General features: G+C 38.6%; 1 long non-coding RNA gene across 1 annotated transcript, besides 1 other annotated feature; it reads left to right on the top strand.

The window, feature by feature from the left end:
• The first annotated feature begins 10,391 nt into the window (after positions 1-10,391).
• LOC105375247 (uncharacterized) lies at positions 10,392-33,294 on the top strand. The gene is made up of 3 exons (XR_927199.3): positions 10,392-14,044; positions 20,059-20,144; positions 24,264-33,294. It is a non-coding gene; the product is annotated as an uncharacterized LOC105375247 (long non-coding RNA).
• Positions 54,532-55,731: an enhancer, noted in NCBI's record as "MED14-independent group 3 enhancer chr7:41665014-41666213 (GRCh37/hg19 assembly coordinates)". NCBI's record gives its function as "activates an origin of replication core promoter dependent on BRD2, BRD4, P300/CBP and CDK7 cofactors, and independent of MED14, by STARR-seq in HCT116 cells {active_cell/tissue: HCT116}" and the evidence as "EXISTENCE:reporter gene assay evidence [ECO:0000049][PMID:35650434]".

Here is a 60,948-nt window from a genome sequence, read left to right as displayed (position 1 = left end):
TTGTTGTTTTCCTGAAGAAGTAGGTGCCAGGAGAAAATAGGGTAGGGAAAGTCTCATCCTCCACCAGTCAGGCTTCAAGGACTTATGCCCAGACCAGCAGAGAGAAGGGCTGCAGGCAGCAATGGAAGAATCCTTTTACATCAAGAACTCAATGTAAAGGGGGCACTCTTGGTCCCCAGGTAACAAATTGTGATACTCTATGGAAGAGAGGAACATTTTCTCTGATTTTGCTTCAAAGACAGCATCATGGATGCTGCATGAAAAATAGGCCAACAGCTTTGGGGGATCTGGGAGAATGGATCTTCCCCAGTTTTTGGCATTCACAAGGTATTCCCTGGAAGTAGTGGTGGTGTGATGGATCTCCGTGAGAGCGGGGCCCACATGAGATGCCCGAGGGTTCCCAGACATAAGCTTAGGGATGGGGTATGGAGCTGACTAAGGTCTGTCTTTGAGGCAGTGAGGCAAGAGCTAATGAAATTGGGTCCATTTCACTTAGTATAACCTTGTCTGCTTTTACAGACTTGTAAGAGTGGAAGGAACTCCATTTACAGTAGACTCGCACACAGTGACACAGAAAAGTGTGGTAGATCCTTAAGGAATGTTAGTTGAACCCAAATTCAAAAACAAAAGTTACAAAAGAATTTGTCTTACTAAAGGAGATCTTTACAAGCAACTGATTTTTTGACAATTTGAGAGACGAATCTTAGTCAATTTGAGGGAGATTTTGTGTAAAAAATGAAGCTCAGGAAATAATATCTGAATTACTGAAGGAAGGAGTTAGACAAAGTTAGGAGCCAGACTTGAAAACAGTGCCTCCCGGACTAAGGTAGCTGAGAGACACTATTTACAATGTGTATGAGTATACCACATATTTATTTTAAAAACTCCTATGATGGTGTTATGTGCTGGGCATTGTTCTGAATGTTTTAAGCCTTATAAAAACTCTATGAGGTAGAGCTTCTGCCCTTGGCTTTTTCAAAGGTGGATCTTAGCCACCATTCCATAGGTTAGAAAAACAAACTATTTTGGCAAAGAGTAGTGCAATAACTTGTCCAAGGTCAAACACCTATGATGCGACAGAGCGGGGGTTCAAACCCGGGGAAGCCCTTTACCAGCCATTGAACTTCCGCCATGTGTCCTACTACAGTCCACCATGAGCATGATTCCTGCTCCTCCATAAGTCTGCTGATATCACAACTGTGTCCTTCCACTTTACTATATGATTTGCATATTTATAGCTGATACAACCAACTACTTATCCGGCTGGTGATCTACAGAGAGGAGACACTAGCGAGGAGGAAAGAATGCTGTATCATGAGTCAGGAAATCCAAGCTTTATCCTTTCTCAGTCACTAAATAACTCTGTCATTAAGTTATATTTACATTTTTGGTTTCAATGTCCACATCTATAAAAAAGGCCAAGTGAGAATCTCTCAAGTGTGATTCAGCCTTAAGACACTAAAATGCAAAGTAGCTAGACATGGATAAGACATGGATCTCTTGGACACAGCTTCTGCATCTTCCTTTGTAATAGATCTTATCACAAGGACCTACCTAATCATCAGATATATTTTTAAATGGACTGTTACTGTGTGTTTGACGTCCCAATAAGTACTTTTTGTCGTAACAGCAACAACAGTAAAATATTTGACTTCAATACTTCCTGTAGGACAAAAACAATTGTCAAGACCATTCATCCAAGTTGACTAGAAAAATTACTGCCGAATAACCCATGTTGCTTTTAAAGAAGAGACTAAAGCAAAGAGATGAGGTTTGGATACATGTGTTTCACACTTAGTTATGATTAGACAGATATGTTCAGATACAGCTTTCTATTTTGTTTTGGGCATGTTGTCCAGCTATCTTTTGCTTGCATTTCTATATTTCTGGGTCTGTGTTTCACTTTGCACATGACTGGATTTTAATCTCTTTTCTCTTTCACTCTCTTGATAGAGTTTCTGCTTCTATGTTTTTCTTTTCTATCATTTTTCGTATTTCTAGAGAGCATTCTTTCTTTGGCTCCTAAAAGCCAGAAAGGAAGGTCATTAAGAGTAAAACTACTTGGGCAGGGAAAGTTTCAGATGGGACTTCATTCTTTAGTGCAGAAATTCTCCAACTTTAGTGTGCACAGTCATCTGGGAACCTTATTAAAAATATTAAAAATAAATATTCCATGCTTCACCCACCAGAAATTTTGAGACAGTAGATCAGGAATAGGACTAGAGAATCTACATTTTTAGAGAAGTTCTGGAGTACAGACTTAGCGCTTTTCATTTTAAAAATCATTCAACAAGTAAATAGAGGAGTAGGCCTCTGTGAAGATGAGGTTTTTGTTTTTTGTTTTTGCCAAAAGGTAAAGACAGACCAACTAGAAAAACTGAAAAGTGCCATACCGTATTGGTGACCCTGAATTCTTCTTTGGAAGCAAATAAATGGAATGTTAGTATGAACTGGCCAAAAGCCACCTTTGCTCACATCTGGGTATTTCCTCTGCTCAGATAGTCTTTTCCAGGTTCATGGATAAGAAGTATGAGCACATAGTATAATAACTGCAGAAGTAGAAGTAAAAGATTATTTACTTTGATCTAATTAAAGATGCATAGGGTTTTAAATGGTATGTTTAGGGCTTAGTGATATATTTCCACCTCTGTTTTTTCTTTAGATATAAGATAAAGACAATTTTATTAATTGTATAACTTTATCTTTGAGAAATGTGAACTTAGTTTTATATGCCTGGTTAATATGAAGCATTAACATTACTAGAAATTGTGTACACATGAAGAAGTAGGAGATGTGTTGCGTCCTGGATTGAGTACTAAATGTATTTCTTCCAGGCTGTCTTTTTACTCAATAATGTGACCTTGAACTAGATGCTTTGATTCTAGATTTTTTCTTCTGTAGGGCAGAGCCAATTATACGTATTTTTCTTATGTCCCTGTGGTGCTTAGAGTGAGCTCATGTCAAACCGCTTTAGTAATTTAAGAATCAGAATAGTGATGAGTATACTCCTTTTATTTCTTTAATCCATAAACACAATTTTCCAGGCCATTGATTTGTTTCTAATCTTTACTTTTCTAATTCAATGGCTGAATGTTGTACCCAAACCACCTCAATGAACCACTGAGCAATGAATTTATGATAAAGAAGCATAATCTGTTTGATACATAGTTTTTTTTGTTTGTTTTTGTTTTTGTTTTGAGACAGGGTCTCACTCTGTCACCCAGACTGGAGTGCAGTGGTGCAGTCTCAGCTCACGGCAACCTCTGCCTCCCAGGCTCTAGTGATTCTCCTGCCTCAGCCTCCCGAGTAGCTGAGATTACAGGCACATGCCACTACCACTAAGCTAATTTTTTTTTTTTTTTGAGACAGAGTCTCGCTCTGTTGCCCAGGCTGGAGTGCAGTGGTGCGATCTTGGCTCACTGCCACCTCCACCTGCTGGGTTCACGCCATTCTCCTGCCTCAGCCTCCCAAGTAGCTGGGACTACAGGCACGTGCCACCATGCCTGGATTTTTTTTGTTTTTTTAGTAGAGATGGGATTTCACTGTGTTAGCCAGGATGGTCTTGATCTCCTGACCTCATGATCTGCCCGCCTCGCCCTCCCAAAGTGCTGGGATTACAGGCATGAGCCACCATGCCTGGCCCCCACCGGGCTCGTTTTTGTATTTTTAGTAGAGATGGGGTTTTATCATGTTGTCCAGGTTGGTCTTGAACTCCTGACCTCAAATGATCCACCCACCTCGGCCTCCCAAAGTGCTGGGATTACAGTTGTGAGCCACCATGCCTGGCCTGATATATAGTTTTCAAAGTATGATAAATACACTATTTTCAATGTAGTTCTTAAAGAATGATAGTGACCATGTGACACAACCTTGGTTAAGCTGTATTTCTGATCGCACATTTTTAAACCTTGAAGGATGTATTTTCCATAGTGTTTTCAAGTAGAGCCAATCTCAAAGTCTCTTTGGATTGTTATGCTACACATTTACCATGTCACTCTAATGTAAAGTCATTGGAAATGCACTTATTGTAGACCTGTCACTTCCCGGAGACCTACAACAAAAAACTTTTCTCTTTGAAAAGGTAGAAGCGCCCCTTTGGCCCATTGAGAGGGTACATGCTATTAGAACAAGTGAAGCTGAGTTAACTGTCAGGAGAGGAAAGCACTGGTAGATGTTTCTAATCATTATAGTTATACATGCTGTAATGTTTGGCTTCCACGTAGTTTTTTTTTTCTTAGTGAGTGAATTTAAAAATAAGTAAATAAAATTAAAACATAATGAAGAGAATAGCTTCCTAGTTAAATAATAACAAATTTCAGGTTAGCCAGTTAGCAGCTCTGTGGCATTAGACAAGTTATTTAAATTCAATAACCATTTTTCCTTCTCTTTACATTTGGAATAGAAATGTATATTCTTGATAGAGCTATTCGAAAAATTTCAAGTGGAAAGACATCTAAATAGTGGAGCTTAGTGTTTGACATGGTGAGTTCGCCATCAATTCCTGCTAGAAATATTTAATTATATTGATAAGGCTCCAATCTCTAAGAATGTTCAGAAATACCTCCCTCGATCATACCCTGGGCCCAAGCATTCCAAGACACTAGTTTTGACAGTGGCCCCTTGGGATGTTTTAGGAATAGATGTGGCTGTTGTTTACTCTCCCAAATGTGGTTGTTAATAAATCATAGAGTTGTTTTTGACCCAAACATCTTTCTTTAATAATCCTACTATAAATATTCATTTGAGCTTAGGTTACCTCTTGAGGTAACAAATTCTATTAGTTTAACATATAAATTAAAGTAGCAGCTAATTTATTTGAATTGATAGAAACTGAACTGTCTCTTGTAAAGAATGCTTATTTTGTATATAATTGAAGAAGGGTCTTTTAAATACTGAAAAAAATAGTGGGCTAGGCACGGTGTCTCACACTTGTAATCCCAGCACTTTGGGAGGCCGAGGTGGGTGGATCACTTGAGGTCAGGAGTTAGAGACCAGCTGGGCCAACATGGTGAAACCCTGTCCCTACTAAAAATACAAAAATTTGCCGGGCATGGTGGCACGCCTGTAATCCCAGCTACTCGGGGAGCTGAGGCAGGAGAATTGCTTGAACCTGGGAGGCAGAGGTTGCAGTGAGCCAAGATTGCGCCACTGCACTCCAGCCTGGGTGACAAGAATGAAACTCTGTCTCAAAAAAAAAAAAAAAAATAGTGTATGTGTGGCTCTAAGAAGTAGAAATCTGACCAAGCAGGTTTAAATAATAAGGGCATTTGTTGTTCATATAGTTGAAGAACAAATTTTCAGGAACATTGTAATCACGGCACCAGCTCTATGATCTTATAGTCTTCTGATAGCTCCATTCATCAGTATTTAGACTTTTCATCAGGCATATGATCACAAAAGGACCCTTAGGAAAAACCTGGGCATTATTCATCTTCACTTGTATTCAGGATAGATTGCTTCTGTTAAATCAAATTTAGCCTAAAGCTGCCTCCTTACATATTTTAAGTTCAGCCTGAGGGTTTCTCTGTACATCATGAAGTATTATTGTAAGTGGAGGGGTAAACAGGTGGTAGCCTACACTTGTGCCAATCGCCGAGTTTTGGCCAATCGAATGTGGACAATTGTTTGAACTGTGTTCAAACAAGGTAAACGCCAAACCATAACCAATCCAGTTGTTTCTGTACCTCACTTCTGTTTTCTGTACATCACTTTCCTTTTTCTGTCCATAAATCTTTGTCCATCATGTGGCTGCACTGGAGTCCCAGAGCCTACTCTGGCTCAGGAGGCTGTCAGATTTACGAATAGTTCATTGCTCAATTAAACTCCTTTAAATTTATTTTGGCTGAAGTTTTTCTTTAAACACTTCCCATGGCATTCTTTTAAAAGCAAGGAAAACATTTCACAAAAGTTACTGGTAAGTCTTCCCTAGTCACTTTCTGCACCAAGTTGGCACAGACCAATCACAAGGACAGGAATCCATGATTGACTAAGACAAATCAGAACCAACTTCCAGAGATAGGGTCAATTCCCTAAATTGCTTTGCTACTAGATAATGTGGGACTGGATAGGGTGAATGATAGAGAGTCAAACATCACAAGTGCCAGAATTTTATTTTAATATACTTGAGGGAACTCTTTGTACAGTTTTCCTATGTTCTATATCCTTAAATTGACAACACCGAACATAATTTTGCCTTAGTTTTTGGATGATGATTCAGAAATTGTTCAGGTATAATCTCAGTCACTTCTATTTAATAAGGCAGGTCTATTTTTTCTTAAACTAAATAGTTTCTGGATCTTTTTGAATTCCAGGACTGCTCTTCTAAATACTTTGTCTCTTCAGTCATTGTGATGCTAACAACTTAAGTTCCTGTGATAGATAGCAATCTCCTTCCCAATTTTACTTTGCTATGGGAGAAAATATTATAGGAAACCTCTTAATGGATCCCACTTAATTTACTTTGTGATTGATGGACGATTCTGATTTCCATATAAAACACATTGCCTGATGCTCTCAGAAGATTGAATACGTGCAACTAGTGAGTCATTCTGTGAATTTTTGCTCTCACTAGTTGAACTGTATGCTTATTGAGGGTCAGGCATGTTTGTTCCCAAACGTGTTTCTGCCAGTTGTATTTGGGAGTGTATCTCATAAAAATTTAAGAAATCAAAGAAAAGCAAAACAAAAGTTAACAAAAAAGTACATTGTATCTATAAGAGTTAAAGGAAGGTCACTAAAACAAAACCAAACAAAAAAAAAATGGCCATAGAAGAGACAGCTATAAAATAAAAAACACTAAATATAGAAAGGTTCTAAATACACAGGTTTTTGCAGGGATCTTTAAGTTTGTGTTCTACTTAAAGAATCCCAAACTGGACATTGTAGAATATGCATTATAAATGTGATTCATACAAGAAAGATAATGGCAACCTCTGATCAATAGATCTACTCTCGAAGAAAAAGCCTTGGCCATGAATCAAAAGCTTAATGAATGAACATGCAATGACATATTTTAAGTTAAAACCTAATGTTAAGTGTATATATTATTTTGTATAATTATCCTCTTTAACTAACTTTTATTAACTAACCAACTTCACCTCAGCCAAGAAGACTCATGGTATACTGGAAGGGTGAAGTAGAAAGTGTGTGTGTGTGTGTGTGTGTGTGTGTGTTTACATGTGTGTTTGTTGGTAAGAGATGGTTGTTGGGATTTAAGAGTCAGAATGCTAAGTCTTTATCCAATGTCTAAGTCATTTAGACTTTAGACAATGTCTAAAGTTAATGAATCAAAAATCGTATAAATATACATTCTTTAGCACTTAAAAATAACTACTCAAAAAAAGCTAAAAGTGTTGAAAAATATTCGTCTTTGGAAAGTGGAGTTATGATAGTGGAGGGTGGGCTACATATAAAGGCTATTGTTTTCACTATGTGCTTATTGTTTCTGAGTTTTTTAATGATGTATAAATTTTACTCTTATAAATATCAACATATTAAACAGGAGCATCTACCAGTCCTGATTTTGCTGTGGCAGCCAGTCTCTATCTAACACAGCCTCCACAGATATTGGCTTCCTGTATCACACCCATGTGTCCTCCCCTCCCACATCTCATGTCATATCAGGTTGGTATATGTGGCCAATAAGATGCTGCAGAGGATGGCAAGTCAGTTCTGAGATTAGATTAGAAAAGACCCTGTGGCTTTGTCAGAGGCATTGGAACCAGAGCAACTCCATTTTGAGTGAGGGCTAGGGCAATGAGGATGAGACGTGCTGGGCTGCATTCTCAGAAAGTTAGGCATTCCTGGACTCTAGATGTTTACAGTTAAGGGAACAAATTAATGATGTTTACTTAATAGACCCAGACTTGGGAGTGTCCAGATATCCGGATACCCGGATGACAAAGGCATTCCTAATTTTGCTTTAAAGATAATAGTATTGAATCTTGCAAAGTATAGTAATTAAGACAAGTAATCCTTTATCACAAACTCTTGTAGCAGAGCATATCTCCCCATTTAAATAAGCATTGTACCTAGGGTAGATGCGTTCCTCCTGTTACTTTCAGGAACACTCTACTCTGTCTATGGAGTAGCTGTTCTTTCACCACTTTACATTCTTAATAAACTTGTTTTTAATTTGCATTGCAGACTCGCCCTGAATTCTTTCTTGCGTGAGATCCAAGAACACTCTCTTGGGGTCTGGATCGGGACCCCTTTCCTGTAACAGCTTCTGTCTCCCTCTTTCTCTCTCCCTCCCCAAGTGCTCCTTCAGGGGGAAGCCAGATGCTGTCTTATGAGAGGCCTTGTGGAGAGGCACCTGAAGCGAGGAACTGAACCCTCCTCCCAAATCCTTTAAATCTCATTTCTTATTTGTAAATTTTAAATAATAATACCTTCCTTGTGACTTATTGTAAAGTTTAGATATAAAGTATTTAAAGTTCAAGATACAGACCCACAATCACAGTTGACCTTATCATTCTAAAGATTTTAATTATCGATATATTTCTTAAACTTGCCCAAGTCATTCAGCTTGCATGTGGCGGACATACGAATCTAGAACAGAAGTCCATTATCTGGGGTGAGTACTGTGGAATTGCATGCTTCCAGAAAAGGCAAGATAGAGAAGAAAATAAATATTGTGTATATCAACTCAGACTGATGAGAATGGAGGAAATAACCTACTAGAAGGCTTTTGAACAACAGAGGAGCTTGGTGGCACGATGGGGGCAAGAGGAGAGGAGTCAAATGTGTGAGCATGGATTAGCTTTTTATTGGAAATATGGAGAAAGGTCTTCATGTCTATCATCAGAAGAAAGATCAACCAGAAACTTCCTAGAAATTTGAACCAGAGTCTCAGAGTCTTCCAGGTTTGTAGTAAGGCAAGTCAGGGCTGGTGAAGTTGTTAAAATTGAGCCAAAAACAGATGACAGGTTTTGGTAGGAAGTTAGAAGCGCTCATTTTGACTGGAAGGCAGAAATGAAGTAAGTTTAGAAAACAGATAGTGACTCCAGCAGTGAGAGATTAAAGGCTAAATGAAGAGAACAGAGGACAGGACATGGAAGGCCCAAAATGAAATGCTTGTTCTGGGTCTTGTGACCTGAGAATCAAGAGACTGGTCATTTTAAGGAATACAATTTCTAAAATGTGGCAAAAAAATTAGTTGTGCATTTGAACAATTGGGTGAGCTGGATAGGATGAATGCTGCTCAAGACTTGGGCAGAGGAATCTGATGTCGGTGGTACAGGATTTGGGGGAGACCATTTTCCTTTCCCTGCACTTGGTCAATAACCATGGTTCACCCTGGTATCCTGAGATACCAAAGCCTGATTAGAAAAAACAGGCTTTGTTGGGCTTTTTTGTCTGTGTATGTTGTTGTTTCCAGATTGCCAACTTCTTCAGTTTCAGGTCTCAGATCTAGGAAAAAAACAAACAAACCCAGAGAACTCACCATTATGCTGTTCCTCTCGTTGTAAGGTTCCAATAGTTCTGCATCCTTTTTTTCCATCCTTCAAAGTCTTCTCGAGTTTATTTTATACATAACATCCAGGGTTTTTAGTTCTACTTAGTGGGAGGAAGAGGAAAAAGTAAGTCTACTCCATCTACCCAGAAGTAGAATTCTGCTCCTCTGAACAGTATTTTAAATTTCTTGTTACCATTCTCAAATCCATATTGCTCAAATAGATCTGTTCCAAAGAGCTCTGGCAAGTGAGTTTGCCTTATTGAATGTTTTCACCTGGACAGACCGTGAAAAGCTCAAATTAAACATAAATGTATGGGCTCACTCCTTGCTCCTTAGCACCTTAGCACTCCTCCTCTTTTTACTCTATTCTGGTTATTATTACCACATGGCCATCCAAGCTGGAAATCAGGAGCTATTCCTGTCTGCCTTTCTTTCCCTCACCTGCCATGTCTTAGACAGCTAAGTACTAAGCTGTGCCCACCTTTCCTTTCTTACCCATTACCTCTGTGGGTTTCAGCATATTCCATCTCCAGTAATTTGTATGATCTTTTGTTCTAAACATTCTCCTCTTGCATGTTTGAAACTTAATGTGACCCCCACTTTTCTTTCTTTCTTTTTTTTTTTTTTTTTTTTTTTTTTTGAGACAAAGTCTCACTCTGTCACCCGGACTGGAGTACAATGGTGCGATCTTGGCTCACTGCAACCTTCACCTTTCAGGTTCAAGCGATTCTTCTGCCTCAGTCTCCCCAGTGAGTAGCTAGGATTACAGGCACTCGCCACCATGTCCAGACAATTTTTGTGTTTTTATTAGAGGCGAGGTTTCACCATGTTGGCCAGGCTGGCCTTGAATTCCTGACCTCAGGTGATCCACCCACCTCAGCCTCCCAAAGTGCAGGGATTACAGACGTGAGCCACCACACCCGGCCCATTTTTCTATCAATTATTGTTCCACATTTTTTCTGTCCTGTATGGTTACTCACCTTTGCCTATACCCAAAAGTTCCAAATGTCATCAACTCTATGATTGACATCTCTCCCATCAGCACCTTCCTATCTATTTCCACTCTCATCATCTGGGTCTTAAATACTAACAGAGCTGTACTCATATCCACGTCTGCATCCCCTCTCATCTGTGTTATTGCAGTTGCCTCCTAATTGATCCTTCCTCCTCCAGTCTGCAGCAGTCTTTCTTGTACACTGTCTGATTCATTTTCTTAAAGCAATGTTTCTCAGTGAGGTTCTCCTGCTTCAAAACTTCCAGTGGCTCTTGATTACCAGTAGAATTATGTCCAGGGGTTTCAGTTTGATGCTGGAGATTCTCCATGATCACATCTTTTATGTTGAGTTTCTCTTCTGAGTTTTGTTCATTTCTCTCCCCCAGACCCTGTCGGCCCTTTGCAGCAACCCCAGGCAGGTTATGAATGATCAGCTAGCTCATCCTGAACCAATGCTTTAATTCAAGGGCAACACAGATTAGGTTGTTTGGTTTAGTACTTCTGGCCTTCACTGCATGAGATGTAAGGTGAAGGAGGGAAAAAATATAACAGAGCAAAGATGAGTGATGTGAAAAGATGTAGATTTTTTAAAAAATCACTCCACGTTGAAGCTATCCTGATGTAAACAAGAGTGCTGGGGAAGTCATCCTCCACAGGCCAGAGGAGGGAGGTGTGGGCTCCCAGTGGGCCATGCCTGTGACTTCAAAGATACGAATGTACCAGTTGGCAATAAATATTTATAAAATGAGACATAGGTATTTAGACCATTAGCCTGCCACATAGTCCTTCTGCACAATAAAACACAAAGCTTAAATCATGATAAAAACAGGCAGAACAAATAGTAGTGGACCTAAATTGAGGCTCGGGTAAATGTTCAGATTTATTTTAAAACACGGATCTGTGCACATGGGCATTATATACAAAACAAGATTTTCAAATGGCCACAACTGTTTTGCATTCATCTCCCTTTGTTTCTTTTTTATTTTTTACAAAAGGAAAAGGTTTTCTCTAAACTCATGGTCTCTTTTCTTTTGTCTTATAACACTTCATCATATCCAATATGACTTGGGATATCTTTGCCTTGTCAAGTCATGTGATTCATTTGGTTAAATGAAAGAAAGAGGCACTTGACTCTCAGGAGGCACATTTGTTTCATCAAACCAAATTTTTAAACTTTCTTCAAAGTGTAAGCTAAGCAATTTCCAGCTATCTGTCTAATGTAGAGCCTTTCTTCTCCACAGATCTTCCTTTAAATTTACCTACCACAATCACAAACCAATAAGCTTCAGGAATGAACATACGCTGTTAAGTTCATAGAAAGGTTTAGGTGAAATGTAGGATTTATTCCAAATTCTGGCCTTTCTGAAGTCCTTGCTGATTATAAACTAATGGTTGCATTATCTTTACTTTGAGACCGTGGGAAACAACTAGATAATGAGACAAACTCACTTAAGTGAAGCAGCTAGTGCCTGACAGAGGTTTAATGTGCTATACCTTCCAAATGAAAGAGACTGCCTTCCCAGGCACCCTCAGCATCTCTACCTCTGAGGCATGGCTGCAGATTGGGGGGTCTCCCAGTCTGTGGCACTGTCCAAACCCTGTCACTGAGACCACCTTTGTAAAAATTATGACAGTGAGAAAATTTTGACCGTGAAAGAGATCTGCCATAACTAACTCTATCTTACCTTTAACCTCCAAATTTCCCTTGGTCATTTCTGAGTGTGGGACAAACTAATTTTGGGAGAAATTTAGTTTATACTTTAAATGACAATTGTTCTTCCCCAAACTAAACTTCCTTTATAAAACTAATAAAAGACCAAAAGTTTAGGAGGATGAGAGGGGCCTGAATTCTGCTAAGATGTTGGTGGATTACCAGCCATTGTTATGGAGGTCATGAGATTTTTTAACTTCTCCAAGTACTCCTATAAATAACATCACTATTGTATTAGGTTGGTGCAAAAATAGTTGTGATTTTTGCCATAATGGCTAAAACCACAATTACTTTTGCACTTATCTAATAGAGCCTAAGACTGGCCTTTTGAGATGTCTTTTCAGACTGTGGATTTCTGATGACTGGATGGCTCCACTCAGACCCATGACTCATGACAACCATTTTTCACACCCCTACCAATCAGCAGCACCCATTCTCTAGCCCCTGCCCACCAAACTATCTTTAAAAACCTCTAGCCTTCACATTTCTAGAGAGGCTGATCTGAGTAATAATACAACGGCAGTCTCCTGTTTAACCATCTCTACATGTATTAAACTCTTTCTCTATTGCAATTCTCTTGTCTTAATAAATCAGCTGTATCTGGGAAGTGGCAGAGAAGAACCCATCAGGCAGTTACATCATTTCAGCAAGGACTTTAATGGATAGATGTGGGGATTCTGGAGTATAAGCTCCAGAATCACAGGATATGGCATGGGAAAATGAACATACAGCTTAGAGTTTAGTGGTAAAAGATTGAGTTTCACTTAAATGAACTTGAACCAGTGATTTGGAATTTCTGGCCTTTAGTTCTCTCACTTATAAAATGGGAACAATAATGAGTTCTCAGTGTTTTTGTGAGGATTCACTGTGGAAGGTCTATGCCCTCTTCTCCCTGCTGCTCTCATTGCAGGAAGGAACAGCTTCAGCCATAGGTGACAGTGGCACACATCTCACTGAAGACAGAGAAGGACAAGTTGAAAACATGGATTTTTGTGTTGTACCATGTCTTATGATGGTATCATTCAACAATTTTTAAAATTAGATTTTGGAAAACATTTTTTTATCTTCTACCTCATTGTATTCTTTCAACCGCCAAGTGAAGCCAGGTAAAAGAATTATGCTCGCCAGCAAAAAATGAGATACACATGCAAGAATTGTCCACAGCCACATTGCTATTTTGTTTAGAAGCCTGTCAAGAAACTTCTTCATGTACTCCTTTATGTAATTCAATAGAATTACAAATTCTACTGGCAAAGCCCCTTTCAATTGAATAAGAGGAATTAAGAAATTTCCAGGCAAGAAACCTTTGATGGTGGCATCCATTAAAAGTTTTAGGGATGCAAGAAGTTTTCCATAAATAAACTTATTATTTTTAATTTTCAGTTGAGCCTAGCTTAAAAAATCTTTGTAAGAGAACATGAAAGAAGAATAAGTCTAGTTTCGATACATTTTATGTTTGACCAGAAGGGCTCCTCAGTTCAATTACTTTGTTTCCAGGTCAGAATTTCCAGGTCAGGCTGATTGTGGCACCCATCAATCAATATTTGTAGCCCTAATCTGAAGCTCACTGGATACCATTTTCATACATTGACAATGGGTAATTGTAACATCTTGAAAATGTATATTTTAAAGATGAGTATGATTGAAATCTCTTCCATTTCTATTTCTCCTTCCTGCAGTACTTTAAGCCTCACTGCCAATTTACAGAGCACAGAATAAAACAGAAGAGAATAAAATGATATGGGTTGCAGCTTCCCAGTTGTAACGAGCAAAAGGATAGGAGCCTCAGACTCTTAGTTCTGAACCCTGCCTGGGTTCCTCCCCAGCTCTGTGACTTTGACCAAGTTATTTGATGTCATGAGCTTCAATTTCCTCATATACAGTAAGTCCTCACTTAACATCATTGATAATTTCTTGGAAACGGTGACTTTAAGAGAATCAACTATGAGAAAACCAATTTTCCCATAGGCGAATTGATGTTAAAAATACTTAGCTTCTTACGGCATATTTCTGGTCACACAAACATCACCAAACTTCTAGATAAAGACCAAAACATTAAACATTGAAATAAATGCGAGCAATACATACATTTAGGAAGATTAATTAAAACAAGTAAAATAATTGTTATATTTACTGAGTTATTTTAGTTCAGGGCCTTGGGTGGCCGGAGTATACCCCAGCAGCTCAGGGCACAATGTGGAACCAGCCCTGGACAAGACGCCCTCCAATCTCAGGGTACACTCACACCAGGACACTTTAGACATACCAGTTAGCCCAACATGCACATCTTTGGGATATGGGAAAAAACTGGAGGGCCTGGAGAAAACCTACAACAGACATGGGGAGAATGTGGGAACTCCACACGGTCAGTGTTAGAACAAAAAAATGTGTAATGACCTTATAACAAGACCACGTTGAAAGAAGAGAGCTTATTTGAGGACCGGCTGTACAAGGATGGTGATGAGGTTGAGGAGGATGATAACTATCTCCTAGGATTATTGTGAAAATTACATAAAAAGTGTTTGAAAATTGCTAGCACGCCATCAGGAACATGATAAACACTCAATAAATGTATGCATTTGTTTTCTTTCCTCCTACATATTGTCTTCAGAGTATCTTTTTGGGGGCTCAATATGCCAAATTCCAGTTTGGATAGAAGCTTAGAAAGTTTCAACTTCCTTATAGAGTAGGATTTTAACTAGCTAGATCTTTAATTCTTGCATTCAATGAATGCACAAGCAATTTAGCTAAGTAAAGAGTTTCATGTAACCATTTCCTATAAAAATGTGTTTAAATTTGTTTTTGAGGTTGCAAGAGCATTGATGAACTTTTGGAGGGGGGATTTTGTTTATTTGCTTTTTGCCTTCTTTTTAAAAATACTTACTAATGAGATTGGTAAAGATAGCTGGTCTACCCTTGAGAAAAACCCAAGAACAGGAAAAAGAGATCCACTGAAATTCTTACCTGGAAACTAAGCAATTGAACTGCGGAGCCCTTCTGGTCAAACATAAAATGTATCAAAATGAGACTTGTTCTTCTTTCATGTTCTCTTACAAAGATTTTGTAAGCTGGACTCAGCTAAAAATTAAAAAAATAAGTTTCTTTATGGAAAACTTCCTGTGTCCCTTAATGTCCAATGAAGTATATAAAAAGCTCATTTGTAATTAGGCCCCCAGGCCTTCTAGATTCCAAGATTTTTGAAAACGTGGGGAGGAAAACAAGCCAGCTGTTTTCCCCCCTTCCCCCCCCCCCACCCCCCACCCCCCCTCTGCCGGTCCCGTACCAATAGGTAGAAACTTGAATTTACCTTGGGGGCTTTCAAAAAAACAAAACACTATAGGTATGCTTATTATGTAAATATAATGTAAGAATCCATTTATTGTTTTGGTGATTGATTGGAGCCTTGAAGAAAGGTGAAGATATGCAGTTAAGCATTCTACTTAAAACAAAATGTGATGGCAAATTTCATATGAAGTCTCAAAGACTATGCTATATTTTGGGATAATCACGTTTTTCTCTATGTAGATTTAGATGCCTTTATTTCCATGCATCTATTGCATATACTGGTGAAGTTTTTAACTCATTTATTCAACAAGAATTTACTAAATGCTTACCATGTCCTAGCCAGTGTTCGAGACATGAGAGATATAGCAACTAAAGGAAGTGTAGAAATGTTTGCCTTTAAGGAACTTACATTCTAATATAGAAAGTTAGCCATATTTTAATACTAGTTAGTATATTAATATAGAATATGAGTATATAGTTATTGGCAAAACTTAATGTGTCCAAGACGAGCCTGGGTAAAAGGAATCACTGGCTGTCCTCTCAGTGGAATGCCTTGTCTACTCCAGAGTTTATCGGAATCTATAAGGTGTTCACCTTGAACTGTTTTTGATTGACTAGGCTATTTTACAACTCTGTAGGGACAGAATTGAAGTGTAGAAACTGATAAGAACGCATAATTTCCTATCCATAGCAAAGCAAATGCTTCCTGGGCATAGCAATGAATATTAATTTTCTCAAGTAAAGAATATAAATCTCAATGAACCAGCTTTAACATCTTACTGTTCACTCATTAGTTAATAAACAAAATAAAATCTTTGACTTGTTTTTATTTTATATTTGTATGAGATACACATTAGCATTATGCTGTTTATATATTTATGTACAATATTATATTACTATATAATATGGCATATTATAAGATGATAATGTGCTAGGAAGCAAAACAATATAAGGAAAAGAGATGGAGGGAGAATTCCAGGCAGAGGGAATTGCTAGTGTAAAAGCCCAGAGATGTAAATCTGTCTATGTATTCCCGGAACAGCAAGGAGGCTCAGAAGTTTGGAGCAGATGAGATTGGAGAGATACGGGGGCGGGACAAATCTGATATAGCCTTGGGGGACTTTAAAGTTATGACTTTTCTCTGGGGACCTGGGAAGCACAGATCAGTCTCTAACAGCTCTGGGGCCAGGGCAAGAGGGAAAATAGAGATCCACAGCCACACCCTTGACCTTGCCCCTTCGCCATCTTTTAAGCTTAGAGGTATAGACAGATCTTACTCAGGTTATCCCAGAGAGGACAGACAGAGAAGAGGCTCTAGCAGAAGTGATCTGCTAGAAGTGCTAGAAGTGATCATTTGGTCAGAGAATGCCTGTCCAAGCTACTCATATTGCAGCAGCAGGGCGAGAGAGAAAAGAGAGGGGCTCTGTATGATCACCGTCTCTTGGCTCTTGAAGACAACTGTCAGTGACAGGAGGGGCTGAGTGAGGCTTAAAAATGTGGGGCTCGAGCCAGGGCTGGTAATAGGAAGGAGTGGAGGGTCCCAAGTAGCGTTGTAAAATAAGTGGACCTAAATAGTAAAAGTGTCTTTTTAACTCGGGTGGAGAACATAGCATTAGGGGTAGGGAAAGCAAGGTCTAGACAAGGCGGCAAATTAGGAGGCTACTTCATTAAGTCAGACAAAAAGTGATGGGTGCTTGGAATAAATGGTAGTGGGAGAGTCTGAGAAGAGTTCAGTTTCTGGATATATATTGAAATTAGAAGTAACAAGATTTGACAGAGCCCACATCCAATGTGAGAGAAAGGGAGAATTCAGAGATGACTCTAGAAGTATTGGCTTGGTTATCTGGAAAGAAGGAGGAGTTGCCACAGGATGAGATGAACTTTAGCTAAACATTTTGCTTTCAACATGTTTTTTCTTTTGTTCAAAGGTTAGGCTGAGATAGAGAGGAGTGTGATGATTGATTAGGGTAGTCCTCTTTCTATTTTGAAGCCTGGTTTTTGAGGCTGAGGAGAAATTCTTTTTTGTTGTTTTGGAGATGGAATCTCACTCTGTCACCCAGGCTGGAGTCAGTGGTGTGACCCTGGCTCATTGCAACCTCTGCCTCCCGGTTCAAGCAATTCTTCTGCCTCAGCCTCCTGAGTAGCTGGGATTACAGGCACCCACCACCACGCCCAGCTAATTTTTGTATTTTTAATAGAGACAGGGTTTCACCATGCTGGTCTTGAATCCCTGACCTCAGGTGATCCACTTGCCTCGGCTTCCCAAAGTGCTGGGATTACAGGTGTGAGCCACCGGGCCCACCAGGAGAAATTTTTATTTGGAGGAGGAGCCTATCAAAATGATAGAAATCTGGGAGTGAAGCTGTGGTGTCACCCTTCTTGGCTTGGGAGACTGGGAGCACAACTAGTCATAGTCAAAGTTGTTTCTCTCTTTCAATTTTTCCCCAAATTCAAGTAAAATCTCTTAAAGGTGGAAATCAGTCTTCACTATCACTCTGGGGAATTGGGACAAGGGCCTGTGTTCAAATTTGAGGCAAAGCAATGTAGAAGAAAATAAATAAATAAATAACATCTTGAAAGACTCCATGCCTAAGATGGCAAGGGGTAACCTGCCGTGACCTTCTGATAAGACCACAGAATCCATTCAAGGCAAGATGTCTCCTCAGATGAAAATGGCAACAGAGTGAAACCGCAGCTCATTCTTGGGGAGGGAAGCCCCAGCTCAATCCTGGATTTCCCACAGTCAATCAGCATGGATGCTGACACTCTTGTACCATGGGCAGTGAATCCTCATAGACTGATACCATCAAGAAGACACTTGCGGCCAGGTGCAGTGGCTCATGCCTGTAATCCCAGCACTTTGTGAGGCTGAGGCGGGTGGATCACCCAATGCCAGGAGTTTGAGACCATCCTGGCCAACATGGTGAAACCCCATCTCTACTAAAAATACAAAAAATTAGCCAGGAATGGTGGCGGGTGCGTGTAATCCCAGCTATTTGGGAGGCTGAGGCGGGAGAATCACTTGATCCCGGGAGGCGTAGGTTGCAGTGAGCCGAGATTGTGCCACTCCACTCCAGCCTGGGCAATAAGAGCAAAACATCTTCTCAAAAAAAAAAAAAAAAAAAAAAGACACTTGCCTTAGTTCACAATTAATGAGAAATCATGGTGCAGAACCAAAAATAGAACTGTTTGAACTAAAAAATATTATTTAAAAAAAAATGAACTGGAACAATACAAACAATAAAATGCAAGGTGAGTTTTGGAGTTTTGTGCCTGTATCTGTAGATCGCCCAGAATACAGTCTGTGAGCAGACACACACATTGGATCGACCCATGAGGAGCCTGTGTATTTATTTCAGGAAACCTTATCAGAAGACAAAATCAAGACACACTGGGAACCCCCTCACTCCTTTTCACACATTCTTGGAAATGTGCTAATTATTCAATCTTGTATATGAAGGTTTTATAAGATTTTTCTCTATGCAGTGTTTTTAGTTATAGCTCAATCGATCTATAAAAATATTTTGTCCTAATGATTCAGTATGTCTGACTTATGACGTTAAACTTTCTTCTGGGTCAGTTAATCTGCCTTTTGCTTTCTTCTTTGGTTGTCTATATGTCATTCCTCCTAGCTTGAAATGGAACAGCCTGCACCACTGTCAATTCTGTACCATTCATAAAACATTTTCCATTTTCCAGGCTTATACTTATAGCTCAGGCTTGCTTTTCCTCTCTAAACTGAAAGGTAACATTTATTGACATGCAATGATTCTATATTTTTATCTGCTGTTTCAGAAGGGCTTGCAAGTCATGGTGCATTAATTTCCTGCAGCTGCCAAAACAATTTATCATGAATTTGGTAGCTTAAAACAAAACAAAACAAAATTCTCTCACAGTTCTAGAGGCCAGAAGTCCAAAAACAGGGTATCCACAGGGTTATGCTGACTCCAAAGTCTCTAGGAGAGAATCTTTTCTTATCCCCTGCAGCTCTGGTGGCTCCAGGCATTCCCTGATTTGTGGCCCATCACTCCAGTCTGCCTTAGTCTTCACAGGGACTTCTACTGTAGTCCACATCCTCTCTCTTCTGTCTGCCTTCAATCTCCCTCTGTCTTTTCCTGATATTTGTCATTAGATTAGGGTTCAATTACATAATCCAAGATGAACCCATCTCAAGATTTTTAACTTACTTAGATTTGTTTAGATTCTTTTTCCAAATAAGGTCACATTTATGGGTTATAAGGTTTAGGACATGGACATATCTTTTTAGAAGCCACAATTCAACTCACAGCACTTACTGGGTGAATGATCTCTGCTCCCAGGTCTTTGTTACTACAGCGGCTATTGGTTATCAAAAGTGATGTTGCCAATGTGAATTTCAGGAAGTAACAGGCATCACTGGGTTCCAGGATGAGCAGCTATTGGTATAAGTCTGCTCTTCATTAAGTACCTGCATTTAAACCATCCTTGGCTAAACATAAATGTCCCCTTTTTTTTTTTGTAAACTTATAAACCAGGGGCATATAGTATGTTAAATAGAAATTGTTCACTTAAGAATCATACCCAGTATTGATTAGATTTATATAGTCTTTCTGTATTTCCTATTTTTTTCAGAGTAGAAAACACTTGAAATTTCAACAATGTACAGCAGGTTGTCAGATTTAGCAGGTATCCAAAGGAATTGTGAAACTTCACTGAAGGTAAGTATTTTCTGGTATGATGTCTCTAATACTTCAAAGAAAGATTTCAGCTGGGCACATTATTACTACAGCAGACAAGGGCATAGTGACCACAAGCTGTAATTGATTTGGACTGAAACCTTCCAAGAGATAGAAAGCCATAACTTGAATTCAGGAATAGTAAATGAGTCTATTAGTTAAGATGGCAACACTGTAAATAAATATAGCAATATGAGCCTTCCATTTTAAACAAGCTTTATTAATTATGTGAATTAGAAGAGTCAGTCCTCAAATGCTCATCTATAACTTTCATTGGCCAGATGGGTTATAGTCCCAATAGCACACTTTGACTCAGAGTATGTTCATGTGTATGTCTGTGTGCTAACATATGCTCATCATTTAGACATGTGCAATGCACTCCGTCTTCTGTAAGAAATGACTTGTGAGTGGCTGAAATTTGAAACACATGTTGTTGCCATAATAAGATAGGGTACCAAGGAAGAATTTACTAATGTGATTAGCAAAGATCTAGGGGTCTCTAAGCAATTCTATTACATGTAGACGTTCTGGTGCAAGGACATGAAAATTGATGAATGGTTTTGATTTAGAAGTATAAAACTCTAATTATAGCACAGAAATGAGTTATAAATCTATTAAGAAATATAAATGTCAGAATGCATAGGATTTTGAGACATCTCAACCACACTTAAATATAGTGGATTAGGAATGCTCTACAAGGGATAGTAAACTATCTAGTTCAAAAAAACAAGGAAATTTGGAGTATTCCCCTCTCCATCACATGAATTAATTATGGCCAATATTACAAGTTCTCTAAGTCTTAAGGATCTAAGTTTCATTTACAATGAAAAATGTTTCCATTTAAACTAGGTTTAGTAACTGAATCCCTGAGGCAATGCCTGAAATCCACCATGAAAGTATAAAAGAAAGATACCTATGAGATTTCCTTATAGTTGTAATTTAGACAAGAAGTAGCTGTTCTGCGGGGTTGGGCAAAGGAACTGCAAAGATGGGAAATTAGTGGTGGTGGTGGGGTTTCTTTAGGAACCTGGCATATGAAAAGAATCCACATATTATCTCTTGAGGAAGCAAGTTGAAGACTGAGACAAACGTAGAACTCCAAGGACTTAGACTCCCTTGTTTTTGTACTTTCCTCTGCAGAGCTGACATAACTAAAATAATTTCCACTGACAGTTATGGCCCTCCAAGAGAAGCAAAGAAATTGACACTATGCCGGTTGCCTAGGTTAATGTACTCTTGCAATGGGATATTACGGGGGATGAAAGAGACAGGTTGATTGAGGCATTAAGCCTTCTGATTTTTTTCACTTGGCTTGAAGGAATGCCAAGGAGGCCCCATCATGAATATCATCTGAAAAATCATGCTAAATAGTACCATAAGGTATGATAACTTAGAAGGTGGTTTTCAAACTGTCTTATGCCCCAGACTCCAAATAATTTTCTGGGAACAAGTTACATCTATAGTAGAAATCATTATTTGAGAAGCAGTAGAGCCTGGACCTGGAAACTCATTTCACTTCTCCCTCACCTCAGCTCCACCTCCCCTGGGGTCCCCAGAGGCAGAATTGTAACTCCCCATGAAACATTGTTTGGGTTTGAAAAATCGCTCATCTACCAGGAAGATCAAGGGAAATGCTGCCTTAGGCTTAGGAAATGATTTTATCTCCTCTTTTTCTCTTTTGTTCTCCTGTCACGTCGTCCTCCTTTTTCTTTTTGTCTCTCTTTTTCTTGACACTTTTGTTTTAAAAGTTTGGTGTGTCATTTTTCCCGAAATTACATAATCGTAATAACTTGACTTTTAAGGTTAGCTCAGTCTAACCCTTGGGAGAAGGAGTTTCGTATTTTGTTGTATACCACAATCATGTCATCAGAGCTTGGCCTGTAGTCCATTATCACCTCTTCAGCCTCGTTTTTCCTCTGGAAAACCAGATTTCTGTGGTCTTGACTGTGAAGACTTCCTAATCCCCTTCAGTAAGGTAGTTTTTCCTCTCCCTCTTACTAGAGTTCAAATTCATTGTTTTCCTGCTCATGTCCTTGGTCATTCTCTCTCTCTCTTCTTAATAGTTGGTATAGAATCTGATGCAGAAAACCCAGTAGGTATTATTATTTTGTAAGTAATACCCAATCTTTTCAAAATCAAAATTCTTATAAAATAAAATAAAGTAAGTAATAGTGAGAACTCTAATCCCAAGTAAGTTCAAGTCATAATCGGTATATGCACGTTCAGTAACTCTAACTCTTTTACTTCATCTAACTCTTTTGCTCCCAGTCACTATTTACAACAGCAAAACAAATTAAAAATAGTAAATCATAGAAGAGAAGTGTGCCCACTATGACTCTACAGAAAGCGTGTTTCTCGAGGGCAACAAGCCTAGGAATGTTTCATTAGTATACTCTGCTGTGTGCACCTAAGCTCTTAATGCTCAGCACAATTGAATGCTGATGTGCGTTGAGCCAGATCACTTTCAAAGTCTTATTGGGAACTGAGCCCTGGCTTATTAAGGTGCTGTCTCTCATTATTGCTGCAGCCTCTGCAGATGGAGAAAACACACCCTTTACACTTGTAGACAATCCCTGTATTATTTTCCTTCTGGGTAGTCTTGCCTTCATTATACATGGACATACTCATGGAATTTATACTACCATAGTGCTTCTTTTTCCTCATCATACAACATGGTCTGGTGATCTGCTGAGTAAGTACCAGGAGTAGGGAAGTTAGTCACCCCTAGGATTTTAGCAGGAAAGGCAGAGTGCTTTGCCAAGCCTCCCTTGGGCAGGACTGTCTCTGCATTCACGGCTGTGTCTTCCCAACCTGTGTTCTCCAGTAGGAAAGAATGTTTAACACTGATGCTCTACTGTGGCCTGACATGCATTCTTCTGACTGAATGAGGAACCATCTTGTCTATCCACATTTAAGTGTGGAAGAAAAAATACTAAAATAGATCCAAGAAAAATTCTTCTCCAAACTCCTTAGATTTGTGGCTAGTGCTCTCCTGAAAGAATAATGAAGTTGTTCATTAAGTGCCTGGTATGCTCCTAGGAGCTGGCTTTGGTTCCATGGAATGGGGATGAGGGTAGAGAAAAAGCCACAGTCCTCTCTGCCAGAGAACAGACACGGCTGACCTTTCCAGTGGACAGATGTGCCTGTTCTCTGGCAGAAAAGACTGTGGCTTTTTCTCTACACCCATCTCCGCCCAACTGCCTGCCCCAGTTTCAGGAATGGCACCATTAGAGTTTAATTCCTTTGGGTCTGGAAGGCTTTTTAGTCTAAAAACAGTCCATATTAACCCCTCCCCACAATAAAATGTAGATATATGTACCCTTGGGATTGTTCAGTTCAGTAAGATCAAAGAACAGTGGAAATATTTAGGTGTCCTAAATTATAAATGGGGCGAATGTTTATTATCTTTTTCTAGCAAGACTTCTGAGTTTATCTTCATCAATTTGAGCAAAAAATTTAAAATACAATCTCCTACAAGGTAGGGCGTTAGTTCATTTCTTTTCTTTGTACAGAGGCCGTCATAAGAATGTTCATGAGATTCTATGTAAGTGGCTCTTAGAAATCTGGGGTTGGAAAGCAAAGCCCTTAAATGCCTTCTAATAATTATCCACAAGTGGAATACACTGGCATCCATTAAAAATTACAGAGGTTATTCCAATATGAAAAACTAGTTTTGCAATTTTGTTTACTATGATGAGTTTCATTTTAAATTGAAATTAAAATGTGTTAGTTCCTATTGATACAGTCTCAAGTATTGTCAAAACCAACAAACACATTAGAAAGCTATCTAAGACAAAGCTGAAATAGAAAGAGACAAACACAAATACTGAATGGTTGAAGCATAATGGAGCTCTCTTTTTGTTGAATCTATGATACAGCGGTAAAAACTAGCTTTGCAAAATTACGACATGAGAGTGTATTTCCTATTCTTTGGTTTGATTTCTGTTAGGTGTTTGAAGCATATTACATTCTTTCTGGGTGTTCACACTATCAATATTTGCAGTGGGAAGATCAATGTTAGACATTGGGTGAAGGACTCTGTATATAGGTAATGAAGAAACACCTATAAATTGTCTTCCCTCCCGACTTTTCTCCCTTCAGCGAATGCTCTGTTCTTTTATCCATGAGGGGCCATTTCTGGTGACCTACTTATACATTTGGGATGTGTTATAGAATGAATGCCAACTGGCCTGCCGACCAAGCTGGAAGATACACACACCCAGAGGACTCTATGGTAGCACTGGGCATAAAAAACATGCCTCCTGGAAGTGTGCCTGCCAGCATTCTCCGGTTATTTTATAAGACATGGCCTTTCTTGAATGTATCTACAGTTCAGAGAAAATTCAGCCTGCAACTGGAACCCTGAATTCACTCAGGAAATGTGGCAGTAATATGTGAGACATATTTCTGGTTCTGAGCCAGCCTCGTAGGCACAGTAACACCAGGGACTTAAGGTTGAAAATGTGGTTTCAATAAGAATGTTCTCAAGGAAATGTGTGTATTGGAGATAATTTAGATCTACGTGGAGACTTGCACAGACCTCTACAAAGCCCTAGGAAGAATATCCGAGATCTGTATAACATAAAAACTGTGAGTCTAGTAAAAAGCTCAGATTCCTTATTAGAGCCTTTCCTTCTTTGCTCAGTATTACAGGCTGCCAGATAGTGTAGTTTCTCTGGAAAATCTTGATTTTTATTAAGGGCTTATCTAGAACAAATTATATGACAGATAAAAAAATTGAATCATGAAATTTTTAACTACTAAGTAGCTTTAGAGTATATGTAAATCATAAATTATTTTATATACACATACACACACACTCTTCACTTATAAAACACAAATCAGTAAATAATCTTCTCCCTTATAAAGAACACTAAAAATTAGTCTATAACTTCCTGGGGCAAAGCAGAAATTTTCACATTTAAAAGGTTTGTGTTAGCTCTCATAGCTTTAAAAACACAAAACAGACAAACAAAACACTCCAGATGGTTTTGAGGGGTGTACACTACAAAGCTGAGACAGTAATAAGAATCTTTATCCAGGTGAGGTACAGCACATATTCTATCAACGTTTTTGCCATTTTCTGTGAGTTTAGGTTTGGCACATGCGATCAGAACTCAATGCCTTTTCGTGTTGCTGTTTTTGGGAAAGAGAAGGATCTGATTGTAGTTAGAAGTTTGGCTCCAGAGCAATGAGATGTGTTGAACCTCAGAAAATCTCAGACAGGAAGATTAGTTCCTCTATAAGTATTCAAAGGTTTATGGACACAAAGCTCATCTGAACTCTCTAAACCTATGGAGTCTGCCAAGTTGGCTAGAATAACTGACAGGATTGGGCTTTTTCCCAAGCCTTCCATCACTTTCACTCTGATCCCTGCCAGAAATCAAACAAGAAAAAGCCTTTCTTGTCGTGTTTTGACACCCCCTGCTTTAGTCCCTGCTATAAACTCGGCATCCAAATATTTCAGCATATCAACTGAAGGTTGATAATATACATGGGCAAAGGTTCAAAGGGTGGCTAAGAGCCTGAAAAAGGGTCACTCAACCTTACATAAATAACATACTCCGAGCATACATTACAAAGTGACTGATTCCAGGTCCAGCCATGTTACCGGAGTGTTTTCCTATAGCCTGGATGTCTCCAGTAGCACTATGCTGGGTGTAATGTCCAGTTTAATAGGCATACTCTATGGCTGCAAAAAAATACTATCTGTAATGGAAAATTTTCCTTCTATGTGAAAGAAAAAGTTTTAGAAAACAAAAACCAGCATTCAGTAAATCGGTTAGGTATGAATATTTCCCTAGTCATGGTATATATTGGTCATAGAAAAAGCTAACATTTTTTTCTTTCTTTTTTATTGAGATGGGATCTGCTAAGTTGCCTAGGCTGGTCTTAAGCCCCTGGGGCTCAAATGATATTCCTGTGTAGCTGAGATTACAGGTGCACAGCACTGCACCCTGCTTTAACATTTCATTCTTTAATTAAACTTTTAACACATTTTATACACACTGATTTCTCATGTGCACTGCAGCTATATTTTATTTCCTTCCCACTTAATATTTGACCTTAGTTTATCTAATCTGACAGCTTAATCCATAGTTTAAGGAGCTATATCTCTGATTTACCTAAAGGTAAATATTGTCATCAGTTGCTTCTACCACAAGAATATATTGGACTTAATATTATTTCCATTATGTTACAAACTAATGGATCTCTGCCTTATCTAGGGTATTCAGCACCAAGACAGCTATGGACCACCATATATACACAATGCAACATTATGACCAAAGATCCCTTTTCAAGTGTTTTCAAAACTGCAGATTATAACTGATATACTCATAAAGTCAGTTTATTGGGTGACAAACAGACATTTTGAAAGTGAAATAGAGTAACCTAAACTAGGATAGAAAACATCAGAGTTCATCCTATGTAGCATGAGTAACCAAGCAACTGGTGTCATTATAGAATTCTGCAGTAGTTACGTATGTGTGTGCATATATCCTAGTCATCATGTAGAATGTGTTCTTTCCCAAGAATCACAGTCCAAAAGTTTGAGAGCCATTGATCTAGTGAGGCATCTAGCTACTCTTGGTTTAAATTTTTATTTATGTCTATTCTCACCACAGAGGACAGAGTGGGGGACCTTTTCAAATCTAAGTCAGTCCAGGTTTGCTCATTTGCTCAGAACCCACCAATGACTTCCCCCTTTAACTCCCAGGCACTTCTGAGCCAGAAGCTCTCCACTGTCCCCTTCATGTGCTCAGTCCCAGTCATGAATGACTCCACTCTGGTCCTCAAATGCATCGGGTGTGAGCCTGCCTCAGCCCTAGCCCAGGTTGTTCTCTTGGCTGGGATTATCTTTTCCAAGATCTGGTTCTTTCTCTCACATCTTTAAATCTTGCTTTAATATCTCTTTGTGTGTGAGGCCTCCCCTGACTATCCTATTTGAAATTGTGACCAATGCCCCTGGCTAGCCCTATGCACCCCCTTCCTCTGCCCTATTTTTTCAGTGACACTTACCACCATCCTGTATGATTGACTTGTTGTGACATTTAGTCTCTGTGTCTCTCAACTAAGAAGTGAACTCCAGAAAGACAAGAATTTCTTCTGTTCATGCCTATAGACCTTTGATACTTAAACCTGTGCATTCTACAAAGTAAGCACTTAATTTCTATTTGTGGAATTCACTGCATTTAGGGAAGAACTGCATTAAAATCCATGAACTGGAGCACTTTTCTTTGCCTGCAGGCAATTGGAGGTGTTAGAGATCTTCAAACTGTGCCTAATTCCCATTAATTCCAGCTCATCCCTCTATTCTGCTATGGAGTGGAATTCATGAGTGTCCGCCGATGGCTCATGCTAAGCCGAGAGACTGACTAGATGAAAGGCACATATCATAGCAAATAAATTCACACTTTCTGATCACCGACAGTGTCCTTTTGTGCTTTAGTCCCCACTGACTTTTGTAGTCTCATTCCTCATTTCCCCTGGCTCTTCACAGACTCCACCTGCGTACCCAGAACCTATTTTCTAGACCCAGTGCAGCAACTGTAGTTGTCTGTCTACACTGTCTTCATGATTTCATACTTTTAAACATACTATTCCCATTGCCTGGTGGGAATGAGATTTTCTTGCCCTTTGCCATTTGCAGAACTTTTATTTATTTATCTAGAATAGAAACTTTCCCTAATTTGTGGACCATTTTCTGGCCTGCCATCCAGGTGTTCTTGGTGCTCAGGAGACAGCCTGGTTGAGTAGAGAGAGGACAAGGCAAGACGAACCAAACTTTGCTGTATACTAGCTTTGTGAACTTAGCAAAGTACTTTTGCCTCAGTTTTCTCACCTGTTGAGTGGGAGAATAGGGCTATTTTATGGGGCTGTCTTAAACTTATTGAAATGGCATTGCCAAGCCTGATGCCAGTGTGTGGCAATGGTGGGGGGATGTGTCACTCTCCTCTCCCCTCTTCTGAAACACTGTGTGCACATCCCTGTCACCACTCATCCACTCTGGGCAGTTAGTGGTTTATTTCTCAGTCTCCTATAATTGACTGAAGTTCCTGAAAACCATGACCAGGTTCTACTCATGTTTGCATTGCAGGACGCAGCAAAGCTCCAGGCATAGCACAGGTGCTCAGTCGATGTTTGTGTAATAGAAAGGTGATGACAATGAAATTAATAATTATAAATGGCTAGCATTTATTAAGGGCTATTGAGTCAGTATGTCACATGGATCACCTCTTGTATTCCTCACAACAATTCTGCAAGCCTGTGTTCCTTCTTATTCTCCCCATCTTACAGATGAAGTAACTAATTCTCAGAGAGTTTAAATAACTTGCCCAAAGGCACAGAGCTCTGATGGAATGGAGCTGGAGTTTAAAGCCAGTCAGTGCACTGAATGAGCTTCAAACTATAGACCACACCTCTGACTGGAATTTTCTTATTTCAGGGGTAAGCCCTTGGTCAATCCTGATGCTATTTCCATGGTTCCCCACTCTACATACAAAACAATCCTGCTGGACAGGCCCAGACATCTGGCCAATGGGAACTGGACAAAGCTCCATCTGGAAGCCATCAGCACCTCTCACGGGTCAGCTGTGAGAGATTTTATTTCAAATGACCCAATACATTTCCTCTGCTTCCCCCTCACAGACAAATTTGTTGGCTGCACTGTTCTGATAGTTTAGGGGTAAAGGCCCCACTTAAATGTCAACTTAATCTCAAATCAGTGAGTCCCCAAATGCTATTTGCTATTGTTGGGGCGTATGTTTCCATTTTCCAACCAAATCTACTTCAGAGGCACTCAGATGGCTTCCATGGTTTCCAGGTACTATAGATCTGAGAGCTGAGAGCTCAGACTGGTCCTAATTATGCATTTTTTTTTCTATTCATCTAAACAGCTTAAGGTGGATTGCCTTATTGCACACCACTTTTCTGCTTTCAAGATTAAGAATTTGATGGCACATATTCCCTCTGCTTCCTAAAACTGACCATGGGCCTGAAAGTCAGAGAGTCAGAGATGACCATGAATCCCTTGTAGACAATATTAATCACATCCTTATACTTCACACTTCACTGGAGAGCAAAATGAAGGTGGTGGGGCAAGTGGAGCCATAATGAAGTATTTGATTCCTATTCCACTGTCATAACTCATAGTTATCAACCCAGCCAGAAAATCACAACTGAATACTTAATAAAACGCATTCAGATTCTTTACCCTCAAGATTCAGAGACTTAAAAATCATCAAAGTACACAAACTCCTTATTCTACTCTTAACAGTAACACTTGTCTTGATTCTTATATTTTAATATTCAAAAATACTTTTTTCAGGAAACAAAACATCAGAATCAAAGATGAATTTCCTAAGCACCCAGGGAAGCATCCCTCAAAATTTCAAAAATCTTTCTGATATAATCAGGAAGGAAAGCTTTGAGACCAAACACTCTGTCTATGCAACAACATACAGTTACAATAGAAAATTCATGTTTATTTTTCACATGACTTCTTTTGCTAATGAAAGCACACATTTTCCTAAAGCCCTCTTACCCAAAGAATGTTGTGGCTGCAGTTTTCTTGTAAAATATAATATGATTTTTTAATTAAAAAGTTTTAAATTTTGCATACACATATACACACACACACCTTGGTTTATCTCTCCAAAATCACATCCTAGAAGTGGATTTGTGAATCAAGACATATGCACACTTAAGAAAGCACATCTTTAATCAAATGGCCCTCCAGGAAAATTGTACCAATCTATGCAAACAATAGGAAATGAACTCCAATATTTGAAATGAGAGAAATAGTTACATGGATAAATTATATTCAAAACAAACAATATTTAACACATATCTACCATGTACAACTCCAACTTGTAAGACAATAGGGTCTAGTTATCTTGGTTTAACTTTAGAGCTTAATGGCATGGGGTGGTTTGTATTCTCTTGCTTCCCAGAAAAAAGCACTAAGTGTGATAGGATCAATGGTTGCGATTGCAGGTGTAAGCTGGGACTAAAACTTTCATCCTCTGTGATACCCTCCTTATGCATCCTGATTTTCTAGGCCAGTATATTTGATGATTTCTGGATAATCAAAAATTATTGAGCAAATTTAATGGAAAAATATCATGACTGGTGAATTTCAGGCTAAAAAAATAAAGATATGTGATTCCTATATAAAATACCTTGGTATGTCAGCTTTGTAGGCTTATAGAAAATAGTGACTCTCATTTTATTCATTCAGTAGATATTTATTGAGTGCCTACTAGGTATCAAACACTGTGCTACAGGCTTGAGATCCAGTGATGAGCTACATAACTATTGTTCATAGAGTCCGCATCCAGGTAGCTATGGAATCACAAATGTACCAATTGCTATGAAGTACTGTGTGTTATGACAGGGAAAAATAGGGGAATTAGAGCAGATAAAGAGTAGGGACATTTCTGGATAAGTGTCTTTTGAAGGAAGACGAATTAACCAGATCAAAGATGGGAGTTCTGGCAGTTCCTTAAAAGTTTAATTTTGAGTTACAATATGACCTGGCAATTCCACTCCTATGTATGTACCCAAGAAAAATAAAAACACACCTGCACAAAATCTTGTACCTGAAAGTTCATAGCAGTATTATTCATAACAGCTAAAAAGTAAACACAGTTAATGAAGTGATAAATACCATGTGTTATTTCTATACAATGGAATATTATTTGGTAATAAAAAGACATATACTATTGATACATGATACAATGTGGATAAACCTCAAAAACACTATGCTAAATGAAAGAAGCCAGACACAAAGGCCATGTATTATACAGTCCCTTTTATATTAATTGTCTATGATAGACAAATCTGTAAAGACAAAGTATAATAGTAGTTGCCTGAGCTTGAGATGAGGAGGTTGGGGGAAAATGGAGAGTGACTGCCAATGGATACAGAATTTCTTTTGGGGATGATGAAAATGTTTCAGCATGGACTCTAATGATGGCTTGCACAGCTCTGTGAATACACTAAAAACCGCTGAATTTTACATTTTGAGTGGATATATTGTATGAGATGTGAATTATATCTCAATAAAGCTGTAATATTATAAAAAAAGGAAAGGAAAAAAAGGAGCTACTTCGAGAGATTCATTAATCACATGTAAGTCCATTAGTGGAAGCCCGTGAAGAAAGGAGTGGGGGTTGGTTTCCTCTGCCTTGGGCTCCCTGGAAACTCATTTTCCCATGGAAAAAATGAGAATAAAACTCATCAAATTTTACATCAGTCAAGTCACTTTATTATGTGTCATTTTAGCTGCCAAAAAACACAGGTCGGGCTAACATGTAATCATTGATCAGCGGACCTTGTTTCTTATATGCCTCTCCCTCATTTTCTGTTTATATTAGATCATAGCCACAGTGGAGGTTAAGGCGGAGTTACAGGACTTTAAAATGTACTAAAGTTGTCAGTGAACCTTCTAGCATACAGTAAAGGCCTGAGTTTTCCTTTGAGTTTTTGTTAAGTTAGTTACTGCCATGTACGTCATGGTCAGCAAGCAATAGTGGCTGAATATTGAACCGGGTTTTTTCTAAAGTGATGAAAGATCCTCAAGCCATTGTTGAGTTTTTAATTTTTTTCGGATAGTTTATCCATTTAACAACCAAGTATAATGCTGGGAGGTACAATTGTACTAAGAAATTTGGTCCCAGGAGGGGAGATCCTGGGAAAGATCCTGGGGAGATCCTCCAAAATACAAAGCAATGGACTATGGATATGAAATTGCTACAGTCCAAGCATTTTGGAGGAAAACAGAAGGTCCTTCTAACAGTAGCAAAACTTTTTTGGATTCTTTTAAATTTATATGCACTGACATAGGTCATGGATTTTGAATGACTTGTTCAATCACTGGCATGAGATAGGACTGTTCTAAGGAGCTGGAGGTTATCCTTGCCAAGATCTCAGTGGGATATGGCTCTGTATTTGAGGTTGAAGTAGATTCCCTTTGAACTGTCCTAGGATTTTTCTTTTTTCTTTATGCAGTTTTTTTTAAAGAAGAGAAATGTAAATTGCTTTTCCTTATGCCTTGAAAAACTTATTCAAATAAACTGGAAGGAAATATACCATAATTTAAATAGTGGTTATTTATAGTTTACAATAACTTGTTTTGAAATTTTCTGCAATGAAGTTTTATTACATCTGGGTCAGAGAAAAAAAATATGTGCCCTTGAATTTCTCTAGGAAAGTCAATTGTTTATTTGCTTCTTAATTCAAGATAGCATCTGGAATTCTAGTTGCTCTAATGCCCTCAGTTTTCTCTTTATTTATTACATCATACAGCATGGGTTTTGGAGTCAAACAAACTAAGGTTTAAATCTCTCCTTTGGCTGACAGAAGAGAACTAATGTAAGATGCTGCCTCTTGATGCCAAAACCAACTCTGGAGATGAAACAAAAGCAGGACAGGAGTTGATTGTTCTCAGATCTTTAAAACTGAAAAATTCAGGGAGAGACGAATATGGAAAGGAAAAGAAACAGCAGGCAGTAGAAGTGGATCAAGTACCCGAGGGAAGGAAAATTAGTGGGAATTCTGCCTCAAGGGGTGCAAAACAGCAGCTGTGGCAGCTGGGGTGAACAGAGAACATTAAGGTCAGTCTTGCCTTCCTTCCACCCCAGGTCCTTACGGCAGAGAAAAGGTTGATCTTTCTCAGGCAAATGTAAGGGCAAGTTCCCTTAGGGATAAGGGAAATGGAAGGAGGTGGGCCTAGGTTGTAACTTTCTAGGTTTCTCACTTGAACTATACCCCCACAGTGAAACTACTCTGTATGGCATTATAGTAATGAACGCATGTCGTTATGCACTTGTCCAAACCCACAGAGTACACAGCACCAATGGTGAACCCTAATATAAACTCTGAAGGGTGGGTGATAATGACGTGTCAGTGTAGGTCCATCAGCTGCAAATGGACCACTGTGTGCCTGATAGCAGGGAAGGCTGTGTATGTGTGGGAACAGGCAGGATACGGAAACTCTCTATACTTTCTGCTCCACTTTGTTTGAACCTCAAACTGCTCTAAAAAGTAACGTTTACTAGTTTTAAAAGACATAAGGGTTTATTCAATAATTTGAATATTGTTTAATATAAAATTTATCAATTTACCCTCCAGGGTAGAAAACTAGGCTAATGGAAAAATATCTTATTATTATCTCAATCATTATTAAAAATACTTACAATTCAATGTCTATGAATGACATAATTTTTTTAGAAGGACTAGAAGGATATTTTCCTAATTTATTCAATTATTACTTTTAATAGCAAAAGCTGCAATTACTTTCGCACCAACCTAATATTTATTTTAAAAAGCTACGATGAACACCAGTTTTAATAATGAATATTACATACATTCTTTTTAGATAAGGAGTAAGACAAGGATGGCTGCCCTGGTGTTCTTACCATAAACCCTGAAGGTCCTGGCTAAAATGATAACCCATGAAAAAGAAGAACTTTAAGAATTGAGAAGCAAAAGACAGAAGTATTTTATTTGCAGCTAACGTAATCATCTGTACGGAAACCCCAGCAGAACTAACAAATTTATTGGCTATTAGTAAAAAGTAAATTAAGTTGCCAAATAAGATCAACTTATAAGAATCAATAACCTCTTTTCACACTAAGAATAATTGAGCAGAAAATTTACTAGAAAGTAAGACCTAGCCAGGTGCGGTGACTCAAGCCTGTAATCCCAGCACTTTGGGAAGCCGAGGCGGGTGGATTACCTGAGGTAAGGAGTTTGAGACCAGCCTGGCCAACATGGTGAAACCCCATTTCTACTAAAAATACAAAAAAATTAGCAGGGCTTGGTGGCGGGTCTTGTAATCCCAGCTACTCAGGAGACCGAGGCAGGAGAATAGTTTGAGCCCGAGGGGCGGAGGTTTCAGTGAGCTGAGATCTCGCCACTGCACTCCAGCCTGGGCGACAGAGCCAGACTCTGTCTCAAAAAAAGAAAGAAAGTAAGATCCACTTCTCAAAACAGCAGCAACTGTAAAGTAGGTAGGAATTAACCTATTTAAAAAGCACAGAAGAACTTTTTAAAAATAGAGGAAAATATGAAGCACTATTAAAAGAACCAAAACAAGACTGGAATAAATAGAAAGTATAGACCATGTACATGGATGAGGCAACTTAACATTATTTTTCTATCAATTCTTACCAAATTAATCTATACATTCAATGCAATTTCAGGCAAAACTCAAGGAGAGTTTTTTCCAAAAGTGATTCCAAGTGGATATGAAAAGATAAATGTGCCCCTTATGTTAACCAAAGTTTGAAAAGGAAAATGAAAAAAAAATGACCCCAGGATTTGAAGATGGGGTGAGCAGTACACTTGTTCTACAAGTTATTTAGAAAAACTACAAAATTCTTTTAAAAGTAATGTGCTATTGGTATAATAATAAACAGAACCCATGCAATAGACTAGAGATTCTGGTATGTATGGGAACTGGTATAAAAGTGATACCACAAATTGGCGAATAAAAAATGGTTTGCTTAGTAGAAACTCAGGAAAATTGGCTCACTATGTGGAGAAAAATAAAACTCATCATATATAGAAGTGAATTAAATCCTAAATGTGAAAGGCAAAACATAAAATTTAGTAGAAAAAAATGCAAAAGAATATCTTTGTGACTTTTGGATAAAAATTTGTAACTCAGATTCAAAAATCATAAACCATAAAAAGGAAAAATTGATGAATTTCTCTACGTTTGAAGTAATGATTATTCTTAGCTGGGCATGGTGGCATATGCCTGTAGTCCCAGCTACTTGAGAGGCTAAAATGGGAGGACTGCTTGAGCCCAGGAGTTTGAGTCCAACCTGGGCAACTCAACTTTGTAAGAACCCCATCTCTAAAAAAACAAAAATAAAAAAAAGGTAAAGATTATTCTTCAAGGAAGGAATTTTACACAAAAATAACCAATGGATAACAGACTAAGAGAAGACGTTTAATACAAATAAAAAGTTAAGAGCTGGGCACGGCCTCACACATGAAGCCAAGGGGGTAGGATGGCTTGAGGCTAGGAGTTCAAGACCAGCCTGGGCAACATAGCAGGACCCCATCTCTACAAAAATAAAAACAATTAGCTGGGCATGGTAGGGTGTGCCTGTCGCCCCAGCTGCTTGGGAGACTGAGGCAGGAGGATTTGCTTAAGCCCAGGAGGTGGAGGCTGCAGTGAGCCATGATCATGCCGTAGCACTCCAGCCTGGGCAACAGAGCAAGAGCCTCTCTCTAAATAAATAAATATACACAACAAAAAATATAAAAATAAAAACTTTTGGTCCATTGAATGTTATATTTGAGGTTGTTTATTGCTTCCTGGAGGCAACAGTGATTTGGAGAAACATAATAATATTTAGTAAAGAGGAGCGGAACTGCATGATGGAATACTACACAGCTATCAGGAGCCATGAATCAGCTACAGCCTTGTAGCTTGATCGTGAAAACAGTGTGGGGTTAAAGAACAGAGTTGTATCTATAATATAATATCATTTAGACAAATTAAGAAAACTAAGAAAAATTTCAAAGAAACATAGCTGAGGAGCTATCTGAATTACATTAGAATAGTAGCTTTATGGGGGTGATGAATGGCAGTGTGGATGGGGAAATGCTGAGTAAAAAATGAATTTGAACACAAGAGGATCTTGCTAAATTGATAATTAGTGTACCACAAACTGAATGGTAAGAAGAGCTCAAATCTCCATACTACAGGGACACACACACAAATCCCACAAAAATATCCAAATCATTCCTTCGTGCGCTACAGCTGTGGTACTCATGGCTAAGTCACCTCACCTCTCAGAAGGTTAGTTTTCTGGATGATAAAATAATTGCCTTATTCTTTAGAATTATGATTAAATGAGATAAATTATAGCAAGCTCTTAGAACACAACCAGAACACTGGATGGGGTTACATGTCAGCCACTGGGAAGCTGTGTGACTTCCTGGTTTAGGACAGCATCCTTGATGCCTGGCAGGCTTTCTGCTTTCAAAACTTGCTCTGCCAGTGACCAGCTATGAGCTTGTTCAGTTATTTATACTGCTTAAGCCACAGGTCTATTCTCTGTAAAATGGGCTTAGAATAACATAATCTCAGCTGTGCCATGAGGATCACCTATGGTCATGGTAAACAAAGTTGTTAGCTAAGAGCAGGCACAAAATAAAGCCTCAATGAATTATTTTAATTTGTTATTTATTAAAATGTTTAAAATTGAAAATTAGGTTCACTTAAACATTTTATTCAGGCAATGGCTGATGTAAAAATAATAGTGAATCAAGTTTCAATTGTTATCTTTTATTCATCTAATCCAATGGTTCCAAAAATTTTAGTCTCAGGATCCTTTACATTTTTAAAAATTACTGAGACCCCCAAAGAATATTTGTTTATATGGGCACTGTCTATCAATAAGTACCAAATTTCAAATTAAAATTGAGACATTTGAAAATATTTATTAGTTTAGCTAATATTACAGTGACAAACTCTTTACATGCTAACAAAACTAATGCATTTTATGAAAAATAAATTCTACAAAACAAAAGGAAGAGTGAGAAGAGTGATGTTGTTTTACATTTTTGCAAACTCTTAATAGAAAACAGTTGGAAGCTCATCTCTGCTTTGGCATTTAGTCTGTTGTGATATGTTGTTTTGGTTGAAGTATATGAAGAAAATCCAGACATAGATATGTAGTTGGCAAAGATAGGAGTTTTAAAATAGCCTTTTCGGATCACTGTGGATATTCTTCTTTCATGTTGTACCAAAATAAGTGGTAGTTTTCTAAAGGTTAGTTGCAAAACCCACAAATCAGGTGGTACCTGAAATTATATCAACACAATTTTATTTTCTATTAGATTAAAATCCATTGATCTAACTTATACTTTAAATGAATTTTCATATTGCCATGTGATTTTGTATTGCTATGCGTTGGTCATTTGGAAAATATTGGTTCACTGAGTTAATACTGATACATTTCATTAAATGATATAAAAAAATCATATTTGTTAACATAATCACCAAATCTCATCTGGAAATGCTTCAAGTGAAAGGAAGCTGTCTAGCTCGTTGTGGCAGATACACATTTTCCAAAATTCTAATTTTTACTTGAAAGCTCCAATTTTATCATTAACAAATACTGTCAGTTGTTTTCCTTGAAGTGACAGGTTCATCTTTGAGAACATGTCTGCCACATATTAAAGACTGAAGAGCCATGTGGTTTTTTTCAGGTGTTCTTTCAAATAAAATTGGTGTTCCCTGAAAAAAAGCAGCTGCTTCAGCTAGACACCCAATCACACAAGTCCTTTTCTTGAGACAACCATAATACTTTAATATACAGCAAAGGATTTTATGCATATTTTCCATCTCATTATCCAGGATATAAAAACTGTATTCAAATGTTAAGATGTAACATAATTAATAATTTTTATTGCTTCATCAAAGACATTTTACATTTTTTGGTATTATGTATTGTGGTAAAAAGTAGAATGACCACTAGTACAGTTTGGTGTTACTACTTAATTCATACTAAAGTGTCAACAGTCTTACCCACTACTTATTCTACAAATAAGGCTTCACTGGTATTCTTAGAATAATTGTAACCTCATGAACTCCTTGACCCCATCAGGAGTGCTGTGCATCTTATCTGTTGAAATAAGTATTTCCTTCTCATTTCCAAGGTGGTGTCTTCCATCTTTGACATCCAATTTCTACCTATGGTGCAATATGAAGGGAATCTAGGGAAGTGAATTATTTAATGCAGACAGGTGAGAGAAGAACAACAAGAAGAAAGATGCCAAGTGTGTAGGGAAATAAGTTTAGTAGGGCTCTATCACCTTCCCACATAAGAAAAACTGAAGCCTGAAATGCATGAATTATGAGCTTTGGTAAAGGAAAACAGAACACATGCTACTCGACTTATGGTGGGGTTACTTTTTTTTTTTTTTTTGAGATGGATTCTCACTCTGTCACCCAGGCTAGAGTGCAATGATATGAACCTTGCTCATTGCAACCGCTGCCTCCCGGGTTCAAGTGATTCTCCTGCTGCAGCCTCCCAAGTAGCTGGGATTACAGGTGCGCACTACTGTGCCCGGCTAATTTTTGTATCTTAAGTAGAGACAGGGTTTCACTATCTTGGCCAGGCTGGTCTCCAATACCTGACCTCAGGTGATCCACCCATCTTGGCCTCCCAAAGTGCTGGGATTACAGGCGTGAGCCACTGCACCCAGCCAGGTTACATCTTGATAAGCCATTGTTAAGTTGAAAATATCATTAAGTCAAAAATACATTTAAACCTATCGAACATCATGGCTCAGCCCAGCCTACTTTAAACATGCTGGGTACACTTACATTAGCCTAGAGTTGGGCAAAATCATCTAACACAAAGCCTGGTTTATAATAAAGTGTTGAATAGCTCATGTAATTTATTGAATATTGTACTGAAAGTGTAAAACAGAATGGTTGTGTCAGTACTCGAAGTACGGTTTCTACTGAATATGTATTGCTTTCACATCATTGTAAAGTCAAAAAATGTAAGTTGAACCATCCTGAGTTAGGGACCGTCTGTATAACCTGTCTACAATTCTTGCTGATTTTACGTGCAGTGAATAATAGGGCCCAGAGCAATTGGCCTCTCTGTTTAAGGCAGCCTCATCATTGTCATCTGAGCTGCAGAAGGATTAAACAATAAACCTCAAATCCTTCCCCACTGGCAGACCATCCTTCTTCTGTCATTTACAGCAAAGACTCTTGGGTAGAAAGGAAAGGAGATGCATGCACATCCATTAGGACTTTTTAAATGCCTCTTGATACCTCCCTTAAGACAAAGTGCCATTTAGGAGATTCTGATTGCCCACAAGTATCATCACCAATTATCTCCTTTATGAATAGATGCCCACTGTCAGGTTCAACATTCCACACACAGTCCTTATGTTTCAGGAATATATACGTTGTCCCCCACATTTATCTTATTTTCACTCTGCTTTTCCACCATCCCTCCCAGTCTTCCCATTCAACCCTGTAATTATTAGCTGCTTGGTAATGAGGAATGAATCACTTTTTTATGGCTTCTTCACCGTACTTCTGCTAACAGATACCATGCCACATTAACATTATGTTACACACCCTCAAGGAAAGGGTATGACCCCCTCCCATTCACATTGTAACAGATTTGTTACATGGCCAGACCACTAGGCCATGAACCTATTTATCTTGCAGCACCAGGAGCTTAATATATATCCTGCTCTCCCAAACCAGAAGCACTTCAAGAAAAATCAATGTAGAAAACTCCGATAGTGTGCAATCCATTGGAATATTTGACACTTTAACAAAGGAGATAATACATCCCCATCCTTGTTTAATCCTCAGACAAATTAAAATTATTTTAAAAACATAATAAAATAAATCATTTTATTTTAAAACATATTAAATATTATTTACTGTTTTATTAAATATTAAATATTAATGTATATTTAATGCTTTATTAAATATTAAATAATAATGTATTATTGCCATTGTTTAATCCTCAGACAAATTAATATTATTTTAAAAACATATTAAAATAAGTCCTTTCCTTTAGCACTCAACTCCACTTTCATGTACATACACAAAAACTCAGGCAATGCTGAGTTCTAATTGTTTCTCTGACCAGAGACTCCGGATTTGAGACTTCATTGCATTTTCAAACGTGGCCCTGATTTGCATCAAGGAGACACGTTACTAGTGCAGAAGCCCCTGCTGGGAAGACAGACATGGGAATGAGGCAGAGCCATCCCCACTGTGAGGGTGGTAACTGGAGCCTCTTCCGAGTGAGCGTTCACCACAGAGAATGCTTGGAAATTTGATCTCAGAGCAAATTTATCTGAGAATATAGAAAAAGGAAGCAGTTGTTCTTAGACTCAAGATCCATCCAAGAAAGGCAATTCGGCAGTAGGACAGAGGAAACTTTGTAGTACCCTGTGCTGTTTTAACGTCATATTTTCATTTGTGCTACCCCACTTATGTGCAGTGAACTTCCGCAACCTGGAACACTGACTGGGAATGTAGTCCGGTGGCTAGTTGAGAAGGGGTTAAAGAACGGACAGAGTGTGAGAGATTTAGGGTTGGGCCCCTTCCTGCCGCTCCCCATGTCGTGACTTTGGGAAATGGCAGTACACACTGGCTGTTGGCGTCCTCGTTGTAGAGGAGGCATTAGACCAGACATTTGGCCTGGGTCTGGCACTTGGGTTGAGTAACTTGGCTGAAGTCACCAACGAGGTCATTCTTGAGCTGAGATGAGAATGGTGGACTGGTTCTCTGTCCAGTGCCGTTGCTATGACACTGTGTGGTGGGGAGTGGAGGTGGAAGAACATGAAAGTAGTGAAGGGAATGTGCTCTGGCCATGGCCTGGCCCTGTCACTTAACTGACCACATGTGTGGGCTACTCACTTAACCTCCTTCTGTATAAACATGGATGAACCTTGGCCAGGCGCGGTGGCTCATGCTTGTAATCCCAGCACTTTGGGAGGCCAAGGTGGGCCGATCATGAGGTCAGGAGATCGAGACCATCCTGGCTAACACGGTGAAACCCCGTCTCTACTAAAGATACAAAAAGTTAGCCGGGCGTGGTGGTGGACGCCTGTAGTCCCAGTTACTCGGGAGGCTGAGGCAGGAGAATGGCGTGAACCCGGGAGGTGGAGCTTGCAGTGAGCCGAGATCGCCCCACTGCACTCCAGCCTGGGTGACAGAGCGAGACTCTGTCTCAAAAAAAAAAAAAAAGGATGAACCTCATGAGCCTACCTCCAAAGTCAAAGGAACACAGTGCACCACACATAATAAACGGTCAAAATGTTATCATTATTACTACTGCTACACAAAAGCATCTCCATCATTGTTGTTGAATTTGATGATCTCTCAAAGTATCTCATATTAATTTTCATGTTTCTGCTCTTTTCATGAATGCTATTCTTTAATAAAATAGTTAATTGATATATATTATTAATTATATTTTTCTTACATTAGAAGTCATGCTTTTAAAACAAGAAAGCTAAAAAAAAGAAAAAAAAATGAAAGAGTGCTGGGTGCGGTGGCTCACGCCTGTAATCCCAGCACTTTGGGAGGCTGAGGTGGGTGGATCACCTCAGGTCAGGAGTTTGAGACCAGCTTGACCAACATGGTGAAAACCCATCTCTACCAAAAATACAAAAATCTGCTAGGCGTGGTAGCACACACCTGTAGTCCCAGCTACTCGACAGGCTGAGGCAGGAGAATCGCTTGAACACGGGAGGCGGAGGTTGCAGTGAACCGAGATAGGGCCACTGCACTCCAGCCTGGGTGAGGAGAGAAACTCCTTCTCAAAAAAAATGAAAGAGCAACTAAAAAAAACCTTAATAATTCTACTCAAATGATGATTAATGTCATTTTGATATATTTCTTTCTAGTCTGTTTTCTTCACCCATGCACACTTCTTTAGTGCAATTGTGATCGTAGCATCTGTACATTTTGTGTTTAGAAAAAAAGTAACATGAGTAGATAGCATGTTAGGCTTTAAAAATACCATTTAATGGCTCATAAAAATATGAATTATTTATTTTTTAAATGGCTACATATCACATAGACATGGGTTAATGATGGATTAATCTATTTAATAATGGATTCTATAGAATATTCCTTTTTCATTGGACATTTAAGCTACCTGTAGTTTTTTTCTTTTATAAATATTATTCAATAGCATCCTCATAAACAGACAACAGCATCCTCATAAAACAGATTATTCATATACTTGATTATTTTAAGATAATTTTGGTGTAGAATTACTGATCAAAGTTATGATATCTTTGAATGCTCTTGATAAATATTAACAAATTAATTTTCTGACTGGTTATACCAGGTTACTCCCACTAACTAACTGGTGACAAGAGTAGTTATCTTTCTACACTGTTGATAGCATTTATTATTTTTCTTCTTCTCAGTTTAATTGGCAAAATATTATCATGTTACTTTTGAGTATGTACCATTACCATTAATTAAATATTTTTCTACAGATTTGTTGGTTTTTTGTTTTCTTTTTATTTAAATAGTTTTTCATGTCCATTGTTCATTTTTATACTGAGAAGTAAGTACTTACATTATGACCTGTAAGAGCTATTTAATATTAAAGGCATTATTTATTTGCCTGTCCATTTGTTAATTTTCCACCTGGCTTGTCATTTTTTAATTTAATTTTGTTTATTGAGTCTTGTTAGGCATTTGAAATTCTAATAATTTTTCCTCCTGTGCTTTTATATAAAGAGACTTTGTCCACTTCATTACCTTTTCGGCATCTAAGTCCAATTTTCATTTTTGTAATTTAAATTTTACATTTATTTTGTTAAATTGGTTGGGAATTGAGTTTTGCATAAAGTCTAAAATGAGATTTTACTTGATTTTTTTCAAATAGCTATATTCTCCTCAACAATTTAGTGAATAATTTACCCTTTCCTCATTATTTTGTGATGTTTAGTTTATTATATAAAAAATATGTGTTTAAGAGAGAGAAACCCTCTTATCGAATTCTATTGATACCACTAGTTAATTGGTAAAGCAAGAAAGCTGATTCTAAAATAAAATATGATAAGAAATGGTTCTTATTCTCCTTCCATATTTTTATATGCAAGATTTTGTCAATAATGTGGTTCCAAGGCCTTTTTGAGTATATGTCATTGATTGAAATTCTCAATCCCTTTTTTTGTGTAAATTACATATATTGCATCATTTATATTTTCTTGATTTAGTTACTTTAAAGTAGAAAGAGGATGTACAAAAGCAAACCAAGATAAGAAACCTTGTATTTTTAGTGGCTTAGTTTTGACTACTTTTTTTTTTTTTTTTAGAGAGACAAGGCCTTGCTGTGTTGCCCAGGCTAGAGTGCAGAGTGCACTGGCTATTCACAAGAGAGGTCATATGCACTGTAACTTCGAACTCCTGGTTATATACTTCAAGCAAACCTCTCGCCTCAACCGCCCAAGTTGCTGGGACTAGAGGTGTGAACGACTGCACCTGGGTCGTTTGGCCTAGTCTTTGTAGAGCATGCAACATAGTTTGCAGTTCATCAACAATTCCCCCTTTAACACTCATGTTTCAGTGGTTCCAAATAATAAAATAAAGTAATTATAATATTAAAAGTCAGCTACATAAACAGGTTGTAGAGAGACATCACTGACTTGGGAAGTAAGTAACTCTATGGATGGCAAAATAATTTACACACACACACACACACACACACACACACATTTATTTAGTTTAATCCCTGAGTGTTTTAGGTTCTGGGCACTGGTCATTTTGCTTTATAGAGAGAATGGAGAGTGCTGAATTGCACAAGTTGGTTAAAAGAGCTGTTCACAATATGCACATACATATGTGTGCGAATATGTTTTTGTGTTTATATAGCTCGTTTGTGGCTAGCAGTCCTATTTCAATGGTTTTTCAGCTTTCACACCAGTAAGCAGTGCTTTCATTGTATCTTTAAAATATGTTTTATAGCTTTGAGAACTCCTATACTATTTATTTTTTTTAATGTTCTTAGTGAGACTCCCCTGTGAAATCTTCCAGATGAATTTTAGAATAATTTAGAATTTAGAATAGTTTTCCAAACTTCCATGAAAAAAAAAATCCCAATGGGATCTTGATTGTAATTATATCAAGGCTATATAATAGCTGGAAGAATTTTTTTTTTCCCATAGGCATATGAGTCAGTGACTCAGTGAATTCTTCAGTGATTCAGATCTTGTCAGGAAAATATTCTCATCTATTTACCATATTTAGCCTATTCCTAGGATCTGAGGATACCTTGGTGTGATGGTTAATATTGATTGGATTGAAGGATGCAAAGTATTTTTCCTGGGTGTGTCTGTGAGGGTGTGGCCAAAAGATATTAACATTTGAGTGTGTAGACTGGGAAAGGCAGGCCCACCCTCAATCTGGATGGGCACCATCTAATCAGCTGCCAGCCAGCCAGGCTAGGATAAAAGCAGGCAGAAGAAGATGAAAAGACTGGACTGGCTTAGCCTCCCAGCCTCCATCTTTCTCCTGTGCTGGATGCTTCCTGCCCTCGAACATCAGACTCCAAGTTCTTAGCTGTGAGACTCTTGGTCCTTCAACCACAGACTGAAGGCTGCTCTCTTGGGTTCCCTACTTTTGAGGTTTTGGGACTCGGACTGGCTTCCTTGCTCCTCAGCTTGCCGACGGCCTATTGTGGGACCTTACCTTGTGATTGTGTGATTCAATAGGCCTTATAAACTCCCCTTTATATATACATCTATCCTATTAGTTCTGTCCCTCTAGAGAACCCTAACTAATAAACTTGGTCAACCAGGGAACATGTTGCTGTCCATGTGGATGGAAAAGGCTGTCTGCAGTCCCCTCTTGTCCTGTATTTCTCAGCAAAGTCTCCATTTACCCTTCCTCCTGCAACCAGCTCCCTTCTCTAAACAGCACCCTTCATGCAGAAAGCTCTCCACAGGCACCTTATTGTTATGTTTCTTTTCAATTGAACTCAGTTAAAGGGTTCTGTAATAATGCTTCAGCTCCAACTCCTCTCTGGGATATTTTCATTGTGATCAGATTATTAGATACTAAAAAGTGTTCAGAATTACAATAGCATAATTATATGCTAGCATTTGAAATTAAGATGTCAAGAAGACTGGGTCAGAGGAAAAGGCTTTGGCCTGAGTTAATATACAGAGTCATGCTGCTATCTTGGGGAAGTAACTTTTGTCTCCTGATTTCCAGTTTCCTTGTGTGTAAAATGAGGTGACTACAATTACTTAACGTTTCCTTTTGGTTCTAGTATTTGTAGTGAACAGAAATCTTAGGCCATAAATCCGTAAGTTTAAGTACTATATCTTTACATTTCTATAGCTTATCTCAAATTCTATTTTCTGCTCCCAATCTGCTGGTGGACACACAATTCATAGGACGTGTCCTCATTCTCTTTTTCTGGGCCTGTCCTTATGGTCCTGGGTTTTTGGAGACAGTGTGGATAGTGGGAGAAACACCCCCCAACTTTGTACAAATTGGAAAAAGAACTCCTAGCCAGGCGCAGTGGCCTAGGCCTGTACTCCCAGCACTTTGGGAGGCTAAGGTAGGTGGATCACTTGAGGTCAGGAATTTGAGATCAGCCTGTCCAACATGGTGAAACCCTGTCTCTACTGAAAATACAAAATATTAGCCAGACATGGTGGTGGGTGCCGGTAATCCTAGCTACTCGGGAGGCTGAGGCAAGAAAGTTGCTTGAGCCCAGGATGTGGAGGTTGCAGTGAACTGAGATCATGCCGCTACACTCCAGTCTGAGCAACAGAGCAAAACTCCTTCTCAAAAAAAAAAAAAAAAAAAAAAAAAGACTCTTTATGGAAAGATTTTTTTTTTTCCAAGGATGCTTTTCCCCCACTGTTGTAGGTTCAGATCCACAGCCACAGAGTAGTAATCAGGTCAGGGGCTCAATTCTTGGTGAAGTTAGATCCCCTGGGAAGGCACGCAGCAGGCACTGAACTGGGCCAGTACCCCACACACTGCTTCCTGGACATATGCCTGGAGTCAGTGGGTGGCAAGGCCATGGAGATGTGAAATGGGTCTTTGAGAAAGGGCCCTGGTGCTCTGCTTCCCTAGCCGAGTTCATGGGAGCTGGCCAGACTACAGAGACAAGATGGCCTGTTGCAGGCACTACGCTGAGGCAGAGGACATGGGCCACCTTACAGAGATCTCAATTTCACAGCTTGGCACAGTTCAGAATGCGAGTCCAGTAAGCACTAGTACAACAAAAGGAGACTTCTCTGCAGTCTCACCATCCACCTACTCCAAGGCTATGTACAGGAAGTGGCCATTGAGTTTCGACCTTCTGTCCCCGCCAGTATGCCTGCTGCCCACACTGGTCACACAGGGCCCAGCTTAACAAAAGTGGGGAGAGGCATATTGGTCTTTCCAAATACACACTTCTTGAACTTAGCTGAATTGTAATGATTATTGCATTCTTGTAACTTATCATCTCCAAGGACTATGTTTTGCATGCTTATCTCTTATATTACATTTTCTGTTCCCACTTGACTGCGGCACCCAGGGCTAGCTTATGAAGAAGGCAGAATAGACACTTGTCCATAATTGTGTGCACTTAGAAAATCAGTTTAGACTAATGAAATTGGCATTTTTGTGGGGCAAAATGGTTCAATGTTGGTGATTTTATGATTCAACTGAAACAGATTTATGAAATTAGTGGTACAATAAAAAACAGAAGTGTAAATTTGTAATTCTCTCTTATGTCTACATAGTCCCTTTCACCTCCTTTATTTGATGAAGTTGTTTGGTCCTATCCTCATAGCTTCAGGGGATGGATGTGACAGGACAGAGTTCCCTCAGGCTTTGGTGTCTGTCCCCAAAGCCCAGGCCCTTAGGGCAGTGGTTTTCAACTGGGTGAAAGTCGGTGGAGTAGGGGCAAGTGTTGAGTGTTGCAACTAGAAAGGAGGGGTGCTACTGGCATCTCATGGGTAGAGGCCAGAAATACTGCACATAAAAACTAGATGCATATAAAATCTCCCTTCACAACGAAGAAGTATCTGGCCCAAAAGGTCAACTGTGTTGAGGTTGAGAACCCCAGTCTTAGGGGAACTTAGGGAACTCAGGAATAAACAAAATATTTTGGAGAAGCATCAAAGAAGGACAGATTCCCTCCTTCCCACGCAGGCTCCTTGTTCTACCAACACTAGAAAAAATATGTCAAACAGGGGGTGAGAGAGATGGGCTGGGCATCTTCTCTGTCCTCTAGAAATTTATTCCAAATTTGAGTGCAGTAAGCATTAGTGGAACTACACAAGTCTGCTGGATGCATTTGTGAAACATTTCAGAATAAAGTGTGACATTAGTATTTCAGTTTGATTCATTCTTAGTGATTACTTGTAGTCACTGACGACAAGTGGTTTCTGGATGCCACTCTCTCTGGGGTTTGGATGCTGCTGCATTCAGGAACTGAGTGTCTAGGAGACTGAGAACCTCTAGAAGAACTTCCAGGCTGCTAGCAGGATCTTGGAGAGTTCATCTCTGATTTTAACCGGCACAGGTTTCTCAACTGCTCAGATTTTGACACGTGTTTATCTGAAGTAGAATTAACAAACAGTCCTGTTCAATCATTAATCCAGCACCTCACATTTAGAGCATGTACCCAGCTTTCCATTAATCTTCTCTATCTTTTCATGGCAGCAGGTGAAAAATATAATTGTAGGAAAGTATAATTGCCTTTAAATTTTATCACACATCAGTAAAGGATCTAGAAGATTTGGGGTAAGAAATTACAAATGCAAGAATGATGTGCATATTTAAGTGTAAATATTCAAATTAACTTGTTTTGTATCTATTTACATAAAGATTCTCTAATTTTCAACTTTAAAATATCTGAACATTTTTCTAATATTAACAAAAAATATTTTCCTAAGTGCCCTTAAACTAAAATGAGCTTTTTTTTTTTTTTTTAAGAATGCTTTTGAGTGTACTGGCTAGGAGAAGAAGAAATAGAAATGGGCAAAGCTTTCCATAAAGAAAGCCAGTTTTTTTTTCAGAGAATATAAAATTCTTCCCATTCATGACTTTATGTAAAAAAATAAATTGGAAGAGACCAATGTTACAGACACTTCTATTTCAGCGAAGAGATTCTAACATTAACTGTGATGATTATCCAAGTGTGCACTGGGCTGGACTCACTAAACAGTAAGGAATTTTGCAAGTCAGTTGTTAAATGCAGCCATTATTAAAAATTAAACTATGTAAATTTAGAATTAAATAAATTATTTTAGAGACAAAGGTAATAAATATTCCAAGCATATAACTGACTATTTTATTATATTTCACCATTATCTTTTTTGATCTATATGGTGGATATATGATCTAATGGTGTGCTATTGTGCATCATCTCTTCCTAACTCCATGTTCAGTGCTCACAAGTTGGGAGCTTAAAATCAGCCCTGGTGGAAGTACTTACACCATGGAAATTGGCAAATACTACTACTGATCAAGCCTTCCTTTCCTGCCTGCAAACCCCTCCCCACCATACACACACAACTCCCCACTGACTGTTAAACATTTACTGGCACATCAGTGACAAAACTATATACTAACATAACGTAACTATACTAACATAACATAACATGGTAGAGGGAAGCCTCTACCATGCTGTTATCACACAAAGTGGAAAATCAAAACATGCTGACTTCACCGATGGTAAGTGAGACATCGAGATCTTCATTCTCAAGCCAAACACACACAGATTAAACAGAGGAAGGTGGCTCTGTCTAGGTACTCCAGCCTTCTCAAAGAGAGGAACTCTTCCTATGATGGGGGAAAAAGGCTTTAAAAGTAGAATATAACAGGCTAAGGGTGGGCATTTGGGATGGGGAGATAGGTGAAGAATAAAAGCTTTTTATTCAGAATTTTGTTATGTGACTCTGGGCAAGTCATCTCACCATTCTAAATGGAAATTCAAAGGATTTTAGGTCAGAAGTGAAACAATAAGATTTGCCTTTTAGAAAGACCCTTCTCTTGTGTCTTTGAAAGGTAGGATTTGGAAGTCAGGGATAGCCTAGAAAAAAGAGAGACTGCTTAGAACGTTGAAGCTTCTCATTTCAATGGGAAATTGAGCATAGAAAGCCATGGGCAGGGTCTGGCAGGATTAGTTTATTAATCTCAGGTGTCTTTGGCTCAAAGCACACTGCCAATTACAGAGTGGGGACTCAGTAATTACCTGATCAATAAAAGAAAAGATGTCAACCATTTTTTCTATACTCTATAGTCGTTCCTCAGGCTTAGGATTGGTTTTGCCTGAAGGTAGTACAACAGACTAAATTACATCTGTATGGTATGATCTCCTAGCTCATCTCTCAATTTGGTTGTGGTTAGTTTTCTACAAAGCATATTCATACATACATTGAAAGAAATTTTCTCATAGTAAATGAAGAAAAAAATGAAGAGTTACAGTTTATAGTGACTTTTGAACTTTTGATCAAGACCCAACATAAAAATTAATTTTTTAGCATGACTCACCGTGTGTATATATGTGTGTATATATATATGCATATACAAATGTGTGTATTAGTAAAAAAAAAGTTTGCATAAAATATTACTTATCTTTATTATTTGCATTGCACATGGATTTTAAAATTCTATTCTGTTTCATTATAAAATGTTGTTTGAGGCTCTGTAAGTTGATTTCATGACCTACCAATGAGTTAAAACCTACAGGCTGAAAAACATTCTTCTGGTTGATGAGAAAATGTCATTTATGTCTTTTTTTCAGACATACCACATTAATCTAAACAGTAAATAAGCAGTTTATGGGTAAAATTAAATGCATAAACACATGTATTTATGAAACAAACAATAAAAGAAAACACTGACAATATTTAGTAAAGTCATAGAAAATGTTAGCTTGCCACCTATAGCTATGCAATTTTTCATCTTTGCCAATATATTACAGTAATTTTTGATAATAAGTCTCTGTCCTGCTCAGGGATGCTGCACAGCTAGCATTTTTTGTTAGTGGCAGCATTATAATGTATGTGTTATGGATTGAATGTTCGTATCTCTCCCAAATTTATATATTGAGACCCTATCTCCCAATGTAATGGTATTTGAAGGTGATGCCTTGGGGAGATGATGAGGTTTAGATAAGGTCTTGAGGTTGGGGTCCCTATGATGAGATTAACATCCTTATAAGAAGAGGAAGAGAGGCCAGAGATCTCTCTCCATCTTACTAGGACACAGAGAGAAGGCAGCTGTCTACAAACCATGAAGAGAGCCCTCTTGGACTCTCTTCATGGAAAAGGATCAGCTGTGCCTTGATCTTGGACTTAGCAGCCTTCAGACCTGTTCAGAATTGCAACTATAAGTCTATTGTTTCAGCCACCCAGTCTATGATATTTTGTTATAGCAGTCCGAGCTGACTAAGACAATGTGTAATCCACCTGCTTTTACAGTAAAAGCCAACAGTGATTCTCCATCTGGGGGATTCCCCAAGATGGCAACCAAGTTTCCCCATCATGTTCTCATTTACAAGTAAAAACCTAAACCTAAACCGAAACCAAAATAACTTCGGAAACTCATTAGTATAAGAACACAGGAACAATACAGCATCCTGTGCTTTGCATCCTGCTGTCAATACAAAGCACTGATTGCTTCTTGGCTACCCTGCAACCCTCTTAAACAACACTGCCTTTGAAAAATCCGACAGAATTTAGGGCACATTTTACACTTATGGAAATATACAGTATGAAAAAGAAAATTGATTAATTTCTTCATTGGTTTAGGTCACATATGTATGAACTAATGACATTATTTTGAAAGGTAGCTATATAGCCACACACAAGGTGAGTTATCTAGTTTGATCATATAATGTATTGAAGATCAATTCATTGTAATAATTGCTCAAACTCTGTACCTTCAACTCCTCTTGTCTTTCTACCTCAAGTGGTACAGTTCTCCCTATTGATCTTCTGGCCTGGTCTCAAGATCTGCTTTGAATAAACCCATAATCCATGGACAAAGATGTCATAAATTCTGGCCTGTGATTGACAACCTTAGTGTGGCACTTCAGATTCAGATCCCTTCATTAAAATGAATCAAAGTGATTCTGTCAGTAGCCACTTCTCACGGGGATTAGTAGAACTCCAGAGCCCTTCCCATTGAAATCAATGATGGCAAAGCTATTGCTTTGTTGTTAAAGAGAGTATACCAAATGATTGCTATGCCAGAGGTTTTGTGGTTCCTATTCCTAACGAGATAAAAAATGCTTAGACTAATTATATTATATTATGTAGGTAGGAACTTGGGATATTCTTCAATGGCTAGAGAGCAGGCCTGGAACTTTAAGTAACAAATGCTTGGATGAACTCAAGCATTCCGAGTTTTCCTGTGCTTAATATGTTACATTGCTATGTTGATATGTAATGTCACAGATGGTAATATTAGTCATGAAAGAACAAAGAAGCCAAGTTCATAGCCAAATGAGTTGAAAGGAGGGCACAAAGTGAGCTTATCCCACAGACAGGTTTTTCTTATTGAAAACATCTTAAACACCATGGAACACCTTCCCAAGATCCATGTGTTGGCACAAGCAGATGGGGAAGACTGTAAATCTCAAAACTGGCTTAGTTCCCACTCAAGAACTAAAGCAAGGAGTGTGGTGAAATCAAATTCAGCAATGAATGGATGATCCTAATTTAACAATGGGCAGCCTTCCCACAAATTCTCATGCAAACCAGTGGTGGCTTCCTCTTTTTTTAATTAACTACACAGCCTTTTCCATCCAGGAGATTTAAATATTTACTTCTGTTTGCTTTGCGTCATTTGCATTTCTTTTAATTCTAAAAGGAAATTAATCCCTTTGGCCTAGGAGGGCATCCTCTTGAAGGAACAGACAAAATTGCAAAAAAAAAAAAAAAAGTACAAAATCAAACTCCCAAGAAATAAGCCTTTAAACACTCACTACACACATTCATGTCCAGCTAAATAAGATGGCCAGTATTTTGAATGATAACAATAGTGAAGAAATCAATATGCAATAAGCAGAGAAAAAAAAAACTAGATTTAAATAATGCTGCTTTTACCAAAAGAAAATTCTTTAAATCCCTAAGAAGGAAGAGCAGATTAGATACTGAGTCACTGTAGAGCAATGTAAAAGGTAAATTCCTTTTCTACTTGAGAAATTACACAGATTTCTTCTCCCCCTCAACTTTCAGATGAAATGTAGGAGGTAAAGAGAAAAGAGGAGTATTTCACCTACTCAGTATTTCTATTGTTGATTCATTTTGACAGATGCATTCTACTCGTCTTGGGCACCTGGGCTATGACTAAGAGAGACTGTGATAGCTGACTCTGACTACAAGAGCTATATTTGGAGGTTGTAGCAACAGAGAAGGAGAAGGGCTGGCTTGGGTACTCTAGATGGTTGTAGTACAAGATAATTAGATGGAATTGTACACGGAAAAAATTTGTTAGAGTTACCAAAAATATTTCCTAACGAGAAGCCTGTTGTGCTCTGAAGTAGTCAAAGGGATGCAATGAATATTTCATCTCCTGAAACATTTAACAGAGAAAGGAATGCAGGAATAGAAAGTATATCTTAAAGCTATTTTCTGTTGGGTGAAGAGTAGGAATCGTCCATCTTTCTGGCCTTTGTTTCTGCTTCGACTAATAGGGTGCAGAGAGTGATAGCACAGGGAAGATATTTCCCAACACAGACATTATAGCCACACTATCATAAGAGATCAGATCTCTGGATGTAAAGTGGTGGAGATAAATATTTCTATGCTTTATGCAGTGAAAAAAACAAAACAAATGTTTTTCACTTTTTCTGCTACTTAGTTCCCTTTAGCAGATCCTTTAGTATTTCCAGTTCTAGAAAAACAAGCAACACATTGTTAGTTTATTGATATTGAGTAGAGACAGTTTATGGAAATAAAGGAATAGCACTCTTGATATTTTGAGGATGAAAGTGATTAAGGAGATCTTTGGTCAGGAGAGAAGAGTAATCTAAAGAGAAGGATACCATTCCAGAGAAAGAAAGAAAGAAAGAAAAAGAGCACCAGCTCTGAGGTTGGGTTCTGTACAACATCAGAACAATCAGGTAATTAAATGAGACTCTATACACCCTGGTTTATTTGACTGAATGTTTCTTACCTTTTAACTGGTTGTTTGGCTTTCACTTTAACTCAGTGATGTGACTACTTAAAGACATAATTAGCTCAGCTATCCTGGGTGTATTATGTAGCACTTTTCAAATGTAAATGTGCATAGGATCGCTTGTAGGGATTTTGCCAAATCGCAGATTCTGATTGGGGAGGTCTGGGTGGGGCACAGATTCTGCATTTCTAACAAGCTCCGAAGCGATGCTGATGCTGCTGGTCTGGGGACCACACTTGGAGCAGCAAGCGTGTGCTGCATGACATCACTGCCTGCATTCTTCTGTGGATACAGACTAATGAAAGGTATTCCCCTCGTTTAATATTGGTGAATGTATGAATTAAGTGACATTGTGTTTCATATTCCTCTTATATTTCCTAGAGCCATCTCAAAACTCTGATGGCAAATTACAAAATCATTTAAATCTGATGGTCCCCAACCCTCACTGCACATAAGCATCCCCTGGGGACCTTTTGAAAAATACAAATGTCCAGGCCCTAACCAAAGTTGATTAAGAATATCTGGGAGTGAGGCCAAAACATAATTTTTTCTCCTTCTCATTTTATTAGAAAGCCATTTTACATTGACAGTGTGTTGATTACCCATATGTCTATTGCGTAGTTGAAAGAAGCTTAATGATTATCCATATACCCGTATATCTAGATCCATCAACTCTTGCCATTCTGCTATATTTAAATTATTTAATGATATATTTTTGCTTTATCTAAGGCAGTTCTCAACTGGGGGCAATTTCACACTTCAGGGGACATTTAGCAATATCTGAAGACATTTTTGGTTGCCACAACTAGGGGGAGGGGAACAGTTTGTGATGCTAATAAAAGTAGAGGACAGGGATCTTATTCAACATCCTATAATGCACAGGCCAGTACCCCACGACAACGAATCATCCAGCCCAAAATGTCAACAAGGATATAATATAATATAACATAATAATTAATATTGAATCATTTGGAATTAGCTTCAAGATGTTTTTATTTATCACTCCTGAATACTTTAACATTTCCAAAAATCCTCCCACATAACCACAACATCAATATCATACATAAGAGGATGAACAATTATTCCTTAATATCTTCTAACAGTGAGTTCACATTTAAATTTTCTCAACTGGACTCTACATTTTTTTTTACATTTTTTAAACCAGAATTCAGTTAAGTTTTGTGCATTGCACTTGTTTCATTTCTTTAGTCTTAAAATTTAGATCAGTCCTCCAGACTTTTTTTTTAAGTTATTTTTCTTGAAGAGACTAATCTAATTGTCCCACATTTGGGGCTTGATTTGATTATTTCCTCTTGTTTTATTGTTCGACTTATTTTTCTATTTCTTGTATTTCCTATGAAGTAGATGTGAGATGTTTATAAAGGCTTGATTAAATTCAAATTAAACACTTATAGCAAGAATATTGAGGGTGGGGCTATGTACCTTACGTTGCATGATAGCAGGAGCTACATAATTTCTGGTTTCTCCTCTAACTGTGTTGCTAAATTTGATCCCTTAATTCAGGTAGTGATTTCTCCCCATTGTAAGGTTCATTTCCCACTTTGTGATGAGCAAGTCTGTCTTGGGATGGGTTTTTGACACCTTCGCGTCTCCTAGCCTTCAACTAATTTCACTTTATAGTGTTAGCATCCACTGATGCTCTTTGTCAGAGTCAAAGGAGGTCAAAAAATCATATTTCTTCATTTATTAATAACTTTTAAATTCTATAATCTCCATTTTTAGCTAGAATTCTATTTAAAAAAACTCCTTCTACTACAATTTCTTCCAAAAAAGGCAGAATAAATGATTAATTCCTTCCTTTAACCTCTACTTTTCCGAATAGACTTCAGAATAAGAAGCTGATGTTATACTTACTTACCACCTAGTTACTCCTAACCTGGACTTTGCTGCAATACAGGAAAAATAGATGAATACAGCAGGAGATGTTACAAACTTTCTACAATCAGAAAAAATAAAGCTACAAGGTTTTCTTTTTATTAGAGTATTTGTAGTATGTAAAAAACATGTATATTAATGTAATTTCAAGTTAAAAGAGGTAAACTTCTTCTAAAGTTTCAGAAAGGCATTTACCTTTATAAAGATATTTGTCGAATATCAACTGTAAGATGGAAGACGGGTTGAAAGTCATTAAGTTGAAATCGATTTCTTCATAACTTGGAAGATATTTGAATAGGCTGTTTAGTCTCTCCTGAATCCACGGGTGTAAGTGATGTGTGAAAGCCAAACCCTTTTCAGACAACAGCTAAACAAATACTCAGTTAAGTTCTTGGATTTAAAAGACGGTTGTGTTTGGAAATCATTATTTTCCACAAGGGAAAGAAGACATGTTACAGGAAGCAACTGGAACCAGTTTTACCCCTTTGTTTCAAAGCCTCCAGTTCTTCATCTCTGAGCCTAGAATTTCATCTTGGTTCCTTTTTTTTTAGGAAGAGCAACTTTTAGCTGGCTGGCAGTTTTTAATTCACCTTGGTGTGGCACACCCGTTTCCTAGGCCGGGTCTCAAACCTACACCTGGGAAGGTAAAAGTTCATTCTTTGAATTCATTGTCTTAGATCTGGCCATAAAGGAGAGCCCTGCCTTCAGTTTATAACATGGTAAATTTGATTTTATGATGAATAAATGGGCACTTAGCACCAAAATCTTGCAGGCGTCATCCAGATGTCTCAGAACTTGAGTGAGCACATGGATCTGGCCACATGGACACTTGTGTTCACTGGATGGATGCACAGTCTGGAGAGAAGTTGCATTTTTTCAAGGTCTGGAAATTTTAACAGTATCTGGCAGCTACTTGGTTTTTAAGATAATCCTGTCACTGTTTCTGGTTATGAATAGGGGTGGGGGTGGGGGCTCCAGAAGTGATGGTTTGGTGGCTTATTGAAATTGGGTGGAGATGTTGGCATGTGGGAGCCTGGAGCGTGAGCACAAGCAAGCTTTCTGGGAAGAGACCTGTGATCGTGTTACTCTCGGTCACTTAAGAACCTGAGTTGTGTGGGCATAATGGGTGGAGGTGGGGGATGGGGGAGAGAAAAAAGAGAATCAGAACATGAGTTCTGTGGACACAAAGAAATTGGTTAATTTACCCAGACTTTCACTTTTCAAATAATTGTTTGTCTGGTCCTTAATCCTTAGCCAAGTGATTCCCTAAGGATGTGTTAATTCATTATTTTATCTATTAAAGATGTGCCATCAAAACAACCCTTTCTCAAGTTACAAAACCATCTTCTCAGTTAGCCTTTGCTTGTCTGGCAAGGTTTGATAAACAGGCTAGTCTGTTGTCCTGATGACTCAGCCAGGGCTCTGCTCTGCCTCTCACTCTCATCCCTTGCTACTGGTGGCCCAGGAGTAGACTGTCACCAACTAGTACATGTGCATACTATTAAAAACAAACAAACAAACAAACAAACAAACAAACAAAAACAACCACTGGGCAAGTGCTTCCTCAATTTTCTTTTCATTGAATCAAGAGGCTCTCTTTATTACTCTTTACTGAACAGTCAGAAACAGAAATAAGGAGGCCACTTCCAGATAGATGGAACATCACAATCATTTTGACCTCTTGATTGTTCAGTTGAGTCAAAATGATAATTTCACTAACTTTACCCTGAAATCAAAGAGCTCTGTGACAGAATCAACCAGAGAGATTGGTAATTTAAATAGGTATTAACATATTTAAAACAGGAGAGAAGTCTTTTGGTAAATGACAGGATTGCAGCTTTGAAACACTTCTGTCTCCCTGGAGAGTAATGTACTCTCCTTGGAGAAGCTCACATATTTTAGAAATATCAAGGAGTAAGGCTACTAGCTAGGAGGACCTAACACTACCTCCTTTTCCTTTAAAAATTATATTTAATTATTCACATAATATAAACCTATGTATACAGTTATATCATGTATCATATACATAAAATAAACACTTAAGCTTCAACTTCATAATGCACAAATAGAGATACTGATGATCCAAAGAGGAGACATCAAAAAGAAAGTAGAAAACAACAGTGACTCATACAAATTGCACATTGATCAACGTAAGTTTCACATGGTCCTGCAATAGGAACCGTAAGACCAGCATGAAGGTTTTTTAATTGTAGACCATCATAAAGCTTCTCAAGACAGAGCCTCCATTTTTGTCTACCAGCTCTAATACTTTTTACTTACGTGACTACGTTACTCATTAATTCAACATATATTTATTGGATGCCTACTGTGTGCCAGCATTATGCCAGATTTTCAAGGTTACAAAAATAACCAAAAGGCAACCTTCTGGGGAATTGCTATTCCATAGAAAAAAATGGTAAATTTAATCATGATCTATAGGTGCTACAATATTAGGTTGGTGCAAACTTAACTGAGGTTTTCGGAATTAAAAGTAATCTCAAAAACAGCAATTATGTTTGCACCAGCCTAATAGAAATAAATACATGGATAGTGGAGGCTCAGGCAAAGAAGTAAATTCTATTTCTTGATGAAGCTATTTTGGGGAAGCATGGACATTTGAAACTGCCAATTAGAGCTGCTACTGTCTCAAAACAGTCGCCACTTCTGAATGGAGTGGCAACAGGTTTTTGATCATAGCCTCCTGCACAGTCAGAAATGAACAGTGCCCTTTTTTTTTGAGATGGAGTCTCTCCCTGTCTCCCAGGCTGGAGTGCAGTGCCATGATCTTGGATCTTGGCTCACTGTAGCCTCCGCCTCTCAGGTTCAAGTGATTCTCTGTCTCAGCCTTCTGAGTAGCTGGGATTACAGGCGTGCACCATGATGGCCTGCTAATTTTTGTATTTTTGTAGAGATGGGGTTTCACCATGTTGGGCCACGCTGGTCTTGAACTCGTGACCTCAGGTGATCCACCTGCCTTGGCCTCTCAAAGTGCTGGGATTACAGGCATGAGCTACCGTAATCAGAAATGAACGATATACATGTTTTTTTGTTTTGTTTCTTTTTTTCCCCCCTTGAGCAAATGTCTGCTTTCACATTTTCCTTCATCTACTCCTAGAATAATAAACAGAGGTGAGAAGGCTCTGGGTGTAAAGTGAGGGCTTTACTTGACTCAGAAGGGAAATGAAAAGCAAACTAGAAGTGACAGGTGCCAGCAGGGAGGGCAAGAAGAGGACCCAAAGGCCACAGACGAAGACAGGCAAAATGGAAAGGACCTCAAACGAGAAATAGGGGGAAAAAAGTAAATATTATTTGAAGGTGATTTAAACTACAGGAATTAAAATTATGGTAAGGGGAAGTGCTGTTTGGACGTTAAAGAAGAAACGATCAGCTAAGCCCCAAAGGGCAGGCATGATGAGAGCCCTTTCTATTGTTCTGGGCGAGGAAGTTTGGTGCCAAGTCAGTTGTGTGATGAAATCTGTTATGAATTCTCTCCATCTCAACATTAGATTAACACACAGGGCTTCATTTTCAAAGGGGTCCAAGGAAAGCAAGGCAGACTACTCACACAAATAAATGGGAGTTGTGTCTGAAATTCCCTCAAAATGCTGAAAAACAGCCCCCTTTAATGTCATTATGTATTTTAACCATTTGAAACCAATGTATAACAGACATGAAAGTATTCTTGTCTACAGTAGAGTTGGCACACGGCACTTCAGATGTTAAACATTTCCAACAAGCTTCCATTCACACAGCTCCCTGTGCTGGTGATGTTCCCAAGCTTCTCTTAAGTGGTTCACTCACAGGGAGGCATTTCTGAGACAGGGAGCACAATTACAAATCCCCTGGACTGCCCAAACCCTAAGGCGTCTCTGAAATTCTCTCTGTGTGTTTCAGGAGGTTACACTTTAAAAACAACGAGGAAATTCTTAGTTCAGGCTATAAAAGACAACAGTCAGCTTCCATTTTAGAGGTAGACATCTTGAATTTTTAACTGATCATTTGTCTGGAATGCCGCTGAGGACATGGTGAACCTGTGACCTGAGTGATTCCTTCTTTTGGAGCTCGGCTTTTCACAACTCAGGAGAACCCAGGAACGTGTTTTTCCAGTTTTGCCTCCTTATTCCTCCTTCTTGTCCTTTCTTCCCTCCTGTCTTCCTTTTCTTTCTTCTTTCCTCTTTTCCTTTCTCCCTCCATTCCTGCTTCTCTATTTTCTTTCTCTCTCGATCTCTTCTCTTTTCTTTTCTTTCTTTCTCTTTCTTCTTTCTTTCTACCTTCTTTTTTCACTCTTTTTTCTCCTTCCTTCCTTTCTCATTCCCCTTCTTTCTCCTCCCTCCCTCCATTCCTTCTCTCCCTTCCTTTTTCTTTCTTTCTTTCTTTCTTTCTTTTTCCTCCCTCCCTCCCTCCTTCCTTCTTCCTTCCTTCCTTTCCTGTCCTTTCCTTTCCTTTCCTTCCTTCTTTCTTTTTTCTTTCCCCTCCTACCTCTCTCCCTGTCTTCCTCCATCTCTCTCTCTCTCTCTCTTTCTTTCTGATGTCCTTTATCCTTTCCCATTGTACCACACAGACTCATATATTCATCACCCAACAAGAACAAAGATCAATGCAGTTAATTAAACGAACATTTAAAGAAGCAAACTGAGAACTACTCAAATGGACATAGGTCAAATCCTCCCCAAACCTTCTTCCAATTGTAGAATTTTCATATAAAGTGAAATCACTTGTTCAAAGCAACACAGCTGCAGAATCTAGTTATGCTTAGACTAGAAATGCTGCTTCAAGGTTGGGAGTCCTCTCTCCTACTCATAGCTTGGATCAATCCACCCATCTCCAACTTTCCTTACTATGGTTAACAACAGGCCACAAGGAAGTTACCATACTGGTCCCTTTTCTTGAAGGATGAAAACTCAATTTTTTATTTTATCACCTACTGCCCTGATAAGTCTCACTTCTTGAGGAGAAACCTTGATCTAGTGACTTCCACTGGTTTACTGTTTATCCATGTTCTCCTCTGATCCATTTCCTGTGCCCTTCTGCGTGTACATGGTGGCTGCCATCCCTTCACTGTATATGACTGATCCAAGCCCACTAGGGTCACATCATCCCCTAGGTGATTCCTATACAAATAACTGGAATCCCTGTACTAGTTATTGTTACAGGGATAAGTAGGCTTAAGGCTGTGGGAGAGTGAGATGTAGGAAGAGGTTTACTCTGGGTTGGTAGGAAAGTGATTCCACTTACCATCTCTCCTGCCATCCTGTGAACAGGAAATCTCACTGGCTCCATTGCTGCCTGTAGTGCTCTTAGGACCAAGAGGGAGCCCATGATGAAATGAAGCAGATGCCCCAGTAAGCAGAGGAGGGAATCAGAGAGAGAATGTGCATTGTCCAGGCACTGGTTCAACCTACCCTGAAATGTACCCTTGCCTCTGACCTTCCTGTTATATGAAATAATAAATATCCTCATTCCAGTTAATTTGATTTAAGGTCATTAAATTAAGGCAGTGTGTCCTCATTGACACACTTTTTGTTGTTGTTGTTGTTTTAGAGGCACAGTCTCACTCCCATTGCCCAGGCTGGAGGACAGTGGCAGCATCAGGGCTCATGGCAACCTCAACTTCCTGAGCTCAGGTGGTCCTCCCACCTCTGCCTCCTGAATAGCAGGGACTACAGGTGTGCACCACCACACCCGGCTAATTTTTTGTATTTTTAGTAGAGACGTGGTCTCCCATGTTGCCTAAGCTGGTCCTGAATTCCTGGGCTCAAGTTATCCTCCTGCCTCGGCTTCCCACAGTGCTGGGACTACAGGCACCAGCCTTCATGTCCAGCTAACACATTCTAGAGTGAAAAAATCTTTATTCCTATCCCCCTTTCCTCTCTTTTTTTTTTTCCTTTTTTGCTTAATTCTTTTATAGTGTTGGCTAGTGACAGCTAGGGTAACCAATTCTCTTTATTTTATTGGGACTAAGGAGTTTTGGGGGATGTGGGTCTTTCAGTGCTAAAAGTGGGCTGACCCAGGGCAAATGGGATGGTTGATCCCCTATAAGGTTAATGAATCATTTGCATAATTATACTGAAGGTCACCAATCCCTGGAGTTTGGCTGCTACTTTCCATAAGGACTAGCTTTCTATCAAAATCTGCAAAAGGGCTAGGCATGGTGGCTCATGACTGTAATCCCAGCACTTTGGGAGGCAGAGGCGGGTGGATCACTTGAGATCA

Source organism: Homo sapiens, chromosome 7 (genome assembly GCF_000001405.40).
Source record: "Homo sapiens chromosome 7, GRCh38.p14 Primary Assembly".
In the NCBI taxonomy this organism is placed as follows: Eukaryota; Metazoa; Chordata; class Mammalia; order Primates; family Hominidae; genus Homo; species Homo sapiens.
This window is presented reverse-complemented; position numbering and strand designations above follow the sequence as displayed.